The sequence below is a fragment of the Syzygium oleosum genome, unplaced genomic scaffold (assembly GCF_021117445.2).
Source record: "Syzygium oleosum isolate NSW1041296 unplaced genomic scaffold, Sole_v2.1 Sole_v2.15, whole genome shotgun sequence".
Classification (NCBI taxonomy): Eukaryota; Viridiplantae; Streptophyta; class Magnoliopsida; order Myrtales; family Myrtaceae; genus Syzygium; species Syzygium oleosum.
In genome coordinates, this window is record NW_026607499.1 from 1743518 (window position 1) to 1811942 (window position 68425).

Genomic DNA, 68425 nt, shown 5'->3' on the forward strand with positions numbered 1-68425 from the left:
ATGTTGTCCTTGAACTTGAATTATTGGAAAGATAATATTGGATATTTTCACATAGTTTAAGGACTAGATTGAACATCTACCAAAAGTTCAAAAACCACATTGAAAGAATTAAAAGTTCACGGATGACATTGCATATTGTGCTAAAGTTTATGTATTGCATTGAAAGAATTAGAAGTTTATGGATGACATTGCACATTGGGCTAAAGTTCATGGACTATTTGTGTAATTATCCCTTTTATCTTCTCTCAAATATTTTCACCTTGAAATATATTTCTTGCATCATGCAACGCGTATGCACATTTACTAGTGTTAATGGAAAGAAAGAAAAAGGTTTTCCTTAGTTATGGTATTAACCAAATTAAAACTTTTTTCAAAAGATTTGTGAGTTCATCATCCAAAAATACATTATCCAAGGACCAGATTCATCTCTGCTTTTGAAGGTTTAGTTTCCATTACGAAGTATATGTATACAGATCAAGTGCTCTCGGCTTGGATAGGTTCATGTTCGATCTCGATGTCCTCGCTCCAAGATTTTAGTTTGGTTTTGCCAGATACCTCTTTATCTTAATGAAAAAGAGTTTTTGTCGGGTCAGGTCCCCACCCGAACCGTCCATACCGATCCTCCGAATTCGGCTCTTCCATAAAGAGCAGTATAGACAGAATATGTAATGGTTTGCCAGGTGCGAAGAATAACTAAGCGGCCGGATAAACCTTGATGATAATACTAACCCGCTTCCTTTATCTTCACCTTCCGTGAAGATTGGATCAAGATGCAATCAAGAGTAGTACCCAGTAAACTATATTATCCCTTAATGCCAAGTTGATAATTATAATAGCAATAGACCAACGTGAGACATAAGAAATTTTCGTTTGATATCCTTACCTTTCTATGTCATATTCATTTATCTCTTTCAGGCTGTTGTACAAATGCTTTATTTGCAGGGATTATTATCCTTGTCTTTTCTAATATGGTCAACCCTAAAAGCTCTACACATCTCCTTAATTGGATGAATATCCCAAATACATTAGGCTATGTCCATACATAAATTGGAAGGTCCACATATAAGAAAATCGAAAAAGGTGGGACACTACACCATTTAATGATGGTCCCTTTGAATGAAACTCATTTGTTGAGCCATTTATGTTATTGAGGACTAGGAGCATGAGCTATGTCTACTCATTCCATTATGTATAAAAATCAACCATAGTACATAACCTGCTATGGAGTTTGGTGTTTATGCAGTCAATCAGGAAATGAAGCTCATCTCCTCTATTTTCAAAAACTGTCTCAATTGTCCTATATGTGGATGTTTATACACCACCTTCTATATTGATGAGGCACAAAGACCTTTCAAAAGAGTTTTCCTTTGATAGTACATCAGATATTTTATCCAGAAGTTAACCCTCTAGAATTGGTGTAGTTTTGACGCAACGTCGGAGGGTTATCAACTCAAGAGCTAAAAATCTCGAATCCCACAAATTTGTGAGTGCAAATGGCTCTAGGTCAATGCCGCCTGCAGACCTGGCATTTGGTTCGTGGGGCTTGCAGATTATTTCATGGGCCTTCAATTAGCCGAGTCTCCACATCCACACCCCTGAATTACAAAACGATAACAAGAAACGCGTTTTAAATGAAATATGTTTAATTGTTGTTATATTCACCATATTGGAAACTTAGAGATCATAGTTGAAAGGGACAATTACACAAATGGTCCCTGCACTTTGGTCCACTGTCCAGTATCGTCCTTAAACTTTTAATTCGTTCAACACAGTCCCTGAACGTTAGTCCAATGTGCAACGTCGTTTTTGAACTTTTAATTTGTTTAACGTGATCTCTAAATGTTTAATATTGCAGATAAGCAAACATGATAAAGACTTTGCATGAACTTCTCTGGCATTCATGTGGTCCATGTAGACCACCACTTCAACATGGTCCTTTAAATTCAATATGGAAATCTCCATGTTCTAAGTGTGAGTCGAGTATGCAGTGCAATCGATTGCCCTTCGGATTTGTGGAGGGCCTCTCATCATCATCTTCACCATCTAACTACTGCCATCCTGACACTTTACATGTACAATAATGGCACATGAGAAATTATATACAATATGGTGCAATTTCGAATGCGACGGGTTGATGAAAGAGGCCAAACCCTAGAACTCCTTTTTTACTTTAATTACGCTCAGGAGATTATTTTTTGGAAAACCATAATCGAGGTATTAGAGGAGATGAAGGAACAAACCCTATTTTCAGCAAGAGCAGGTGAGTGGGGATCCACAATTTTTCTTGTTTTAATTGATACTAAGCCAGTTTAATAATATTAGTAATAATAATAATAATTTCTGATGCCTTATCTTACTATCTATGTACATTAATCAGATGGTAAAAACATGGATGGTGACGGCCCAGATGGCGTAATTAATGCAAAATGAAGGTGCGGTTCATGAGGGGTCACTGCCAATTTATTTACGAGTTTAAGACCTTAAAAAAAGGCGCGATTTAGTAGTTTGATTACCTTTAATATTGTTCATGTCGTGTATATCGAGATCAATGATTAAAATAAATTAGGTCCAAGAATAAAGTGTGAAAACTGATTAATAAAAGAGGTCTCATAGCGCAATGTTGATAGTTCCCTAAAGTACAATTCTTCTTAATAATTTATATTTTATAATAAGTTGACAGCGATCTAGCCATATCTATAATACTGGCACGGAAGTCATGCAGCATTCCCGTGGCAAAATGTGACGATGTTTCATAAAAGAAAATTTTTTTTGGGTCAAACTCATAAAGGAATTTGAGAAGTGTAAGCAACGGCAACATGCAAGAATGCACATACATGGGAAAGATGGGCTAGTGGGAATTGCATATGAAGATAAGGCTTGTGGACAAAAGCACGGGTCAAAAAGCATTAACTCCATCCGAGTAGAGTCGGTACGAATTGATTAAACTTCGCCCAATTCAAATCGAGTCGACTCAATCCATCCTATTGCCACGTCGATATGGAATACTTATATAAATTGTGAGCAAGAGGATTCAAGTTGCGTTTAGTTCAATTTTGGGCATGTAAAAACATTTCTCCAAGGATCTTTCAGTCAAAGTGTATTTACTCAAAGCAAATATGGTTTGGTTAAGATGTATTTTTGTGGGATATGTACATTAAAAGTCCTAAAACTTATCATAAAAGTGCAATTTAGTCCTAAAACTTAATGGAGTCCTAAAACTTGTCAAATTAATTCAATTGAATCCTAAAGTTAACACCGTTTAGTTTACTAACAGAAAATGCTGACATGGTACCGACGTGTCTCATTTTATTACTTTTCATGAGACACGTCAGAAAAAGTTAATAAAATATAAATTAAATTAGAAAAAGCTGAAAGTTAAAAAATAAAATATAAAAGGATAAAAAGTCCCACAACTATCGGCTATGGCGGTGGCCAAGCCCTTGCCAATGGCCGCTAGGAAGGGCCGGTGAGGGTCACCGGGCTTCGAAGGGCAAGCAACCTCCGCCGGCCTCGAGCGAGGCCCCAGCAAGGGTTTACAACCCTCGATCCGAGGGAGGCATTTTTTTTCCTTTTATTTTTTTCTTTTTAAGTTTTAGCTTTTTTTAATTTAATTTATAATTTTTTTAACTTTTTCTGACGTAGCGCTTATTGGACGCCACGTGTCTCGAGAAAATTAATAAAATAAGACACGTCAGCACCACGTCAACATTTTCCGTTAGTAAATTAGACTGTGTTAACTTTAGGACTCGATTGAATCAATTTGACAAGTTTTATGACTTGATTGTACTTTTTGCAAGTTTTAGGACTCAATTGCACTTTTGTGACAAGATTTAAGATTTCTAATGTACATATCCATATTTTTGTAAAGTAGCTTTGAAATTGAAAAAAAAAAAACAGATATTTTCTCTCTTTGTATCGACCATCTCTTCAACTACGTTGTCTCCGTGATAGATTCATCGTCTCCATTGTCTCCCTGGTCAATTGGGGAAAGCTGTGAGCCTAGGTTGGGGATCTGTGTCTCCATCGTCTTCTCCGTTCTTCATCTCCATCTTTTCTACATGGAAGGCCCTTTATTTACCGCGAGCCTAGGTGAGGTGTTCAAGGTTACGCGACCTCAGGCAGCCCAAGCAACTCTAGCAATCCCGGCGAGGACAGCCCCGCTGCCCTCCATCCGCCAAGCACACTGACACCCGCTCTCCCTTTAGCTCTACATCTCGAGATCTTTCTATCTCGAACTCAGGGTTGTGTAAGACCTAGACTGGCGTTGCCCGACCCTCAGCCAGCATCGTCGACCCTCGACCGGCGTCGTCTAACCCTTGGCTGGCATCCCTGACCTCCTCCACAAATTCCTAGCAAACGAATTCAAAGTTTTCTCATATCTGGTCATTCGAGGTCTCGGCTAGCGTTGCTCGACCCTCAGCTAGCTTCTTAGACCTCCTTCTTGGCCGGCGGCTTTGTCCTTATGTCTGGCCTTCAAGGGTAAAAATGTAATATGAGAAAAGTAATGAGGGCAAGATGGGAAGAAAAAAATTCATCAAGCCCTATAACTTACCTTCCAAAAATGCTAAAGCTAAGCTAATTTTCGTTTGCGAAAATATTTTCGGTTTCGTATTCGGGAAACGCGTGGGAAAATGCTTCTTCAAAAGTGAAATTTTATCTTCTTCTTCTTCACTAAGGTCGCCGCGCCGCGTGCCGCGCGCGTGCCCCGCCGCCCGCGGCGCGCGGCGCGCGCCGCGGCCCGGCTTGGCGTGTCGCGCCGCCGCGCGCGCGCCGAAAAATATTTTCCGAAAAATTGGAAAAATATTTTCAAAAAAAATTACGACGGCTGGTTTCAAAAATTCACCAAACACCTCAATTTTTTCTCAAAACCTAAATCCCCATGGGAAAGCTAAACTAAATACAACCTCAATATCTCTGAGTCCACCATATTTCCTTTAGTCATATCTTCTCAACATTAGAATTAAATTATTCATTTTTACATTATGGACACCTATCAATGTCTAAAAATATATGAGTGATTCTAGAGGCACTAGTAAGTGTTCAAGTACATGTTACTATGATAGTAAGCTCTGCTTCATGCAAAATTCTACATGAAGCTAAAAGCGGGCTGGCCCATGTAACTTGTTTTTTTGGGCCTGGCTTACACGTTGACTTCACCTCTTTTTAATTGTCTCTTCTCTCTTTTATTTTCTTTTTTTGGGTGTTCTTTAGAAGAAAGTATTTTATGGAAAGTTGCATTTATTGGGTTTTCATCTCCATACCGTTGCCTAGATGCTTTCAAAACCTGGTTGTTTACTTCAAAGTCATTCAATAACTTACTTGTCAATATCTCTTTCTAGAACGATTAGGACGGTAGGCCTTAACTAAATCGTTATACCAACTATTTTCAATCAAAATCGGTAAATCATTAAAAGGGTTTATGATTAAAGTGACAAATCATCAAAATGTTTAAAACTAAATTGGTATGATAATTGGCAGTACAGTTGGTTCTGCCCTCCCACTCGCAAAAAAAATTTATCTAATGAAAAGGATTATGATTAAATAGGCATAATTGAAAGATTTAAGATTAAATTAATCGTTGTACAATAAGTTATGACTTCTTAGATAATTTTTCCTAAAAATGATTATAGCATCTGTAAATTCGTTACTAGATTGAATGTATGGGAACGTTGTATGTATGTATTCTAGTTCATGCAAGAAATATCCTTAGTGCATGAGTAATTTTTTCCACGTCCACTTTATTTTCCATAACCTAATGGCACAAATAGGGGGACTCCGCTATCTCAAGCATGGTAGAACATCTCACAAGCCCTATGAACAAATTAAGTCCGGCCTCTGATTTTTGTAAGTTTCTCTGACTCAAAACAGTTTGCACACTTGGTGAGATTTGAATAAGTGATCTTTAATGATAGACAGATCTTGTTCCAAGTGGACTCTTAATAATCCCATGCACCAAGGACCATGATCTTGAACCACCAATATCCTTCATAAGCAACTCGAAAGGAGATGGAGCACCTGCTTTTTGTTGTGCGAGCCTTCTTCTTAATGCCATGAGTGCTATTTCCATTCCGCAGCTTAGCATCTTCCACAAGCTGCATTTTCATCAATAAAAGCGCATAATATCCCATCCGTAGCTTTGACAATTGGACATGATAATAAACACTAAAATGATACTGTTTTTCTTTCTTTCTTTTGCATTTTAGGATAAGCTACAGATGTAGAATGATACAAGCTGGTCCAATTTTATTGCCACATCCTTATGTTTTTGGGAACATGGACAAAGCAATAATAGTAAAATTTCACAACAACCTCAAAACATCAAGGAGCTAATTAGTTTAACAACCTGATTTCGAGCTAAAAGCAGTCTCTCTGCTTCAGTTTCAAGCTCAACTAGATTTTGCTGGAATTGTTTCGTCGCTTCGTCCATATCTCAATCCTTTTCAGCGATATACATATGAAATAGTCAAAGTCCAGCAGGTCAAACATCGCATGAAACTTAGAAAAGTATAATAAGAAGAAGATGCAGACCAGTAGCGAAAAGATTGTTACCGTATTAGCAAATTCAAAATATTGATAAATATAGCAAGAATAGCCTGATATCAAGACTCAAGGACAACTTAACAGGAATAGAACAGATATATTCTGCAATTACTTTTAAGTAGAGGTGTTAAGCTAGTTGTTCGAGTTGAGTTTGGGTGGTTGAATATGGGTTTGGATGAAATTAACCCATTTTTTCATGATACAATTTTAACAACCTATACCTAATCCATATGCACGTGAACTAGAGGGACAAACCCAGAGAGTTGCCCCGCGGAATTGTGACTCCAGAGAGCGAGGTGAGTTGTTTCCTCACTATTAACTTGCCCGACGAACGCCACCGAGACAACGAACAAGGAAATACGACATACAAAGCAATGACGGCAGTGAAAATCCACAAAACCATGCCTGAAGACCAACAAATCAATCAATGAAATGCAAGCACGTTTGGGCGTCCTCGGATTGGACAGAACATGCGCTATTTTCACGGGTTCGCCTTATGGTCATTTCATCAAACACACGGTGAGCATCACTTGAGGGGAGGATGTTAACTCATTCAAGACTCGAACTCACATCCGAATCCAAAAAAGAATCAGCAAGCAGCACTCAAAGTCGGGAAAAGCTCGTTCAAACCCGGAATATATATATGTGAACTGGGATTAGCCGGTAAAAGTGCCAAAAAAGTCCTAAATTTTTTGCATTGATGCCAATTTAGTCATAAACATTTTTTTTTGTGCCAATTTAGTTCTAAACTTTTTGTATTGGTGTCAATTTAATCTTAAACCTTTTTTTGGTGTCAATTCAGTCCTAATCCTTTTGGATTGGTGCCAATTCAGTCCTAAACCTTTTGCATTGGTGCCAATTCAGTCCTAAACCTTTTGTCTTTGTGCCAATTCAGTTCAGCCAATTTTGGCTGAATTTTGCTGATGTGGACGCCGGATGGCCGGTCACTGGCGCTGATGTTGACAACTTTAATAATATTTTAATATTTTTTTGAATTTTTATCATTTTTTTTCCCCTCCTCTCCCTCCGTCCTCCAGCCGGTTGCCGGCCACTAGCGAGGTCGAGCCTCATCGACGGTTGGGCGAGGCTCGCCCTCGCCAGCGACGGCGAAGGCGAGCCTCGCCATGACTGGACGAGCCCGACCTCATTAGATCCAACGAGGTCGTGCCAGCCGCCGGCGAGGCTCAATCTCGCCAGATCCGGTAAGGTCGGGCCTCGCCCAGCCATGGCGAGGTCGCCATCGCTGGCGAGGGCGAGCCTCGCCGGCGGCTGGGCGAGGCACGACCTCGCCTAGTGCGAGGCCGCCCTTGCCAGTGGCCGACAACATTTTTCCCGGATTAGTTTATTACACTAAAGCTGCGTTTGATAGTTGAGATATAATTTAGGATAGGATAAATTTATCCTATCCCGTGTTCGTCTTTACTCAAGATAGGATAAAGTCGGATATAGGAAGGATATAGGGATAAAATTATCCCATGGAGGAGGTGAGATAAGTGGATAGGATTTAATATCCATAATATAAAATTTATTTTTCTTAAATAACAAACTTATTAAATTAATAAAATTAAAATAATATTTGAATATTAATATAAAAAAATTCAAAATAACAAAAAAAACAATAAAATCGTTTTTATTTATTCTTAGTTTTATTTATATATTCAAATTTCTTTCTATCTTATGATATAAATTTCATATATATATACACATTTAGTATTTATATTTATTACATATTTTAGGCATATTTGTATAGTTTACTATTTAATAAAATTTTATTAGAGAATGATGGAAGGGGAAGAAATAAAAAAGAAAATAATTAAAAAGAGAGGGAAAAATAATATAAATAAATAAATAAAAAATAAAATAGGTAAGAGTGTCGTGAGAAATTTTTATCATCTCCCGTTGTGCAATTTTTATGTTCATTTACACTGATATAACGTTCATAGCGAATAATGGATATGGTAATAAGTGAAAATATCCGGCTTTATTACCGCGATTCACCAAACAGTAGATAGGATATAGCAAATCCCCTGGATTTCATGTCCTATCCTATACAATCCTATCCTGATTAAAAATCCGAACGACCAAACGCAGCCTAACGGATTAGCTCATTACATTAAGCTACGTGTTATCGTCACAAGAAATACTTCCACCTTAACTAGAAACTTTAACAGGCCAGAAGAGCACCTCAGGCAATAGTTCTATTCCATAGCTCCTGGTGTAAAGATATCCACACTAATAGAATTTGAAATTTTCTAAAATACTCTAATGATTCATACGAGTCTCACGTGATTGCTAGGATATCCTTACAGATTTCAGAATTTATCAAACGGTCGTGCTATGGGTAATGAAATTGAATGTGGACTTTTAAATCCAGGGGGTTCCATGTGAGACCTACATGGGACCCACCAAGTTCAATGATCTCGATTTAGTTTACTACAAGTAGCATACTCATTAAATACTTGCTCGAAATATATCTCCAGCGCTAGTCATTTAGGCTCAACGTGCAGTAAAGTTCAATTCATAATGCACTATGGCTACCTTTAGTCGTCTAAATTTCTAGTCAAGACAAGACTGAATAAGATATGATATGAAATTTATGAATTTTGCTATATCTTATCCATTGTTAGGTGTTTTGCAATAATAAAGCTAATATTTTCATATCCAATCATATTTAGTGTTCGGTATGAACGGTATATAAATGTAAATAAATCTGAAAATGCACCAACAAATTTAAAAACATATTATGATTTATTACTAAAGAAACTATATATGCACAAACAGATATAACCTCCATCAATAAATCCATAATTATTATACGGTCTCAATCTTAAACATCAAAATGAGTTCACTGTAGCATTTCAAAGCCACGTGTTCGACTCTGGCAAAAAATGTAAATGAGCTACAGCAACATCGACTAGATAGATCGGTCGGCAAATGCTGAATCTCGTAAGAGAAATAAAATATGATCATTCACCTTCACGATTTCGAAAAGTATAGTGCTTCGACTCTCCCCTACTTCATTTTTATTATTTTCCCTCTCTCTTTTTCTATTTCTTGTTTATTCCCTTCCATCATTTCTTAATAAATTTTATTTAAAAAAACCTAAAATATCCTAAAATATATAATAAATATAAATTCTATATATATTAAAATAAAAAGAAATTCGCATATATAAATAAAAATAGGAATAAATAGAAAAAATTGTTGTTATTTTGAGTTTTATTTTTTATATTAGAATTCAAATATTATTTATATTTAATTATTATTTTAATCTTATAAAAAAGTTTATTATTCGAGAAAAATAGTTGTTATACCGTATATATAAGAAATCCTATTCATCGCACTTCTCCCATGTGATATTTTTATCCAAGTTATATCCTTTTTATATCCGACTTTATCATGTCTCGGACATGAATCAATCATAAGATATGCTATATTTTATCCTGACTACCAAACATAACATATATCTACTTCATTGGGTACCCATGAACAAAATTTATTGATTGACCAAGTTGAGTCAAGCTCGAGCTTATTGAAAACTTAATCGAAGTCAAGCTTGAGCGAAGTGAATTTCTTGAATATTTAAGTCGCGTCGAGCTTGATCGAGTAACGAGCCATGTCAACTCGATTATACTCCTAGCCGATATAAATTTCGGGTATTTTGAGTCGAGGCTGCTCTATTTGCCAATTTAATATTAGGTCAGTCGTACCAAATCCTTCCCGCCACCGTCCTCAAGCTATTCTTAGCACGAAGGAATAGCTATTTCCGCGAGGGCAAAAGGGATTAGCTATCTAGTTCCTAATGTGGGGGGAGAAATAATTGTTTTTCCGAACTTGTAAATTCCAGACAAGCGTTGTCCCTTTTCTTCTGGTACGAAGCCGACGGACATTGTAACGAACCAGATCGATCGCCACCTCGACGCTGTCTCAATTTGCATCCTCCACATTATCCTCCTCCTCCTCCGCCTCGGCCTCCTCGTCTCTCTCTCTTTCGACGAGTCGCGCGAATTGAAGAGGGAACGCTGACCATGTATTGAACCCAGGATTCATACGAATCCACGCGCGTCCTCTCTGCCCCGGTCGCGACCGTCCTCTAATGCTATAGAGCCTCTCGTATGATCCTGAAACACATCGATTGTCTAGCCAAGAGGATGGAACAGTAAACTACCGTGATGGAGAGCAACAGAGACGGAGACTACGTGAGATTAGAGGACGGGGAGGATGTCGACAGCAGCGCAAGGAGCGTGGCGCTGCCGGAAGTCCCTACAAGCAGCGAAACATGGCGGTGTTGGGGGGTCAAGGAGATTGGGCTGTGCATCTTGGCAGGTGTCGCGGCGGTGATTATCATCAATTGGCTCGGCCCACCATTCATGAACAAGGTAGTCTCGCATTGATCGGATAACAATATTCCACGACCATGAACTGATCTCTCCTCCAGCCGAAAAATGCAGCCGCTAATACCCGGGTCTAAATTTTTCGATTGATGTAAACGCTGAGTATATACAGGCAGGCATGAGCATTTCTGAAACAAGAGCGAAACTATTGAAAGAATCGCGAATCTGTCATGGCGCCAGCACGGCTCTTCTCGAAAATTTTCTTGGAAAAGCATATCATTCATCTTGTCAGCTAAAACATGAGTTGTTTTTACTGGGACAAACGGAGGGTGCGATTCATATTGTCACCACCATGTTAGATATGCAGTCACCAACATGGATTGTTTGTATTTGTTGAATATCTGTGCCCCCTTTTTTTTTTATGGATTGAGGTACTTGGTGAATTCTTTTGGCATTGTTGATAGACCTTGATGCCGAGTCTTGGTCGTAAATTGATCAAATACACGTCGGAGTTGCTCGGTTGATGATGAAACTCGTATTCAGATTTATCGTTCTTGCGCAGATTTCGAAATGAAATAGCCTATGAGACGGAAAAAGACGATACTATTCGGAATATCGAAAATATTAAAAGCATTACGCATCTTGTCCGGTCTGATTGAATGATGGAGAAAGATCACTCGGACATGAACCCTAAGTACTGTCATGATAGTTCTGGGATTTCGATTAATGGTGCATATGATATATCCAGTTTCTGGTGATTTCAATCACTAGTTCTCTCAGCCTTTGTAGTTATAAATCATTCAAAACTCGAGCAAAACACTTGGTTCATTTGATTATCTCGAGTTTTTTCCGGCTTTGATCTGCATGATTTCTCTGATATTCCAGCTATTTTCTAGGTGGTTATCCCAGCTATCGATTGGGTGACACAAACCTTCGACCCTCCGACTCTGGCATTCCTGATTTTCGCCTCGACCGCTCTATTCCCTGCCTTGATGGTGCCGTCTACGCCTTCCATATGGATCGCCGGGATGTCCTTCGGTTACGTGACTGGGTTCGCTCTAGTAATGGCCGGAGTCACAATCGGTGTAACCCTGCCTTATTTCATCGGTTTGCCCTTCCGGCATAAGATTCAGGTACATGTATCATATGAATTCTTCAAATTGGTCTCCGAGAAGATAACCGTTTCTCACGGGTCACCCGTCTTTGCAGAGATGGTTGGGGAGATACCCGAAGCAAGCATCCATGGTAAGACTCGCCGGCGAAGGGAGCTGGTTTCATCAGTTCCAAGCGGTCGTGTTGATCAGAATTTCTCCATTCCCGTATATGCTGTTCAATTACACTATCGTCGCTGCAGATGTTAAATACAGTCCGTATCTGCTGGGCTCGTTGGTCGGAATGGTGCCTGAAGTCCTTCTTACTCTCTACGGGTCAGTGCCCTTCTCCATTTTTTATTCTCAGACATTCTCATCATTCTCGTTGGCTCCCTGTAAAACTCCATGTAGGGCAATGCCTGCTGCTGCATATACTGACACGTGAACGTGCTTAAATTGGCACCCCAGAAAGTTTTATGATTCCCTAATATAACTTTTTATCTCCATGTCGTCTGTTTGATCGGGATTGAAACTCGTGTTGTTCAGTGGGAAGTTGATTCGCCAATTGGCAGATGCGGCGGATCATCACAAGGGCCTTTCGAAGCCGCATATAGCTCTTAATCTGGTCGGGTTCGGCGTGGGCGTGATCGCAACCGTGACGAGCGGCATATATGCCAAATGGCGGCTCGAGGAGCGGCGGAGGAAAGAGGAGCGGACGCTGGGTTGACTCGGGAAATGCGTGAACGGACATGGACATGGGGCGCTCCTCCGAAGAGTTTCGGCTCGGAATTTCGAAAGGAAGTAAAAGATGCAGATTTCGAAAGAAAGAACACTGAACTTGCGCCTCACTGTTTGTACCACTAATGGTTTCTGTCATTAGGCTGTGAAATCGTCGAAGTTCTCTAATCTAAGCATTTCGATTCATTAGTTTTCAGCTACCTTTCCGAGCTAATAGATTTCGAAAAGAGTTCGTAAGTAAGGAAAGGTACCGGTCATCTGATTTCGCGGTAATTTGTTGTTAAGTTACCAATACTTTTATAAAATTACTTACTTCTTTTGGAAGTTTACAAATTAATTTTAATTTATCTTTCTAACTATACCTTAAGTAGACCATCTCTTAGATAAAATTGTCAATCTCTATTTAAGTGACTTATATATCTAAATTTTTCGCGATTAATTTACCAACTAATCTTGGATTAGCAACTCTCGGCCGAGTGACTTACCAACGTTTATTTGATTTTTTGAAATTAATCACCTTTAACATTTACCGACATTAATTTATCACTCATATAAATGCCTTCAATTGTATATCATGAATTGATCAATCAGCCTTTCTCACATTAAGTTACCGACTAGTCACGTATGAGTTGCTTAACTTTACAAACTTAATTATTGAGTTACCAGCTTATTAAATTTGCCAACTCTTTTTTAAAAATTACCAACCTTAATTAGAGCGAAGACCAACTTTTATCTAATTAAGTTACCAACAAATTATGCATTGCCAACTCTAACTGAGTTAGTTATCGGCATTTATTTTGTTTCTCAAAATTACCTCATTTACAAACTTTTATTTAGGTTTCTTACTAATACCTTAAATTTGTTGATTATTATATGAAATTACAACCTTCATACGAGTGACTTATCACTTTATCTTCAATAAAGTTACCAACTATTTGACTTACCAAATCCCATTTGTTTTTCTTATTACCAATCTTCAATTTTTTCTTAATTGACCAACTTTTCTAAGTTACAACATTTTTTTTGGCCTTTCTCGTCAACTTTTTTAATTTACCAACACGTTGCGGAAACCACCAACTTCAATGAGAGTTGCATTACCAACTCCTATTTGAGTTAGTTACGAATGTTTATTCGATTATTTCTTTAAAAATACCAAATTCTCTTATACCTGATAAAATAACAGCCTCTCTCATAGTTTAGCAACTGTTTTATGATAATCAAACAGGGGAAGCTTAGAAAACGTTTTGGCTCAAAGGAAAGAAGGCAAGAGTCATAGAAAGGAAAGACCAAAGAAATAACAAGCAACAATCTCAACAAAGACCTGAAATTTCTGCATAGGACTAACAGGAGGCTTGCGCTCAGACAAGAATTTTAGTAATACGAAAGAACTTGGAGAAATGCTCCTTCTCATATGCAGCTTTTGGAGGTATATCTTATCGTTCATCAATATGGAGTTAAGGTTATCGATGATGAGACTGATAGATTATGCTAGTTGATGTAATCACAAGATCCTGAGAGGGCAAATCCAAGAAATCAAGGGTGATTGATTGAATATGGAATGAATTCAGCAGATAGAATGGGCATCCTAGAGACAAGGATGGAAGTAGATCTACGGGAAGTTGAAATCAGGAACATACAGTGAAAGTGATGGATAACAAACGTAAACATCACTGAATGTGTTTCAATTGTTATACCAGTGATACAATAGAAAATGGAGGAAAACTTTATATATAATTTAAGGTAGCATTTATCCATCCTCGAGAATTTCTCTATGCAGATGCATACATGTAGTGCTGCAGTATTTGTAATTATACCTATGAAATGGTATTTTACCATCCAATGAGACATAACAACAGGAGCAGTTAGTATCTTCACTTAGCGCGCTTTTTGGCTGTGAAGTGCTTGGCGCCGAGTTTCCACTATTGCCTTGAGCACTAAGGGCTGCAGCTGCGGCCATCCTTCTCTCGGCAGCGGCTGCTCTCTTTTCCCTCTCAGCAGCCTGTGCTGCCATCAATTGCTCCTGAGTAGAGATTGAGAGGAAAAGAACACATCGCTACATCAGTACCAATTTCACAAACGATCTCAGTGGATGATTTTCTGGATGAGATCAGTGAACCAAACTTTGCATGAATGGACAGCGTTAGAAGCAGCAGAAGAAGGGCAGAAAGGATAGATCAATCGCAACTCCTACAAACAAACAAAAATAGAACTTAGTGAAGGCATGGCTCCTTGAGACTGTTTTCTTACCTCTTTGGATATTTGAGATATTCCACTAGGTTGAGACAGTCCTTTCCTAGCAGATGTATCTCCAGAAGCTTTCACTTCATTTTGAGAGGCTGCAGCCTGAACCTGGATTCACCCGTTTGGGAAAAGGATGAAATAAGAAAGTGAGATGATAGCATGCGGCATACCAAATGTCAGTTGCTAATACTAAATAATACTGGCCTAGGGCCCAGGCTTACATCAGAAGCACGGCTAATTCTTGGCCGGCAAGGCAGAACACCACTAGTTTCTAATAAATGAGATAAGTAAATCAATCCATAAATGACATGGGAAAACCACAAAATTCATCCCTCGTAACCAAGCTCTTAAGTAGGAACCTAGACGAAATCGAACGAGCTCAATTTTCCCTTCACTGTTATATAAAAAGGAAACCAACCATCATTCTCTCGCAAAAAGGCCAAACAAACATGCGCGAGCGAACAATCACCAAAAGTGCTAATGATCTTTCAGAAGATATCGTCATTCAGTCCAAAAGCCTCTATAATCGCATATAATCTGCATCTAGGGGAAATGTGTAGAAGAAAACTACAACTTAGGGAAAAGATAAACAATTTTAAGAAATTACTGTAAGTTTCAGAAAACAACTATATACGCACCTGAGCTTTCTTTTCTTTGGCCTTACGTAGTTTCTTTAACTCTTTTGCTCTGGCTTTCTTCTTGGCATCTTTCTCTGCCTGAAAACCTCCAGCAACGTTAGTAATAAGCTTGACTGTGTAAAAGAATGACTTGACTGCTATAACAAAGGTTGACAGAATGACGAACTAACACAGACCAATAGAAGGTATCACTTACCGAGAATAGGACTGACACTAAAAGACATAAAACAAATGCTCACATAGAAGACTCATACCAAATGTAGCAATCATAGATTTTTAAAGTTTAAAGTACATCTGATGTGACCATTGCTACTAATGCCTTCATTGCACCAAAGAAAAATATCCATGTTTAAGCAAAATTGTAGAATGAATGAATTGATTCTCTTATCATACAAGACAACATGATGTATCGAACCAGAACCAACTATACAAAGTTTGACAAGATAGTCAGCCAGACAGACATTAAATCCTAAGGTATGAATGCTTCAAATATAAAACTCTTGTAGAACTTAACCCAAATCAATTGCTGATAGGAAAAGAGAAGAATTGATGACCACTAGGAGCACAAACACTTAGTAATTAGCATGGAGCATGAAATCTACCTGCTTAGCAGCTTGAGATTCCTCCATTTCTCTAGTTAATGCACTGGGTACTTTAGCAGCATGCCAGTCCCACTTATCAAGGTTTGAGGCCATAAAACGTCTGTAAACATTTCTCACTTCCTTTTCACTTGCCAACATATATGGTGTCCGTCCCCTTTGATCTTTTGCGCAAGGGTCCATCCCCTCTTCCAGGAGTTCCAGAACCTTCTGAACATTTCCCAGTTTCGTCGCTTCATGCAATGGTGTCAATCTACCAATCACTTCATTATGGTCACTGTCACTTGATATTAATGTATCAGGCTTTATGGGACCTGAACAAGTTTCAATCATCTCCATATGTGCCAATTTTTGACCCAATTCATCCTTGATAGCAACCAGTTCATCATGGACCACAGCAATGTTGCTTGAAGATGACTTATCTCCTTCCATCAATGTTATTTCTTTCTCACCATTTTCATACGCAACTTGGGTCAATTGATTGTATATACGTTTGGCTTCTTTCAAAGTAGGTCTCCGAACATTAAAGGAAATGTTACGTACAACAGATTGAGAATGGCCAAAATATGGCTTCTCTCCACTGAAAAGAAGCTGGCGGTTATTTGAAGGTGCATAAATGAAAACACTGGTACAAGCATCAAAATAAGGCTTCCAAGAAAGAAGTAACTCCTGAATATCCTGGAACACAGAAATATTCAATCTGTTAAGGATACAGACATGGCTATGTTAAATACGTTACCAGATCTTCTACTTGATAATCATGCATAGAAAGGGAAAAGATAGTCATTCAGACACTTTACTCTTATAAGCTCAGGAAACATCTATGAAGAAATAAGTAAAAAAGACTTGATCACCCAAGAATGACTAAGATTTATGGAATAGTATGAATCTATGAAACAATAGCAGTCAAACTGGAAAAGACGAGTACAGCAAAACTCCTTGAGGAAATACAATCAATTTGTTCCCCATGTTTATTTACTTTTTTTTTTTTTTTGCTTAAATGGGCTTTTACTTCCCCATCAGCAAATAGTTTCTTGTAGAAGCATGATAATGCAATTAAAGGAAATTGATAAGTACTTTATCAAAGAGTCTGACAAGATACCTTTTTTAAGGCGAGTTCATTATACCGCCGAAGTGAGGCTCCAGCAGAATGTGCAGCTCTGCCACTTGCATCCTTAAGCGACTGTTTCTTGCCTGCCTTAGCCCTCACGACATATCTATATGCAAAGAAAATGAATTCAGAGAACATTTCTTCCACAAGTATATTGTTAGAAGGAGGGATAATAACATTGTTATTCAGTGTACAGATCATTAATTAGTACAAGTGAAAATGAAAGTCAACTGAATGATCCGAAACTTTGAATGTTCACAGTGAAATCCGATTCAGTTTATTTTCTGATTATTAAAACTTTCAGACAGTAGAGACCCGACCTGTGGAATGTCTTGTGAGCCACAACACCATTACCATCAAAAACACATCCAGCAAAGTGCCCCCCACTGGCAAGCAAGACAATCCTCAGACGAGTATTATCCCTTGGTTCACGAATCAGATCGTTAAGCTTCTGAATGATTACATTCGCATTTAATGTGGTTAAGGAACCGCTGTCATAAACGGCGACTGCTTTACCATTATCAAAGAGTATAACTTCAGACTCACTCTGAAGTAAGGACTTCCAGATGGAAACTATTTCGCCAGTCTGAAGCTGAACAAATATCTTCTGCTTAGTAATTTCATCCGATCCCTTATGAAATTCACTGTGGAGCCTGGGTCCCTGGTCAAGTTCATCTTCTGAACCTGATATGCTTGATATCTCATAGTCTATAAAAGAATCAGATGTCAGCTTATCAAAATCCTCCTCCTCCATGATATCTTTCCCAGCAACGCTCAGCTTTACCTACATACATTGTACACGCTAATTTGTCACAGTTTATCAATGAAATCTTCAAGTTCAAGCAAATATTCACGACAACTCGAAGAAAGGGAAAAATGGGTCCTTTCGCACGACCCAGCATCCTGGATAGTGGTTATACCCATATTGCATGTTCGGACATACTTCACATAATTCTCACAATTACCAACAGACTGAGAGAATCTAAGACACCCTTTGCTAACAAATAGGAGTTCTTTCGATGGCTTCCATATCAAATCAGATTACTTTTTACCCCGGGGAAGAGCCTCGTCTAAGCTCACTACGCCTAAGAACAGCCAGCCAAATTCATCGGTCATCATCATCAAAACATCCGAATAAACACTTTCGTCATTCGAAGTCACCGACCAAACACAGCCGCATCTACCTAATCCTCGGAGAATCGACAATAACGAGAGGACAGGGAGACTGCAAAAGGGTCAAAGGAGCTCACATTGAGGCGATGGAAATCGGACTTGAAGTGCGAGCGCTGGTCGAGGAGCGACTCGAACTCGGCCTTGCAAGTGTTGCAGGTCCATCTGGCCAGGGCGACGCCGTCCGCGCAGCCCTTGCCGCCTTCGCGGCTATCCTCTGGGGTTTTGAGGTCGGGGGCGAGGGAGGCCTCGGTCTCGGAAGGCAGAACGACTGCTGCGGCTGCGGCGGCGGCGGTCGTCGATGAGGAGGAGGAGTTTGGGGATTGGAGGAGGACGCAGGAGTCGAAGAAGTCGGGCGGCAATTCGAAGACGGACCGGTGGCGCCTTTCCGCCGACGGCGCGGCGCTTGCGGCGGCGGCGGCGGCGGTGCCGTGGGTATACTCCTCCATTGGCGTTTATTTGGGAGGTTAATAGGGAATGGCTTTTGACTCAGAGTTATCGTTGTGCGATGTATATGCGTGGCATAATATACGCGTCATTAATTTTTTTTTTTTAAAAAAGTCATAAAAGATTCATTTTATGTTTGTCAAATCTTAGAACTTTATAGTAATTTTCTTTAAATTTTTCGACAATCTTGTTCTTATGCATCACCCGACTCGATAAGCATTATATACTCAGTTCGAAGATATTATGTTCGAAAAGTATAATGACTAGACTGCGGCATTACTTTAATAAATTAAGGTTGAGATTTCATGTCAGAACTCATTCAACGAGATAAAAATCTCAATGGACACTAAATGTTTAAATATACATGTTGGACAAATATACATGTTTATAGCATGATCCAAGATTTATACTCAAATACACATGTTGGACAAAACAAAATGTTTAAATCTTTGAACACTCAAAAGAATATCTAACTATCATATCTTTTCCTTTCTTCAATGTTTACAGCAGTATCTGACTATGGAGACCAACAAATCAATCAGAATATTTTGGGACCATTTGGTTTGAGGAAATTTCTCAAATTTTCATCAGTTGTGCAGTACTTACAGAAAGTGAAACTCGAATTTGATACCCCCAATGCCTTGACCAATAAGGCCGCATACCTCCAATTTTCCTTGTCATTTGCAAGATTTTCACGGAAATTTCGTCTGGTGAGAAAAATGGAGGGTTTCCAAAATTTGTTTTCAGCGAAAACACAGGAGAATAGTTTTCTCATTTTTGCTGGCTGTTGGATATATGACTTGGAGATGTTGCCTCTGTTTTCAGTCCGATTGAAAACAGGGGATATGCTCATATGAGCAAAATCAATCCATGGTACTTTGTCAACACCGCTCTCTCTTGGTCTTCCATCTCCGCTTTCTCTCTCTAGCTTCGACAGCTTTTTTTCGTGGCTAACGGTTGGACACGACAATTCGCCGGTCAGCGCGAGTTGTAAGGCCCAAATGTCGACAGTGCTAGTAGTGCCCAATTGAAGTCGAGGGCCATGTCGACAATGGTTTTCTTTGCCAATCGCAACACAAGAATTTCCTCTTGAAGTCACCTTTCCGCAACAGCAAGCACGTCGATGCACCCTCAACAACTTTGCATCTGAGAATGCATCATCTCGGTTCGGAGGAAATCGATGGCCTGGATATCGAAGCCGTTGTAAGCAGAAAAAGGACATCGGCAAATGCTTCATCCTCCCGATGAAAGAACATTAATTTACAACATTCACAGAGGGTTAAATTCCTATTTTGGCATCCAATGATCCATCCAAAACCTCCGCAGCCAAAGCAAACCTATGCTAATTGCAAATACCCTCAGGATTTGCATTCTTGGTGATCCAAGGGTGCTCCACGATCTTCTGAAGAGAGAGCCTCTTTGAAGAGTCCTTAACCAGGAGCTGCAAAAGAAAGGGAAAACAATTCAGTAAGCTCTTGACTATCCCCGCTACCACCACTCCTGGCAATGTATCAAGAGAAAACCGAACGCTGATATGCTTATTACCTGGCAAATAAGATTCTTAGCCTCTGAAGATACATGAGGAACGGGAGGGAAATTCAAATCCACCTCCATTATCCTGCATTCAAGCACGAGTTACGTGTTTTCGGTTCTCGTTAATGCTGGGGTCGGGGAGCAAATTAAAAGCAATCGTCATATTTCTACCTTTTGAATGTGTCCCTTTGGCTCTCAGCCTCAAATGGAGGGACGCCATAGAGGAACTCGTAACAAAGTATGCCCAGAGTCCAGTTATCTACAGCATGATCATGAGCTTTATTTTCTACCATTTCTGGTGCCAAATAATCTAAAGTTCCACACATGGTGTGTCTCTTGCCCTTCGACTGTACAGACCATCCAAAGTCTGCAATTTTCAGCCTACCCTGCACAAATAACTTGTGTTACCGTACAGCCATGAAATACTTTTCCCAGTCTTCGTCTTTACCAATGAGTTAGAAGATTTATCCCAGCTGACCTATAATGAATTTGATCTAACCAATCATAAAATGGCTATAAATACACAAGTCCACTTTTATTGAAGCTCAATATCGACAGATTCTAAGAGATAAACGAAAATTCCAAGCTCCTGTTACTGTGAGCTACAACATGAGAGGGTAAATTCCTAAATGCTTGTTCAAGCAGAAACACCTCTAAATGACTTGGGTTATGTTTAAATATCTCATAACTGGATAAATGGCTTTACGTATAGAAATCATACATAGGGATAGAGCAGGACAACAACATAAGGAAGATATGAGAATCAAGAACCATCACCCAGTTCCAAAGATCTTGTAGCACAAACTGAACACCAAATCAGGTTCAGCTTTCTCCAAGAAGCAAGAATTCAACAGAATTAATCGTCCAATCATAGTCTCAGCCACATCCTTCAATGTGTGATTCTTTGAAGAAAATTGTTCCACAAGCAGATTCAAAGAAACCCAAACAAAACTTTTTCATAACGAATCATGTTAAGACATTAAACCTTTCCCCTACCCCTCCATACTAACATGAAGTTTGCATATTTTAATTTCAAGAAAACGAACCAACTAAAGCACATAAATAGAATCGGGCGAGTACCTCGTGATCAAGCAACAAATTTTCCGGCTTGATATCCCTGTGAATCACATGGTTCTCGTGGCAGTAGGCCAATGCTTGTGCGAGGCTGGCGATGTACTGAAGTTCAGCAGCAGAGGCAATTTCAAATGATGAGGCCATCGCCATAACCCAACTCCGAAACAGCAATGAACAATAAAGAAAACTGCCAAAAAGTAAGAAGGCGTCGTCACCGTGGCGGCGTGCTTCTCGTTGAGATGCCCGTGCTTCCTCAGCACGTTGTACAGCTCGCCCCCGTAAGCATACTCGAGTATCAGGAAGATGCGCTCGCTGTCGTGAAACCAGCCGAAGAGGCGCAGTATGTTCGCGTGCCGGAGGCTAGTCTGGATCTCCATCTCCCTCCTCAGCTGGTGGTGGATCCGGTACTTCTCGATCTGCTCCTTGAATATCACCTTCAGCGCCACTATGTATTGGCTCTAAAAAAGCCGAAACAGATCAAAAAGGAAAAAGAAAAAAAAAATCAGTTCGAAACTGCAGACAGTCCCTAAAATCCAAGTCCCTTCGCTTCAGTAGCTAGACAAAATCAGGCGAAAAAACGTGCGGAGGAGAGGACCGAGCGTGCGATTCGACCGAATCGAGCGGAATTCCCGAATGTCCGGGAGAGCGAGAACATCGATCGGACCGCGACAGGGGTCGCGCGCCGACGAAGCGATGCGAACGAACTAGGATTTCAAACGCGCCGAATTCGAAACCATCATCGTCATCTTCCGCGAATCCAGCTGCGAATCGGAACGACGAGGAGAAAAAGAGAAGCGAATCTTTGCTGCGACGGGGGAGGTTTACCTTGACCTCGCGGGCGAGATAGACGCGGCCGAACTTGCCTTTGCCGAGGGGCTTGCCGATCTCGAAGTCACGCAGCGACCATCCCTTCCTCGAGCTTCCCTCCGCCTTCATCTCCCCGCCTTGGATCCGCGCTGCTGCGAGCTGCTCGGCGGTGGTCTTCTTCAATGGGGGAGAGAGAGAGAGAGAGACGAGAGAGAGAGCGAAGCGAGAAGAGGGAAAGAGCTTGGAATTTGAAATCGCTGGACGTTCGCCACCCAAACGACGCCGTAGGAAAAATTACTTCATTTGACAGTTACATTTATTATTAGTTTTTTTTTATTGCACATTTACTATATATTTTCGGTGTTCCATTTTTATTATTTGCGCGCGCTCATGCATGGTCGCATAAATTCACATGCCTAGAAATGAAATTAAAAAAATGATAACGCATAAAAAATATTTTTCTCAGGCGTCAATTAAATAGCAAACATGACCAAATCCCCAGACCTGATTTTCCACTCTTTGCGCAAATCTTAACCGTCCTCCAAATGTTTGTCGCGACTCCTCAATCACATTGTAAAACATAATCAACAACCGATCGGGTCACCAAGGTTGCGATCGATCCTCGATCGAATGTGCAAATTGCTAACCCATTCGACGCGAAATGAATCCTAAATTTGGATCGTGCCCGGCGTATGGCGCGCTTTGCAGATGCCACGAATGAACCGTCATTCTTCCCCAACAAAATTAGAAGCCCACATCAAAAACTACAGAAGAAAAACCAGAACAATCAAGTGGTTCGGTTAATAGTGTGTGCATCGAGCATCACATCCATGTTTCGATACGAAAGAATCGGAATAATATACACAATGCGACATGGCTCGAACGAAGAGCATGATACAATGATGAGTTCACGGTGTGAACTGTGATTTATATACAACTTAATCTATTGATATACAGTGTACTCATCTCTGCGTACAGTTCAGTCGAGCTCTGCATCTGCATTTGCTTCTGAACAAGCCTCGGCGGGCATTCGTCGAGGAGCTAAGACAAACCGTCTAACTAGAGCCGAACTCCTTGTTCCACTGCTCAAGCTCCTCCCACTTGCTTCTATGTAAGCTCGGTCTAATCACGGTCATCGCCTTCTGAAAATCTTCGTATCTAAGAGGCCTTACCTGGTGAAAACAGAATACCAATCATGTGAAACAAGATTTTCCAAAGGTTACCATGACGATGAGAGATTTTCATGGAGTTGCAGGTGAACTCTGAAACACCAAATTCAATGCTAATTTCGAACTATATCCATAGAAGCCCTTGTGGGTAATGGAGCAGTAAATGGAAAAGCTCCAAAAACCGACCTAAAATTCACAATGTACCATGAACACCAATATTTCCAGGGTTTCGTGTGCCAAGAAAAAGGTGAAAACTAGAATATGAATCAGCGCCCCTTACGAAATATAACCGGTACTATGCTGCATTTTGCTGGAAAATTAATGCTGCAGATTTCTCCTCATTGAAGTCTAAAACCAGACTTCCACAACAAACGATATTAAGAGATGTCATGTGGCTAAGGTGGGTACAAGGATGACAGGATAGAAACAATAGTCGATAACGCTCCTACTATTAGGCAACTCAGCCGATAGTCAGGCAAGGTCTCCTATAATCAGGCAACTGATTTGCCCGAAAGTTAGATGATAAAGATGCAGTCACCTCAGAACACGCATAACTTTGCTGTGTGACCTCCAATTTGCGCAATTCTCACATGTTGGAAAGCTCGTAATCTTTAGTTTTTAAGATCACTTACCAGCTAATTCTTTATGGATCCCGAGTTCCAAGCCCAAATTTGTATAAGGGAGGGCAGTTCACTTTGAGAATGTTTAGTGTGTGATTGGGGGGAGTTTTTGCCCCCATCTTATGGCATTTGGCATAAAAACTAGGAGCTAGAAGGAAGAAGCTAGGTGTCAGCTTCTACCTTATGTCTTTCAAAGGGATGAGCATAGTTTAGTTTGGTTTGTTTTAGAATCCACACTAAAACAAACAAATCAATTGAATTCAAGAAAACCTAAAATAAACTCCAACCAGATAAGGATTTGGAAACGAACCGAACCGAACCTAACCAATAGAACTCTCGGTAACTAATTAGCTATGTCATCTTTGCCTAAGGTAGAATGTCTAATTAATTAATGATTACTTATAAAATGATAAAACCAATCTGAAAAATTACAAAAACAATTCAGTTTAATTTACAGTTTTGAAAAGAGCCCTCATATCCAATCTGAACCAAACAATTTCAGTTCACTTTTGTCCATTTTAACTGTTGAAAACCGTTCTTTGCTCATCCATTCATTTTGTAAACAAAATACTAACTTTAATAATTAAAAAATATTTAAATGACTGAGTGTAGATTTTCGTCTTTTAGAAGATTTGAGGTGTTACAGATTGACATCATACACAAAAAGTCTAATTCAATCATTAAATAGAAGACAAATTACTATTGCAAGTTTCTGCAGCTGAAGTAAAAAAAGATACAGAGACGGTAAAAACCCAGTTAGCCATAGATAAGCTAATTTCTAAGCTCCCAAATATTGAATACAGTCCAGAGATCTTCTTCTGGCAAGAAAAAATTCACTAGGTTTGTTTCCAAAGTAGATCGAACCACGGGACTATTATTTCAAACTGTTATCTTTTCATTAGTAATTATTTTTTCTTCACCCTCACAGAACCAAAATTCACAACCTAACAACTCAGACACGGCCAAAATAATGTTGCATTTAAGCCAAATTTTGTACCAAATCCCATTTCTTTGTTCTTTGTTCCCACAAAAATGGAATAAGTGTAGAAAGTAGCTCGATTATACTACCTGATTTGCCTTGACTTTGAGAATATTTGTCCCAAGCTCCCTTATTGGCATCATAGCAGCTTCTTCACATAGGGCTTGCAGATCACTTCCAGAATACCCTACATTGGTAGTTAACATTAATTTTATGGGGATACAGTAATGAGAATCGCACCAAAGTTTACACCGCGTAGCATCAAGGACTAGCATGAGCAAAGAGCTAGCTTACCTTCCGTATCTCTTGCAAGTCTTTCTAAATCTCCACCTGTGATGGGATATGAAGATAAATCTTTATTCAGCAAAGAAATTAAAGCAGTACATCAACTAGAAAATGCTCTAATGACATAACATACATCATTGAATGCAGAAACCAAAATACTTCTTTTGCGACAGATACAGAGAGAATACATGTAAGTATAAGTGGATGAGCAGGAATATTTTTCTCCCAAAAGGCCCGAAGAGATTTGAAAGCTCAAAAAAAAATTTCCAAAAATATCATTCAAAAAGAATTTCTTCTAAATGTGAATAACCTTGGAAGAGCGGGAGATAGCCAGGAGCTTAAAATAGAAAGAGACAGAGAAGTTTGAAACAAGCAAGTTGAAAAGTCAGGCACTAATTATGGCTCCGTACCATCATAGAAATCAGGTGACCTTGTTCACATTTTTTAGCTTTTCTGACCTAATTGTAACTAATTGGTACAGAAATCGAGTATTACTGAGCCAAGGTAAATCCTTTTTTCTTCTGAGTGTCCTACCTATTCTTTACAGTTCCACCATTCGCCAGAATAAGCAAGAGCCCCTCCTTCCTTTTTATATCTCCCAATTTTTAAGGCAAGTCCGACTAAATTTCCATCACCCAGATAAAACCAATAAAAAATATTCATGCACAACAGCTCAAGCCAAGTAATTAGAGAATCGCACCATCAAGAGCCTCCTCCCAACAGTCACACTGGCCACAGTATAGAACCTCTCACCCAAAGCTATTTGTGCCATTGAGAAATGGACTACTCCTCTGAATCTATTAGCTATTTGGTTTCTGTCTATCAGTTGACCTCCTGTACTTTGGGTAGAATGTAAGATCATCCCCTGTATCTATCAGCTATTTGGTTTCTGTCTATCAGTTGACCTCCTGTACTATGAAGAGGATTCTTTTACCCCAAGTAAATCACTAGGTCAAATTACAAATGACTCAAAGTGCATAAGGTGTCTAGACACTTTCCCCAACAAATTAACAAACACAAATAGTGTAGTTATTTAAAATGGGCTTGCAAAGATCGGAGTAAGACACATTCTTACTAGGTAATGAGAATGATCGGCCCTTGAGTTTGTTTCTTAGAAGAAGTCTCCTGACATTTTCATCTGGTAGTGGTATGTAGATTCTCTTCACCTGTTTATTTTCAAATTTCAGAGTAAAATCAGTCCAGTAACTCAACCAAGAGCAGTAAAAGTTGATTATCATGTCAAGATTCTTCCTATTTCATATCCCAAAAGCATAGAATAACAATTAAAATTGCACTCCACTATGCATTCGCTATGACAATGAATCACCAAAACTGAGTATTAGGACAACAAGATACCTAGCAAGATATTAAAAATAAGAAATGAGCACTAGAAAAAAATAAGGCTGTTCCTCAACTATAATCAGTGCATTAACCAAAAAGACAAAAATGCCGCTTAATAAAGAAGCACAGATGCAGACTTCCATGTCAATAATGACTACAACAAACGAAGACGACTGTGCAACCAGTCATATCACATCCAAACACTGGAGTGTGTGTGTATATACACATACACATCATTGAAACAATAATGTGAGAGGTCTACTAGGTCAATTGCGTAACGAGTCGGAAAGTAAGCAATTACCCTCAGAAGCACAAAATACTATTAGTAATCAACATAAGAGTCATCGCAGACTAGAGTCAATTTTGCCACTATTTCCTGCTCTTGCGAGTTAAAATTACTCACCAGTCTCCTCAGAACAGCATCATCCAATTCTTGTGGCTTATTTGTAGCACCTGCGATTGACACAAGTCGTGCTAGTAAAGTGAAAAGAACCGAGCCACAAGATCCAATCATAAATCTTAAATGCAGCAGTTCAGTTGCCATCAACTTTAAGGAGTCAGTTAAGGACCCAGATATCAGACAGCAAATTCCAAATGTACATAATAATGTCCTCTCAAATTGGTGCATCACATATTTATAAAATCTAAAGGCAATATAGATTTCTGCACATGGAAGCTCTTAAGCTTATTCAAATATCAACATACAAGCGGGAACCATGTCCTCAATTGATCCAAGAGATGAAGAAGCCTTTAGCTCGGAAATTTTCTGGAACCAATCATAGCATTTCGATAGGTAAAGTCCAACCCATTTTGAGATTCCAACAATTGTTGGATTATTTACAAAATGTTCATGAATCAGTTGACAAATTTAAGGAGGTACACATCTGCTGGACTACATCAATGAGGATCAGCAACAGGAAATAATTGCATTTCAGCTTGTGGTTTAGCCCAAAAAAAAAAAAAGAAACTGATGTAATAGCAGAAGACATTAGATTTGCCCAAAACTGGAAGGAGAAAAAATAATTCAACTAAGACTCAGAGCTCACCAATGACAATCACTAAGTCGTTAGGATTAGAGGTAACCCCATCAAACTGTATTAGGAACTCTGATTTCAATCGCCGGCTAGCATCATTTTCACTTGCCAATCTTGTAGACATTATGCTGTCAATCTGTTGAGAATTGAGAAATATCAATTCCTCAGTCAACTTGAATTCAATAATGTCACCATGCAAATATAGAATATGTCCTACAAACCAGACAACATAAGCCAGGTCCATTGAACAAGTTCTCCTGAATAAATCAGATCCAAGATTTCAAACCAAAGGCATCACCACACAAATAGACCAAAAAAAAACCCACATTATAGCCACAAATAATTGCAATGTTGATGCTAAATACTGCCAATGGTGCCAAATGTCTGATGACCCATAAAGAGATTATAAATTGACAAATGAGGCAGTGCATAAGATAAGTAGCCTTGGGAAAACGATAACCACTCCACGCGTCTTCCCCCCCCCCCCCAAAAGAAAAAAAAGGAACAAAGAAAAAGAACACCCGCAAAAAGGAGAAAAGCCATAATAGAGGCTGTACCCATGAACACATTCAGAATTTGAAAGACTGAGCAAAGCAACATTATTCACTTTATGATATTTGGCCTTAAAAGAAAAGTCCGAAATATCATGCAGCTTTTTTCCTTCAATTAGTAGTAATCTTCATTTTGATTTGCTATTGTCCAAATTAAAATGTCTGAACAGTAAGAACAAGCAGAAACAGACAAGGCAGATTATTTAGTTTTGAAGGCTGTAGAGTCTTTAACATACTTCGTCCATAAATATAACTGATGGCTGTCTGGAGATAGCAACCATAAAGAGAGTCCGCACAAGCTTTTCACCCTCACCCACCTAGTACATCAATCACAAATAAATAGTCAAATATTTATTAAAATTAGTGGTATACAAAGAGAATCCAGGTAAAAAGCTAACCCATTTTGATGTTAAGGAAGAAGCAGAAACGTTAAAAAATGTGGCCTCTGACTCTGAAGCAACTGCTTTGGCAAGCATGGTCTTTCCATTACCAGGTGGACCAAATAAGAGCAGACCTGTAGAACAAAGTCCACAGTATTCACCCATTAGACAAATTCTGGGAGGTCACAAGTTGATTACATAAAGAGCATCAACATATATCAGATGAAATATTACCTCTGGCTGGCCTTCTCAGACCCGTGAATAAATCTCTTCTCTTTGTTGGCAAAATAACCATTTCCATCAAAGCCTGCTTAGCCTTGTCCAGACCAGCTGAAACAAACTTCAATTGGTACATCACTCAAGATAGTAAAACCCGACCAGCAATGTTCAAAGATAGAGGAATTAAATCATAAGTTCTTACCAACATCTTCCCATTTGACCGATGGACTTCTATCCACTATTGCAGTATTTATCATTTCAACCAATTTTGCTTCATAACCATTACCAGATTCCTGCGCCGGTCTTGCACTAGCAACTTTCTCCGTCTGACTCCTCACTAGTCTATTGTTTCTACCAGGAGGAGAATTTTGAATTGCGTATCTAAGACCATTCGATGCCGTTGACGAAACTGGAGCAGCATGTGCATTAGTTAAGGTGCTCTGCATACAAGTTAGAAAAAAAAAATTGAACTAAAAGTATCCATTATCTAGCTCAATCGCCTGAGGATGATAACATACTTTTGGATGAATGATGCACAATACTTATTGAAGTTAAAATAACGACAGGGAGCAAAAGTCTTTTAATTTTCAAATGGAAGACAAAAACATTGCAGAGAAAATGATCGAGAGGAAGTTGCCAGAAAAAGACAAGCACGCAGAGTTATTAAGCAATTATTCAATTTAACCTATATGTATCATGTTATGACACTTGACCTATGTCTGTCATGTAACGAAATGTCATTTTCAGGTATTTGAGTGGAAACTTATAACTCAATTCACGTGTTTTGTAATTCTTTGAAGTAATGATTCCATTCATAATTGATATCTTCACTTGGTGCAATACCAATTGAGTTTTCTTGGAGAAGAAATCTAGAAGAACTATATATGCAACAGCAGACACACCTTGCTTGTCGATGCAACACCTGTTTGAGAAAGACAAAGAACGAGTAAGAGATGAAAGAGAAAAAGAAACGACAGACGAACGGCAGCAGTTCTCCTCATAAAAAGTACTCAACATACCAGCTCTCCGACTCAAAGCTTGCAATCTATCCAAGACTTGATCCTGCCATTTTGATATCTTCTGTCGGTAGGATTTTACCTTTTCTTGCTCCCTACAGAATAAACATCAACCTGGTAATTAGAAAAATGCATGAGCACCACCAATATCCTTGACAGAAGGACAAAAGAAACAAAAATATTAAGGAAACCAAATGGAGAAATTACTTCCCCAATTTTGTTCACAAACTTATAGACATGCTGTGCCTCTTTTGTATATGAATTAGTATTATTCCACTTTCTCAGTGAGATTCAGTTCTGTTGCGTTATAAAACTATATCTTTTTTATCTAATTAGTTTCACTTATTTCACATGCAAAAGCGACAACAATTTTATCTCCATTCAAGAAGACTTTTTTCATGAGCTTCTTGTGGATTATGTAAACTACAAGAACTCTACTGCACTTATTGCAGTAAGGAACACTTTCCAACTAGCACTAATCTACTACTCTGCAGACATCATGTTGGTTGCCCATTTAAGGCTAAACAATGCATAATTGCAAATGTAGCACATCATCGAAAATGTATACTTTTCCTAATATTACTTGCCGATTCGATATAGATATGATCTGATCGCCACACTCGGAGCACATACAACAACTTTAGGGGGAAGCGCGAATGCACGGGCGCGTACTCCAGTCATCACTTAAACAAGATAATTCTAGTAGCTAAAGCTAGCTAAATTCTCCAACAAGATAGTTCCAGGAGCTAAAATTAGCTAAATTATCTAGAGCAAAATGGAGCCAATCAATCCAAGAGGCCAACCATGCTACATCCCCACGCAAACAGCAACTCCTATTACAAGAGAACAGCAAGAAACCGCGCTTAAACTCAAGCAATTGGTTTACCGGGAGCTGATATACGAAGGCATCGGGGTGGAGCTGCCTTCGAGCAGTATGCGCTGCGCGTTCCGGTAATGGACGATCGCGTCGTCGACCAGCCCCCACTCCTCGGCCCGAACCGCCCTGGCGATCTCCTCCTTGGCCAAATCGAAGTACCCCTTGAGCTTGTAGGCCGTCCGCTCGTTCGAGACCGAGGCCGCCGCGCCGCCGCCGCCGCCGCCGTACATGGGCGGAGAATCGGGGAAGGCGGAGCAGGGGGGCCGCCGGTGGGGCCCGTGCGCGGGGTCGTCGCCGCCGGCGTCGGCGAAGATGGAGCCCAGGGAGTCGATGATCCCCCGGAGGAAGCTCATCGCTGCGAGAAGCGGATCGAACCGGGTCGAATCGAAGAGTCCATGACGAAAGTGCGCTTTTGATTCGACGGACGGATGGTGTCTGTTTGAAGAAAACGAGCAAATTCAATTCAACCACCTTCTGGAAAAACAATTATCTCCTTAATATTTCTTTCGGGTTAATTCCCAAAAAAGTGCAAATTTTAGGTCGAGAGATAATTTTGGTCCGAACTTTTTTGTTTCATAAAAAAAAATCAACTTTAGGTCGAGGACAATTCGATCTGAACTTTTTTGTCCATAAAAAGCACTAACTTTAGGTCGAGGGACAATTTTGGCCGAACTTTTTTTTTGTCTCGTAAAAAAGCACTAACTTTCATTTAAATCCCAAATTTGGCCCCCATTGATTTTCTGTCTGAAGTTACCCTTGTTTGAGAAAAAAAAATTATGATGGTGAGCTTGGCGAATCTCTTTCATGGCGTCTGTCGACGGGGCGTGGTCTACAGTCTTGTTACGACAAACGACGAAGTTTGGCCGGAAAGATTCAATCTAGAGATATTTTTGACTTGCTAGGTGAAGCGAAGGAGACGAACAGGTTTCACCGTTATTCTTCAAGCTGTGATTTAGAGAATAAGATAATGAATAATGCTTTAAATCCAAATCAAGTCACGTGGATTTATTACTAAGGTGGAATAGTCAAGTTGGAAAATCAATGGTTTTAAGTCAATAAGGGCCGATTTGGGATTTAAGTGAAAGTTGATGCTTTTTTACGAGACAAAAAAGTTCGGCGAATTATCCCCGACCTAAAGTTAGTACTTTTTTACGGGACAAAAAGTTCGGGCCATAATTATCCCTCGACCTAAAGTTGATGCTTTTTATGGAACAAAAAAGTTCGGTCGAATGTCCTCGACCTAAAGTTGGTGCTTTTTTTGGAATTAACCCTCTTTCTTTCTTCTTTCTCTTTTTTTTTTAAGTCGCGAGGCTAGGGTTGTGTAAAGGAATCGGGAACCGCCCAAATCACTCGGAACCGGACCAAACCGGCCCGAAACCAGCGGTTCCCGTAAGGACCGATCCGATTCCCGGTGAGTACCGGTCCGATTCCCGATTCTAGACGTGGAACTGCTCACCCGCTCACCCGGACTGGACCGGTAACATATATATACATATATAATTTTAAAAAAAAAATTCAACCCAAACAAAAATATTTTTAGAAAAATGAAAACCATAAAATCCTTAATCTAAAGCTCAACTCTCAACTCCCTTCAACTAACGGCCGCGCCTTTAGCCGTTCATCGCCTCCCTCTCTCGCTCTTGGTCACTTCCATTTATGTGAAACTTGGTGGGATCGGTTTCCGGATGGATCCATGGAACCAGCGATCGGTTTTTGATTTCAATTTCTTGGAATCGATCCTTAGTGGGCGGTTCCCGATTTCATGTCGAGAATTGTCTACCCAGATCATGCTCACCCCTAGGAGAGGCTGGTTAGATCGCCATTTCGACGCACAAGTCGGATGGATGCGAATTTATGGAGAGAAACGCAAAATCCAACGGCTTGATTGAAAACCGATACGACTTGACATGTCTTTACCAAATTTTTATTGCAAAATACGCAGTGTAAGATAAAGTTTTGAGAATGACACAAATTTACCGGTCGGCCGATAAAGAATAAAATAGCCGGCCTACAATTTCTTCGTCTTTCATTTGCTCAAAATGTAAGTCCTTTTTTTTTTATTGGTAAAGTGGATGGGAATATGGGTGATCATTGATGCGGGGGCATCGGATTGGATGGAGTAATTCATCAAGCCCAACTCCGAATTCATCGATTGGTCTGCTCAATCGTTGCTCGTGCAAGCAAAAATAATTTCCGATCACAGCGTGATTCAATGGGTCCAAGTTTGAAGACGTCCATTCTACGTGCTAGCTGTCGACTCACAAGACTAGTTGCCGATTTCATGATTTTTACAAATTTGTTATCAATTTCGAGACTACTAATCAACTACCTAGCAGCTTGAGGCTCTTCTAGTCGACTTTCATTGTTGTTTGTTGATCTTTTAAGGTGACTATTCGATTACCCAAATCGGTGGACTAATTTGGAGGGTCTAATATTAGTTACTATGCATTTGGTTTTAGTTAAATGCATTTAGTCATAGTTATTAAGTGTCTTAATTGTATTGTCGATCTCTTCAAGCCCAACTCCGAATTCATCGATTGGTCTACTCAATCATTACTCGTGCAAGCAAAAATAAATTCCAGTCACAGCATGATTCAATGGGTCCAAGTTTGAAGACGTCCATTTTATGTGCTAGCTGTCGACTCACAAGACTAGTTGTCGATTTCATGATTTTTACAAGTTTGTTGCCAATTTCGAGACTACTAATCAACTACCTAGCAACCGGAGGCTCTTCTAGTCGACTTTCATTGTTGTTTGTTGATCTTTTAAGGTGACTATTCGATTACCCAAATTGATGGACTAATTTGGAGGGTCTAATATTAGTTACTTTGCATTTGGTTTTAGTTAAATGCATTTAGTCATAGTTATTAAGCGTCTTAATTGTATTGTCGATCTCAAGTCCTAGTTTTATGAATCTTAACAATGATGTCGATTATGAGTCATAGTTTTTATGAGTCTTTATTTTTATGCTAGTTTCAAGAGTCTTGATTAGGTGAATATTCCAAGAGTTATTCCAAGGTTGTACGCAAGCCAGGAAAAAATAATTGGCGTGATTTAACGGATTGAGTACCAAACAAGCCTTACGCTTCAAGAAGATGATCTCGAATCAGTCTTTTCTCCTTTGAAGATAAACTCCAAAAACAATCCGTGCTATCCAGCCCTTACCTGATACCAGCAACAATGATTGGCCTGGTATCATCACCCCTATTATCCAAACTCTTGATGGGTGCGTTTGGTTCCGTATTTGGAATGGGCTTTGAAGCTCTAAAATCCCCCTGGTCAAATGCAAACGGTGTTTGGCCACTTTTTTTTTTGTTAACTCACTTTGGGAAGCATCTCCAAGGCTCTCCAAAAGGCTTTAGCATGAATGCATGGTTGGAGGTGCCCTCATAAGCCCTACCAAGTACCAAGTATGATAGAGCATCTATACATCTCCCCATGTTCCAATCTATATCTTCCCCACCACGTATGATAAGCCCATCCCCTTGGTGGCATTCAGGGATACTGGAGCATCAGCAACTATTGTGAATTCTTCCTGAAAAATTGTGGAAACCCATGCGCAGTATTTCGAGTCAGCTGGGGGAAAAGCTTTTGCTACTCAATTGAGGAGCAAACCCTTTAAAATACAATTCGTCATTAGTTGGGTTCTCCTGACCAGATTGCCCAAAGTAAGACTTTTGCCTCAAGAAATTCGATCGAAAAGCCAATTCCAACCTCTTGTTGACATTCACAGGTTTTTACCTAGCCTAATCCCGTCTCAACTAGAACCAGGTATTCAAACTAATGATATCCTGTGCAGATTCACACAAATGTCCTAATCCATTATGGAAGAATCCAGAGTTCTTCATTCGTCTTCCTTTGAAAAAAAATGAAGACATTAATCCCACCAAGGCCAATCATTCGGGGGATGAATCTAGAACATGCAAAGCTAGCCCAACAAGAGTGCGTTGAATTACTTCTGCAGAATTTGATGAGAACTTCCCAATGGGTTTGTGAAGCATTCTTTGTATTGAGGGCGTTTGGTTGGACTTTTAGGAAAGCCTTTGGGAAAATATAAAGAACTTCTCCGTTCGTTTCACGGAAAATAACTTCTGGATTTTCCGATATTCGTTTCATGGAAAATAACTTCCCACGGAAAACATTTTCCCCCCCATGGGCAAAACACCTTCGCTTTTGAGGAAAATGACTTCCTCTTTTTTAGAAGAGGAAAACATTTTTCCCCCCTCCTTCTTTCACCATTCATTTTTTTTCTTTTTCGTTTTTTTTTCCTTATTTTTCTTCTTCCTCAACCGGTCGCCGACCACGGCGGCGGTCGGCGACCGGCCAAGTCAAGCCTCACCACAGGCCGGCGAGGCTCGATCTGTTGAGATCGAGCCTCGCCGGCCTATGGCAAGGCTCCGACTCGCTTGATCTGGCGCGGCCGAGCTCACCCAAGGCCGGTAGGGCAAGTGTGGGCCTCGCTAGATCCGGCGCGGCCAAGCTTGCCCAAGGCCAATCGGGCCAGCTCGAACCTCGCCAGATTCGGTGAGTTGGGCGGGAGATAGGCGGCGGGAGGGGAGGCGGCGGCGGGAGGAGGGCAGACAGTGGCATCGAATGGTGGGCGGCAAACGGTGGAGGGAGGCGGTGGCGGACGGCAACGCGGCCAGTGCGGAGGACGGCGGCTAGCGTTAAGCAACGGCGGGAGGCAGGTGACGGCTGGCAGCGGGAGACGGTGGCCGGAGGGCGGCAGGCGGCGGCGGGAGACAGTGGCCGGAGGGCGGCAGGCGGCGGCGAGAGACGGCGAACGGCGAGAAGCGGTAGTCGGCGAGAGGCGGCGATGGGTGATGGGCGGGCGGGCGGGCGACCGGCAAGTAGCGAGGGCGAACAATGAGAAGAATTTTTATTTCTCATTTTTGTTCCAGAAATAGAAAAGTATAAAATTTTTACTTCTCATTTCTATTCCAAATCTATTTTTGAAATCAAAATTTGTTCCAGAAATTGAAAAATGAAATTGCATTACCAAACGGATTTCTGTTCTAAAACTGTTTCAGGAACAGAAAAATAAAACAGAACGGTTATCATTAGCCTTAGTATTAAATTTGAATGTGATAAACCTGGGCATGTGTTTGACATTTAGGAGATTACTTATTCCTTGTTTTTGTGGTTCATCTACAACTAAATCCTAGATAGTGCTTGCTACGTGCAATGCCATCTGTCCTATAGCTCCATTCATCGTTAGTTTTGAATCTTAAGAATAAAATAAGTTAAACCCTCTCAGGATCCTTTCTTACATCTCAAACAAGAGCTTTGTAAAGACAAGATTGCACAAAGCGCGTCCATGGTTTGACTCTGTATCGGTTGATGCACGATCTGGTCTTGAGAAATTCTTCAAAGCCCTTACCTTGATGGACATACCACGGCGAATACAAATGGGGGCATCCGCATTTCTCAATCGGGTTGGCCCTTTGATGCTTAAGTTTGTACGTGACGGAAAATAAGTGTGTGAAGCTTTCGAGAGGAAGAGGAGAAAACCACAACCTGTTTATGATTTTAGAGACAATTATACTACGTAATTCTATTCTTGCACGAAGGGTGATTGTCGATAGGTAGGGGCCTAGTTGCGACAATTGGCGATACGTCGCAACTAGCGTAACATGTTTAAATTCGTAGCGATCAAGCCATCCTTAATGGCCACCGGGCATTCAACCTTTAGATATTGGTAACATCGTTGCCTCTTTTAATAGGATGAGATTTAAGTGTAGGCTGAACTCATCATTTGAGGTTCATTCATCCTAAGCTATACCCGTGGGGAAGAGTCACTCATCTCGTCTTGCATAACGAGGACACACTCTGTTGCCTAGTGGCTAGCCAAGTCCATCTTTATCAATACCTAATCAATCGCATGTGTGCACTCCTAAATCAAATCCCACAAAAAAATCATGAGTTCTAGGACCATTTCTATACATGTCATTGATGGAACGAATCTACACAATATTTTATAGTTTGTATAAAAAAAAAGGCGAGAAGAAGCGACCGACATAATTAGACGTTTCGTTATCAAACGCGCTATGGAATGTTCATAACAACGTGGTACTACCCGTGACTTAGAGGTTCAAGGCTAGAGAATCCATAGTCATAGTTGTGTCAAGGTGCTAGATATCCAAAATCAATCCGCACAAAATCACATTAGCATAGCGCTCCTGCAAACGGTTTTGAACACATGACCACATCTCCCCATGTTCCAATCTGTATTTTCCCTTCCAGGTATGATAACCTGTCTCCTTGGTGGCATTCAGGGATATTAGAGCAGCAGCAACTAGTGTCAATTCTTCCTGAAAATATTTGGGAAACCTGTGCCCAGTATTTCTAGTCAGCTAGGGGAAAAAGCTTTTGCTAGTCAATTGAGGAGCAAGCCCTTTAACATACAATTCTTCCTGCATTGCCACATCATAATTGACTTTTGCCTCAAGGAATTCGATTGAAAAGCCAATTCCAACCTTTTGTTGACATCCACAGGTTTTTACCTAGCCCAACCCTCTCAACTAGAACCAATCATTCATAACATAATGACAGCCTGCGCAGATTCACACAAATGCCCTAATCCCATTATGGAAGAATCCATTGTTCTTCCTTCGTCTTTCTTTCAAGAAAAATGAAGACATTGATCCCACCAAGGCCAGTCATTCTGAGGATGAATATAGAACATGCAAAGCTAGCCCAACAAGAATGCGTTGAATTACTTCTGCAAAATTTGATGAGAACCATCAAATTCCCTGATAAAATATTTTAATATTAAGTAATGTCTTCATTTAACAGCTTAAATTTTTAAAACAGTTGACAGTAGTCCCGTCATCGCCTATCCCACCGAATCTCACATTCGCAGTGGGTTTGTAAAGCATTCTTCGTATTGAACAAGGAGAGATGAGACTTGTTATCAATTATCAGGCGCTCAACCATTTCATGTCGGAGGATAAGTTTCCCCTTCCAAACAATAACACCCTGTTCTCAAGTCTCTCATAAACCAAAATAGTTTCTAGATTCGATATCAAAGCAAGATTTTGGCAATTGGGCATTCACCTAGAAGAAAGGTCCAAAATAGGATTTTGTATTCCGAACCAACATTTTCCATGGATGGTGATGTTATTTGGACTTAAAAAGAGCACATTCAACTTCATTGTTTTCAAAACCTTCACTCTTTCGAGAAGGCCATGCGCAAGATTTTTCAGCCCATTTTCAACGTGCTGTCATCTACATAGATGATATTCTTGGGCATGCATCTCAAAGACGGCAAGTTTAAGCCACGAAAACACATTGCATAGGAACTTTTGAAATTTCCTAATCAATATCTTTCTCAAAAGCAACTCCAACAATTCCTTGGCATTGTCAATTATCTTAGAGATTTTGTTCCCGACGTATCTAGATATGTTAATCCTTTGCAGAAGCTGCTCAAAAGGAATCTTGCCGCCGTGGATACAGACTCATACCAAAGTCATCCAGGCTTCGAAAGAAAAGCTGCAGCACCTTCCGCCTCTACAAATCCCTTCTCATGGGAAGAGGATTCTCCAAAACAGTTGCACAGCAGCACTGCAAAAATTGAACTGGGGTCAACATATACAGCAAACTAGTGGGGTCAAAAGGCAAATAGCAAAAGTTATTAAAAATTAATTAAACTAAGCAATATTTTATTACCACATTTATATCGGAAATGGTGATAATTATGAGTTACAATTAATTGGAAAATCTTGTCGTCGTGAGCGTTCAATCTGATAATGTTAAACTTATGCTATTTAAATTAAACTGTGGAATGACTTAACATTTTCAATTTCAATTTAAATAATGATAACCAAAATAAAAATAATAGTAATATTAACAATAATAATTGCAAAGACGTAATATATGTATATGTACAGTGAAAAGCCGAAGCTATTATTTTGGTTAAGTGTGGACGGATGACTCCTTTAGATTTGGATAAAACTGCAATTTCATTAGAAAGATAAATTGAAAATAGAGTAGTTATTCCTTTTAAAGAAACGCATTCGATGAGAAAAATATTGGCTAGATTCGTTTTGTAAATGATACGATGGATCCAATCAATTACATTTATGGTAACGTGTAATTTTTTCGTGGGATCCACTGAAAATCCTATTTCGCAAATCTCGATATGTGTATTAATACAATCTAATAATGTTCTCGTAATAATCAACCAGGGTTCTTAGACGATGTTCGATTAGCTTTCCACGCCTCAACATAACTTTGAAATTAGCATTTAGCTTTGAGATATCGTGACTTTAAAATATCCGTTACAAAAGGGCGCCTTACGAGCGCACGCCAAACAGCGAACGTGGGTGATTTTATGGTATTTAAGACATCATTTCGTACCTTTATGATCTTTCGCTTTCGGACATATCTTGATCTTCCAACAGATTTCAGTCCGAACGAGTACGAGTATCTCTCTTCTCTGCATTAGCAGCTCACCCGCCAAAGAGATAACCAAATCGGGCAACAGCTTCTTCGTGCGGAAAAGCCAGCGGGGGCCACTCGCACGCGTGGAGCCACGCGTCACTTCCTGATTGGTCCGGGACCACGCTGACGTGGAGGTCTGGGGCCACCTAATATTTTCTCGAAGGAGAAGGGGACGAAAGAGTGGGAGGTTAGGTGGAGCGAGGAACTACTTTTTCGCGCGGTTTTGATGACTTGAAGTCGATTTTCTCTTTTTCTTCTTTCCTTTTTTCCGTGGATATGGAGATCGGAAAAAGAGACGAATTTTCTTGGACTGAATAAATCGAATTAATTTTGAAGATATATGGGGCTATGCTATTCCCAATGGCCATTAGGGTAACTCGTAGTATAATTTGTACGTGACCCGGTAATAATGACGTCATTAATCATGAGTTATGTATGAAATGGAAAAGTCGACATTTTTTGGAAAAGAAGATCTGTGGAAATCCAGCAAGAGGGGCCCCCCTCATATGTATTGCTCACAACTTCAATCAGGGGCTCCGCGTTGCATGTCATGTGGAAGAGCCGAGGCGAACGGTGGCCACCGAATGTTGTCTCGTGACGTATGACTTCTCATCTCAGCACAGTGCTTCTCGTACTGCTCCTCCCTCGTCCAACTCGTGCACAAACGAACAAAAACAAGAACCAGCCTTATAGAAAAAGCACGAATACCATTGAGTCATTGACCCCTATCGCTACCTCCTCCGCTGCTTTGCCCGCTCCAAACATGGCCCAAGATTTCATCTCCAACCCAATCTTCTTCACGGCTTCAGCTCTGGTCTTGGCTCTGGCTTTCGCCCATCTCTTCGCCAAAGCATTGGAGCATCACCGGAGCAAGACGGCGGCGGCGGCGGCGGCGGCGGCAGCCAAGAAGTACCACCCTGTGGCTGGGACGGTTTTGAACCAGCTCCTGAACTTCTCCCGCTTGCACCACCACATGACCGATCTCGCGGGCAAGCACAGGACGTACAGGCTGCTCAGCCCTCTCAGGAGCGAGGTTTACACCTCTGAACCGGCCAACGTGGAGTACATGCTCAAGACCAACTTTGAGAATTATGGCAAGGTATGCTGGGGGGTTCGGGGTTGATGATGGATTTTAGAAAGTCACCCGTGAATTGTTTGTGTTTGCGGCTCTCTTTTCTTGGGGGAAGAAAGTTCACTCAGTCGAGATTTGGTGTTCTGCATCCAAACAACTAGGTGACTATAGTCAGAGTGCCCGCGTCAATGAACATGTATGCCTTGGATTGTAGGGAAAAAGATGGAAGAAATTTTCACGGTCTCATACCCCTTCGGAGTTTCGATTTGTCTTGATATATATATCTGCTAGGTGGCTGCGCTGAACTACATCTACTGATTTTGAGTTGTTGATTAGTAATTAATTTCCTGCAAGTGGGACTTTGGTTGCATCTTTTCGATAATGCAGAGGGGCATGCGTTTCGAATATTTGATAATGTCTCGAACATGTTTACCATACTAAAAAAGACATCAAATTCATCAATTCACGCCATTCGGCGTTGATGGGCCAGCGACAGGTTATGCATTTGCAATGCTGGTGGTGCTTGGGTTCCTATATTTTGCATGTCAGCGTGGATGGTTTAGTTCTTTTAATGGGGTGGGTGGGCAGGTTCCCTTTAGAGCTGGTGGCCATGGTGAAATGTCATTGGTGCCCAGCCGAAGTTTGTGGCATGCCGGGCAGCTAGCTAGTCGTGGTTGCTGTTTGTTAGCTCATAGCAGTGACGATAGCCAAGCAGGAGCCAGACAGTCAATTAGTGTCAAATTTACCAGATTAACAGAATATGAGATCGCACTGGTTAAGGGGGTTCTGAAATTTTGTGGATTTCATTCGCCCAAGAAATCTACGTAAATAGTTATGCTTTAAAACAGGAATTGTCATAACGAGTTGAAGTATTCCTGGATATCGTTTCTGGATATTAAATGAGCTGTGAGAAAGTCGGATGATAAAAACCAGGTTATTCATAGAGATTTTAGTGCAGATGCCCAAGTCTGAGGATTGCATGATATGACTCAAAAAGTTAAAACCATGTGCAGGGATGCTACAACTACAGCCTGCTAAAGGATCTATTAGGGGACGGAATTTTCACAGTCGATGGTGATAAGTGGCGCCAACAGAGGAAAGTGTCAAGCTATGAGTTCTCCACAAAAGTGTTGAGAGATTTCAGCAGTGTAGTCTTCCGAAGAAATGCTGCTAAATTAGCAAATATTTTGTCTGAAGCAGCGAGTACTAACCAAATTATAGATATACAGGTAAATTTTGCATAACCAAATATGACTTAGCTAATCTTGCTGTAGTTTCTTCATCATATAATCCCATGTTTTATTCAGGGTTTGTTTATGAAGTCAACTCTGGATTCCATATTTAAAGTTGCATTTGGAGTTGAACTGGATAGCATGTGTGGAACAAGTGAAGAGGGCGCTGAATTCAGTAGTGCTTTTGATGATGCAAGTGCAATGACCCTGTGGCGATATGTTGATGTCTTCTGGAAGATTAAAAAATTTCTGAATATTGGATCAGAAGCAGCGCTGAAGAAAAACATCAGAATTATTGACAATTTTGTGTATAAGCTCATCAGGAGGAAGATTAAGCAAATGCACAATCCGACAGACGATCCTTCTGTAAGTTAACAATCCTCTGGCTCCATCTTTTAATGGAAATATTATGACGGAATGTTTCATGGATCTTGCAGATGAAGAAAGAAGACATATTGTCTAGGTTTCTCCAAGTGACAGATACTGACCTAACATACTTGCGGGATATAATACTCAACTTCATTATTGCTGGCAAAGACACAACTGCAGCCACGCTTTCTTGGTTCATTTACATGCTCTGCAAATATCCAATGATACAAGAGAAGGTTGCACAAGAAGTAAAACAAATGAGCAATGTCAAAGAGATTTCAGATTTTGCCAGTTTTGCTGCGAGTATGGGTGAAGAGGCTCTAGAAAAGATGCACTACCTCCATGCAACAATAACAGAAACTGTCCGGCTCTATCCTGCTGTTCCAGTGGTGAGGAATATCTCGATTTTTTCTTTCTCCACAGTCCATGGAAAGCTTGTGATCCTAAATTTGTTCGTAAAAGATATGTTAGTTTGCATTATTGAGTTATTTGATTCTCAGTGGTTAGTCACATTAGCTTTGAACTTTTAAGGGTTGGCCCACTAGGTAAAGGCCATTTTTCTTCAGGAAGTTGACCCACGCTCAAGCCTCAACGCTTCCCCCATCTTAGGTAGCACAAAATGCATTCAAACCCCTTCTTTGTTCACATAGAAAATGATAAGAAATATGATCAGTTAAAATTATTTTCTTAAGCTCTTGTGATCTTATTCTTTAATTTTGTTACGGTTGCTATCAATTAGCTTTTCAATTTAGACCTATCTGTTGGCTATTCTGATAAATTTTGAAATTATTGTTCCCTCAGGACTCGAAAATCTGCTTTTCTGATGATGTTTTCCCAGATGGGTTCAGTGTAAGGAAAGGAGATATGGTAGCCTTTCAGCCGTATGCAATGGGCAGGATGAAATTCATATGGGGCGATGATGCAGAAGATTTTCGTCCAGAGAGATGGCTAGACTCAAATGGAGTGTTCCGGCCCGAAAGCCCTTTCAAGTTTACAGCCTTTCAGGTCAGAAAAAAATGCACTTAAGTTCATTGGCATTGACCTGGGCCAGACCTTCATTCTTGCATGCACCTTCATTTTCACCTTTATATTGGTGTACTGCCAGAATTAAGTAATCTGGAAAGGACAAAATTACGTGTGTCATCTCGTTCATTTCTTCTCCATATACGGTCTTCATCTCAATAAGAACATCTACATTCAAGTTCTCTCGGATCAAGGAAACAGACTATTCGAATATCATCGACCTATAGCAAGTAGCAACCCAGTTCTTTTTTTTCCTTAAATTTTGTTTATCTTAGCATCTATTGTTGCTTAGCAGGCTGGACCACGGATTTGTCTCGGTAAGGAATTCGCTTACAGGCAGATGAAGATATTCTCCGCTGTGTTGCTGAGCTGCTTTACGTTCAAATTGGCTGATGAAAAGAAACCTGTCAACTACAGAACGATGATCAATCTTCACATCGATGGAGGTCTCCATGTTTTGGTCAACCACAGATATGAGAGTTAAGTTCTCCAATCTGTGAACTGTGTATTTGTTAAAAAGTAGTAGAAGAACCCAAAAAATAATACTATCATCGAAGAACGCTGGCCTTTTGCACCACTACAGCTCTGCAGTCTTCTTTCTCTGTGACAATGCTTGTCTGTAGAAGCAATCTAACCGAGAGGCAAAATGTTCTCCATACTGATCATCTGATTCGAGTATATGCGAAAATGTTTTGGACCTTCCATTTAGTGCTCTAAATTTCTTCCAGTTAAGTTTAAAGAATTCCGAGGATTCTTATTGATATGTGCTTGCTTGAAGATGGCAGAGCATGATGATTAATTTTCCCGGAGTAGATTAGAAGTCCTAAATTTGGTGGCTTTAAGAAGTTTTAATGAATTTACATTTGCTTGTGACCAATTCAGCTTGAGCTGTATAGACGTAGAATGATCAATTGTGTTAAACTATGTCCATTTTCTGGGTCTTCCATATCATTAGTGCCTCATCATCACAAGTAAATACAGACTTTGAAGTTCAAAGGGAAGGCGCAAGCTCTTCACAGAAGAATTTATTGGTATATTCGTTGATAACTCGTCGGCAAATGCTGTGCTTCAGATGGTGTTTCACAATGGATAACTTCCCTGATTTTTCAGGTGAAACACATGACTTTCCTTGGCAAGTTGAGCTGCCAATACAAACAAGAATAGGGAATGGCCAAGACAGCAAATAATGCAGAGAAACTACAATTGTTTAAAAGGGAGATGCTCGGCGTCTAAACCAAATGAAAAACATGCGTGGAACGGTTCATTTAGCTCCTTTTGAGTGGATCAATGGAACACTAGCCTCACTAATCCAAATGTCAAACATGCCTGAAAAGTGCAAATAACTCCAACCGAATGGTTTGGTAAAAGTGTACTTTTGTCCCCTAACCTCCAAGTTTCGACTGAGTGATCAAGTGCTTGAACCAAGTGCTGACGGATCTTTGTGATGAAGCCTTGGCGTCTTAGACCTGGGTAACCCTCGAGGCCGCGCCCTCCATCTGTATGTGCGGCGAGGCGGTTTGCGTGTATACGAAGGAAAGTCAAGCTGAAGATTCCGAAACTCCATATTATCTGGTTAAAAGTGATACTTGTCCCCTGGGCCAAATGGCAAACATGCCCGAAAAGGGCAATAATTTCAGCCTTCTGTGCCTTCACCGAATTTCCTCTGCATTGGATAGAACTGAAGAACGCATGTCTTGTGGGCCAAATGCCAAACATGCCTGAAACGAGCAAGAAACTCCAATCTTAACAGAGTTTTGAACTACAAATGTCAAACGTTTCGATGTATGTCCTTTTACATGCTGTGCTAGTAAAGAATCCCAAGTCCTTTTGGTTAAAGCGAATTTGTACATATGAAGAGAGCAGGTTGTGAGGATGAATTGCCTCAGAAAGATCTTTTTGCTTATTGTTTTGTTGGGATGCATCCTCTTCAACCGCATGAAGCCATTTATCTTCAAGAGTAAGAATCCTCATCGCCTCCCTCCCAATCCCCGTCCTCTTCCGGTCATCGGAAAATGTTTTCGAGCTCGGGTAAAATCTCCATAATGCCGTCGCCGAACTCTCCAAAACATGTGGGATCCGTAATGAACCTTAAGCTAGGGAGCATCACGACCATGGTCATTTCATCCCCTGAACCGGCCAAGCAAGTGTTAAGCAACCAGGTCCTGAATAGCTGGCTGGTGCCGGACGCCATCCGATTCCTAGATCACCACGAGTACTCGGTTTTGTCCATTCCCATTTCCGACTACCGGCATAAAATAAGAAGGATATGCTATTTCGAGATGGCCTCTCCTGGAAGCTTGACTCGGATTAGGACCTCCTCGAGAAAAACATGGCACATTTTCTTCCCCACGAGTCCTAAACCTATTGTACGGCGGCCAATTCAGTTATAAACTTTTCAATTTAGTCAATTTAGTCATAAACCTTTTAACGATTTATCAATATAATCCTTTCAGCAAATTTTTGCTGGAAATCACTAACGTGGACGCCGACCGTCCTACTATGTGGCGCGACTGGTGATGATGTGGACAATTTTCATAATTTTTAAAATTTTCTGATTTTTTTTAAAATTTTGTTCATTTTCTTTATGTTCTTTCTTTTCATTTTTTGTTCACTATGGGCCGGCAACCCTCGCATTCTCTGCAATCAAGCTGTTACTCTAACATTTCATTTACATTCAAGTGATCAGACTTTTAGTTTTAAATTTGAATGTGATAAAACTAGGCAAGTGTTTGGCATTAGGGAGATTACTTATTCGTTGGTTTTGCGGTTCATCTACAACTATCAATCCTAGATAGTGCTTGCTACGTGCAAATCCCATCTGTCCTATAGCTCCATTCATCGTTGGTTTTGGATCTTAAGAATAAAATAAGTTAAACCCTCTCAGGATCCTTTCTTACGTCTCAAACAAGAGCTTTGCAAAGACAAGATTGCACAAAGCGCGTCCATCGTTTGACTACATCGGTCGGATTGCTCGATCGGATTGGCACTTTGATGCTTAAGTCTGTCCGTGACGGGGGATAAGTGTGTGAAGCTTTCGAGAGGAACAGGAGAAAACGAGAACCTGTTTTTGATCTTAGAGACAATTATACTGCGTACTTTGCATGCACGAAGGTTGATTGTCGTTAGGTGGAGGCCCAATTATGACAAGTGGCAATATGTCGCAACTAGTGTAACATGTTTTAAACAGTGGCCATCAAACCGTCCTTAAGGGCCAATGGGTTCTCAGCCTTTAGATAGTAGTAACATTTTTGCCTCCTCCGATAGGATGAGATTTAAGCGTGGGCTCAACTCATCATTCGAGGTTCATTCATCCTTAACAATGCCCCGTGGGGGGCAGAGTCACTCATCTCGTCACGCATAACGAGGACACGTGATGTTGCCTAGTGGCTAGCCAAGTCCATCATTATCAATACCTGGTCAATTGCATGTGCGCACCCCAAAATCGAATCCCATAATATAAAAAAAAAACCATAAGTTCTAGGACCATCACCATACATCGTTGATGGAACGAGTCTGTTAAGATATATGCGTGAGTTGTGTTAAAAAAATCCAACATCGAAAAACTGACGCGGTGAAAAGCAAGTAATATATCAAACTTGGTCCATAACTCTTTGGCTTAAGCTTTTGAGTCAATGTGGATTCAACTGGAGATGTTGACGGGCTCGGACTTGACCTCTCTCCTGGCGATCTCTACATCAACAAAGTCCTACACATTCTTTACGGTTTTTAAGTAATTAGACTTTACGTTGTCACCATAAAAGTATCAACCATAGCCACGAGTCCTATCAGGGTTCTGGATATTCAAAATCGATCCCGCACAAAACCGCATTCAGGTCTAGTAGTTCGAGTTCATCAAAATCCACGTATCGTGTCAAATCGATGCGGGCCGTACGTGGGATTCGCAAAGTAGGCAATGACAACCGACCCGACCTACTAGACAAAAGTGCCTATTAAGTATCAACCATAGCCACAAGTCCTATCGGGGTGCTGGATATTCAAGATCGATCGGCACAAAGCCGGCATTCACCTACTAGACAGAAGTGCCTATTTCTTTATCCGAAGTGCCGTTAAGGATTCCCACATCCAAGGGTGTGCCCTGTAAGAACCGCCGAGGGAAAGTGTAAACACGCGATTAGCACGCCAGTCAACAGCTGCTGCTCCTCCCCCCAGCTCCGCCCTTAAAAAGTCAACTCGAATCCCCCGATCAATCAATACATACCTCCGAGGAGATCATCAGAGAGAGACCCACCAAGACGACCTGCCCCCAAAAAGGTCGCCAGATCAGACGCCTCGCAATGGCCCCGGCCGCGACCAATCCGACGGCCATCGCGCTCTTCTGCCTCCTCCTCATCGCCGCCGCCTCCTCCTCCGCCGCCGCCGCCGCCGCCGCGTACACCAACTACACCGTCGGCGGCAACTCCGGCTGGTTCTTCGACGAGGCCACCAACGCCACCTCCGCCAACTACTCCGCCTGGGCCGCTTCCCAGACCTTCAACCTCGGCGACTACCTCCGTAAGCACATTCCCTCGTTTCTCAGCATTTTCGCACGAGCTCAGCTGATTGTGGCGGTGATGGGTTAGGGCAGAGCTCGCGTTCGATTGTTGCTAATTTCGACGCTCCGATTCGTCGCGAATCGCTCGATTGATGGGTTTTTTTTTCCGAATCTGATTTTACTTCTCCTGATTTGGGTGATCTGCGCGCAGTGTTCAACACGAACACGAACCAGACCGTGATCCAGACCTACAACCTCACCACCTACCAGGCCTGCAGCACCGACGACGCCTCCGACGACGACACCTTCCAGTACGGCGGGGGCAGCGAGCAGTTCGGGGAGGCGTTGTCCGTCGCGGTCCCGCTGACCCTCGAGGGCCCGAACTACTTCTTCTCCGACGCCGACGACGGCGCCCAGTGCCAGGACGGGATGAGGTTCGAGATCGACGTCAAGCACGGCGCCGGCCTGCCCCCGAGCCTCAGCCAGCCGCCGCCGCCGCCCCCGTACGCCGAGCCTCCCGGCCCGGACGCGGCGAACCCGCTGCCCGTCGCGGTGGTGGACACGCCGGGGAACGGCGGCTCCGGCGGGGGCGCGGGCGGGCGCGGGCCAGCGTGGGGCGTCTCTCTGCTGTTGGCGACGCCTCTATTGTTTTTCTGAATCTTTTCTTTCTCGCGACTTTGCAAGAGGGCGGGGTAACATTTGGTAATTTTCGCTGTTGTCGGAGGGCTTATGTGGAAATTCGAACAGGCACATGTTGGGTCGATCGGGGGGGGCCCTGTCCTTTTCAGTTATCGTTGAATTCGTCAAATGTTTCGATTAAATTACAGAGACAGCTCTAAGACAACGTGATTTTTTTTCCCTTTTTTTTCTCTTTCTTTTTTATTTTCTTTTTGGCGGTGTCGGTAGAATTTCCGAATTCGTTCTGTTCTTCATTTGGTGTCGGCATTAGTATTATATTTGTGATTGCTGTTGTTGGAATAATTGTATCGAAAATGACATATGAAGGTTATAGGAATATGACACTTTGGATTATAAACGAAAAGATGTAGCATAGATCGCCGCCTACGACAGCTTCGTTTTCTGTACCTAGCAATGCTAAGGATTTGCAAACCCCATTCACACCAAAGAGAAGTCTTAAAAAGGGTGAAACATTGCACAAAACCGTCGTTCCAAGCACTTCGTCGAGTAACTCACTTCGATGTGTGGGGTGATGTGGTAGAGCCTTGTTGTTATTTGGCGTAGGATATGATGTAGTGAATGAATATTCGTTTGTTAATTGAGGTGAAAAGATAGAGAAGGAAGTAAGGACGATGCATGCAAAAAAACAAAGGGAGAAAGGCATCGGAAGTGCCTGAACTTTTTTGAATGAGAGTTAATATCACGAAAAACTTCAAATTGGCATATATGTGATAAATTTACCTCAAACTAATTTTTTTAGCACGAAAAACCCTAAACTGGTACATCTGTGATAAATTTACCCAAAACTAATTTTTTGACCAGCAAAAACCCTCCAAAACGGTACACATGTGACAAATTTACCCTCAGTTAATTTTCATTAAATTTTATTGTTAAATTTGTTGACCCGCATGACATATGATGACGTGATATGAGAACATGAACATAGGGTAAATATTACGAAAAACCTCAAATTTGTACACCTGTGACAAATTTGGGATTTTCGTGGTATTAACCTTGTGGATTTCCAAGTGGACTTGCCACATCACTATGCCAAATCAACATGTGTCATCAATGTCAGCAAATTTAACGGTAAAATTTGACGGAAATTAACTAAATGTAAATTTGTTACAGATATATCAGTTTAGGGTTTTTTATGGTCACAAAATTAATTTTGGGTAAATTTGTTACAGGTGTACCAATTTGGGATTTTTTGAGATGAAAAATTAGTTTTGGATAAATTAGTCACATGTGTACTAGTTTGGGTTTTTTCGTGATATTAACCCTTTTAAGGTATATATTTCTTTTTAATTCGAATTTATTTTTTTGTCAAAACTATGAAAGGAAATGCTAACATGGCTTTTTATATAGTATTTTTAAAATCAAGAAATACTTAGAAATAGTGAATATTAAAAAATAAATATTAAAATATAGAAAAAAAAAAGAAACTTGAAAGAAAAAAGATCAGACTCGAGTCGGGCGATCAATGTGGGGTGATCTCCAATTACGCCTGGCATGGTCACGGTCACACGACCCTAGCCCAAATCTAGCCCAGTTAACACGACCTAGCCCAAATCTGGCCCTCGCTAGGGTCACATGGCCTTGGCCAAGCGTCCCCTATGGTCCCTAACCCTGAAGACAGCCAACAAGGCTTGTCGGTCCTCGCCTATGCTTGGGCACCGCCGGCGCCACCTCCCTTGTCTTCTCTCTTTCTGTCTCTTTTGGGGTTTGTTTTTTTTTTTAAAATTCAAATATTTTATATAGTTAATACCTAAAAACAATTTATCCAGTTAGCATTGACGCGATAGTTACGAGTCAGTCCACCTCGCATTTCCATTTTTTTGTTTAACTGAAAGACCAATTAAAAAAAAATGTATGCTTTAAGAAGCCAATAGAACAAAAACAAAAATAAGTTCAAAAAACTATGTTTGAAGTCATCTCTATAGCTAATTTTCTAAATTTGAGCTTTTGTGATTCTCTTTAGTATATTTTCTTAGATTATTATCAAAGAAAAACTCATAAATATTTGCTATTTTGGTTTTGCTTAAAGTCAAACAAAAAAAATTCCCATAAAAAGAATATTTAAATGTTGAAATATTGTAAATAAACTAAACTGACTTTAGATGCTGACATTTATATATCTTTACAAATTTTTAGTGTTTAATGCATAGATGAAAATTTACTGCTATGCATGTTAATCCGCACTTAGCAAGTTAATGTCGAATATAATTAGAACTCAATTGATGAAAGAAGTATGGTATCAAAAGGGCATTGGGGGTCACTAATGGTTGCTTTTATTTCGGTTTAGGTGGTTAAATAAACTTTCTATCGATACCTAAGATTAGGTTTTCAAATGACTTAGGATAAAATAGATTAGTTTGCAACTTATCATCTAATAGATTACCTAAACCCGGATTAAGAAATCCTTTCGGGAACATGAGATCCTACAAAAATTGGTGAATTTATGTTTTTAGATTTTAGGTTTCTACCATATACTTTGAGTTTCAATCGTTCTGTTCCATGCACTAAATCTAAATTTATGTAGAAATCATTAATATGTGGATTTTGTTTTTCATTTGAAAAATAAAGATGAAATCTTATTTTTTAAATCATTTTACAACTTTTTACTTTGTGGCAAATTACATAAATCAAAGTATACGAGGTTGCAAATGGAAAATTGATGTCGACCTCGCTAATAATACCGGAAGCTCATGCTTTGTCTACCAACGAAATAATGACACGTGGAAGTAAATAACGATGCCTTGTTTTGCTATTGTTTCGCTAAGGTAGAGAAAGTGACTCTGGAGAAAATTCAGATAGACGGGACCGACAGGATCCTTGATTTATGGAATTTATTAAGAAGGTCGATACACGAGAGTGGACTATTAAATTAAGAAGGGAAAATGACCTATATAGTCCAAAACTTTGGGAAAATGTGCAATGTAATTCATAGACTTTTAATTTGCTCAATTTAGCTCCTGAATTATAGCAAAATGTGTAATGTGATCTATGAACTTTCAATTTGTTCGATATAGTCCCTGAAATTTTGGTACTTGTTCAATTTAATCTCCGAACTATACGAAAATGTTCAATGTCGTCCCTGAATTTAAATTAATAGAAAGATAACAATAAATAATTTAATATAGTTCAGGAATTCAGTTGAATAAATACCAAAATTTCATGGATCATATTGAGTAAATTAAAAATTTAGGGACCACATTGCTTATTGAGTTAAAGTTCATAGAGCACATTGAACAAATTAAAAGTTAAGAGACCCCATTACACATTGAGCCAAAATTCATGGGCTAATTATGCCGATTAAGAACCTTTAAAAGTCAATACCGTAGCTACATCGAATTGTAGCGTTACTTTTGGGAAAATTACTCAATCAATCCTAAACTTATTAAAGAGATGCCAATTTAGTCCCGAACTTTTCAATTTTGCGAATTCAATTCTAAACTTTTGCACAAAATTCTAACGTGGTCATTTCAATCGATTTTTACCGAAAATTGCAAATGTGGCAGAGTGCCACGTAAAATGGCCGGCAATAACTGGATCGCCCCATCGGCGATTTCCGATGGAAATTGACCGGAAGGACTATATTGAAATTTCACGCGAAGACTTAGGACTATATCGATAAAATTGAAAATTTTATATTTAAATTATCACGAAAAAAAAAGAGTAGAGTAAAGTTGGAGCTTGTTTGGAAAGCACGTAGCTAGGGAGAAGCTAGTCCTAACTTAAAGCACTGGCGCGGGGGGGTTTACGCAAAAGGAGGCGTGGAAATTGCGGTGAGATTGGCATATACTCGCCGGACGAGAAATCATTGCATAGGCGTATCATCACGTTCGCACCGACTAGGAATTAATCCGGATCAACATGATCACATCCGCGTCCTATATCACGCGGACTCCATGTGGGTCTCGTCAAATTGGACGATTCTAGTTCAATTTAGGATATGTTTGTTTGAGTGAAACTATTGTTCGGGAATAAATTTTTTGGGCTTTCACATGTTTGATTCGCTGAAAAATTATCAGTATGAGGAAAGCCAATTACCGTCGGAGAAAATATAAATGTTTAAAGTTAGGAAAATAATTTTTCATTCATCATGAAGGTTTTTCAACACAGCCCGTCGCGGTGGTGAACACGCCGGGGAACAGCGGCTCCGGCGGGGCGTGGGCAGGCGGGGGGGCGGCGCGGGGCGTCTCCTTGCTGCTGGCGACTCTGTTGTTTTTCTGATTTTTTTCTTTTTCGCGACTTTTCAGGAGGGCGGGGTACATTTGGTAATTTTCAGTGTTGTCGGAGGGCTTATGTGGGAATTCGCACACGCATATGTTGGGTCGATCGGGGGTGCCCAGTCCTTTTCAGTTAAAGTTGAATTCGTCAAATGTTTCGATTAAATTACAGAGACAGCTCTAAGACAACGTGATTTTTTTTCCTTTTTTTCTCTTTCTTTTTTTTTTTTTATGGCGGTGTCGGTAGAATTTTCGAATTCGTTCTGTTCTTCATTTGGTGTCGGCATTAGTATTATATTTGCGATTGCTGTTGTTGGAATAATTGTATCGAAAATGACATATGAAGGTTCTAGGAATATGACACTTTGGATTAAAAACAAGAAGATGTAGCATAAATCGCCGCCTATGATAGCTTCGTTTCTGTACCTAACAATGCTAAGGATTTGCAAACCCCATTCACACCAAAGAGAAGTCTTAAAAAGGGTGTGAACCATCGCGCATAACCGTCATCCCGAGCACTTCATCTAGTAACTCACTTCGATGTGTGGGGTGATGTGGTAGAGCCTTGTTGTTATTTGGCGTAGGATATGATGTATTGAATGAATATTCGTTTATTAATTTAGGTGAAAAGATAGAGAAGGAAGTAAGGATGATGCATGCAAAAAAAAAAACAAAGGGAGAAAGGCATCGAAAGTGCCTGAACTTTTTCGAATAAGGGTTAATATCACGAAAAACTCCAAACTGATATATATGTGACAAATTTACTTCAAACTAATATTTTGAACACGAAATACCCCAAACTAGTACACATATGGCAAATTTACTCCAAACTAATTTTTTGACCAGCAAAAACCCACAAAAGTACACTTGTGACAAATTTATTCTTGATTAACTTTCACCAAATTTTATCATTAAATTTGCTGACCTGGATGACATATGGTGACGTGGTATGGGGACATGACAAGTCCATGTGGAACATAGGGTAAATATCACAAAAAACTTCAAATTGATTCACCTGTGACAAATTGACTGAATCGGTTTGGGGTTTTTCGTGGTATTAATCCTGTGGATTTCCACGTGGACTTGCCACATCACCATGTGTCATCCATGTCAGCAAATTTAACGGTAAAATTTAACGGAAGTTAACGAAATGTAAATTTGTCACAAGTGTACCGGTTTGAGGTTTTTTATGGTCAAAAAATTAATTTGGGGTAAATTTATCATAAATGTACCAGTTTGAGGTTTTTCATGGTAAAAAAATTAGTTTTTGGTAAACTTGTCATGGATATACCAGTTTAGGGTTTTTGGTGGTATTAACCCTTCGAATAATAGGTTGCTTAACTCTTTTTTTTCCTATGTAATGGGATCTGTAAGCTATATGTTTCTTTTTAATTCAAATTTATCTTTTTGTCAAAATTATGAAAGGAAATGCTAACGTGGCTTTTTACGTAGTATTTTTAAAAACAAGGAATACTTAGAAATAATGAATATATAAAAAATACATATTAAAATATAGAAAAAAAGAAACTTGAAAGAAAAAACGATCAGACCTGAGTCGGGCGATCTCCAACCACACCTGGCGTGGTCACACGATGCTAGCCTAAATCTAGCCCAATTAACGAGACCTAAGTTAAATCTGGCCCTCATTGGGGTCACACGACCTTGGCCATGCATCCACTATGATATCCAACCCCAAAGATAGCCAACAAGGCTCGCCGGTCCTCGCCTATGCATGGGCGTCGACGCCGCTACCTCCCTTGTCTTCTCTCTTTACATCTCTCTTGGGGTTTTTTTAAAAAAAAAAAATTCAAATATTTTATATAGTTAATACCTAAAAACAAATTATCCGGTTAGCATTGACGCGATAATTATGAGTCAATCGACCTCGCGTTTCCATTTTTTTGTTTAACTGAAAGACCAATTAAAAAAAACGTACGCTTTAGGAAGCCAATTGAACAAAAAATAAATAAATAAGTTCAGTGTTTGAAGTCATCTTTATAGCTAATTTTTTTAATTTGAGCTTTTATGATTCTCTTTAGTATGATTTCTTAGATTATTATCAACTCATAAAGATTTCCCCTTTTGGTTTTGCTTAAAGTCAAACCAAAAAAAAATGTCCCATAAAAAGAATATTTAAAAGTTGAAATATTGTAAATAAACTAAACTGACTATGTCTGTTGACGTTTATATATCTTTACAAATTTTTAGTGTTTAATGCATAGATGAAAATTTACTGCTATGCATGTTAATCTGCACTTAGCAAGTTAATGTCGAATATATTTAGAACTCAATTGACGAAAGAACTATGGTATCAAAAGAGCATTGGGGGGTCACTAATGGTTGCTTTTATTTCGGTTTAGGTGGTTAAATAAACTTTCTATCGATACCTAAGATTAGGTTTTCAAATGACTTAGGATAAGATAGATTAGTTTGCAACTTATCATCTAATAGATTACCTAAACCCGGATTAAGAAATCCTTTCGGGAACATGAGATCCTTCAAAAATTGGCGAATTTATGTTTTTAGATTTTAGGTTTCTACCATATACTTTAAGTTTCAATCGTTTCATTCCATGCGCTAAATCTAAATTTTATGTTGAAATCATTAATATGTGGATTTTGTTTTTCATTTGAAAAATAAAGACGAAATCTTTCTTGCCTCCGTCGATCAACGAGACGATGGCGATGGCGGGCAGAAGATGATCGCCAAGGAGGGCGAGGGCTCACCGGCCATTGCCCACGTCTGGCCAGCCAAGGGAGGAAGAGAGGAAAATAAGGAAAACAATAAAAAGAAAAAAAAAGGAAAGAGTTAATACCACAAAAAACCCTAAACTGGTACGCATGTGACAATTTTACCCCGAACTTTTTTTTTTACCACCAAAAACCCCAAACCGGTATACCTGTAATAATTTTACCCTAAACTTTTTTTTTACCATCAAAAACCCTAAACTGGTACACCTGTGACAATTTTATCCCAAATTTACGACAAAAAACCCCAAACTGGTAAATCTGTGACAAATTTACGCCGAACTATTTTTTTTTACCACCAAAAATCCCAAACTGGTACACCTGTGACAATTTTACCCCGAACTAATAATTTTTTAATATTATCTTTTGATTTTATTTATTCTTTTTTTTTCTTCATCTTCAACCTCTGGCCGGTCGCCGGACCGGCGATCGGCTAGAGGTCAAAGCCAGCGAGGGCCACCCTCGCTCGCCCAGGCAAGGGCGACCCTCGCTTGAGTCGGGCAAGGACGGCGCGAGGCGAGGGTCACCCTCGCCCGATGTCCATGCGAGGGCGGCCCTTGCCCGACTCAAAGCGAGGGCCACCCTCGCCGGATCCGGGCGAGGGCCGCCCTCGCCCGCCTGGCGCGAGGGCGACCCTCACCGGGTGTCGGGGGCGAGGGCGCCCTCGCCCACCTGTCGGGCGAGGGCTGCCCTCGCCCACCCAGGCGAGGGTCGCCCTCGCTAGATCGGGCGAGGGTCGCCCTCGCTAGATCGGGCGAGGGACGCCCTTCTGGACCGGCAACCGGCCAGAGGATAAAGATGAGGAAAAGAAAAGAAAAAATAAAAAAAATCGAAAAATTAAAAATAATATTAAAAAATTAGTCCAGGGTAAAATTGTCACATGTGTACCAGTTTGAGGTTTTTGGTGGTCAAAAAAATAGTGAGGGGTAAATTTGTCACAGGTGTACCAGTTTGGGGTTTTTTGTGACATAGTCGGGGTAAAATTGTCATAGGTATATCAGTTTGAGATTTTTTGTGGTATGGTCAGTGTAAAATTGTCACAGGTGTACCAGTTTGGGGTTTTCTGTGGTAAAAAAAAAGTTCGGGATAAAATTGTCACACGCGTACCAGTTTGGAGTTTTTGGTGGTATTAACCCAAAAAGAAAAGAAGACGATTTGTCTACTTAAGTGATTTTGGCCGAAAGAATTAGATTGAAAAATCGTTAAAAAAAAAGTGTTAAATTAGCCAAATTAAAGAATATAGGTGATTGCACCGGCAGTCGCACGGGACTTTTTTGTGGGATAACTCTTTCAATGATCTCTGCCGACTTATGCCGCGATAAGTCGAGGCAGTGCACGCCTCGTATCCAATCACGTCTTGTCTCGTTGCTTTGTGCATGGGGTTCGCATCTTCTCACGCGGGTTCCACGCGGGTCAACAACACACCCGAGAATTTTGAATAAGATGGCTTGCGTTCTCACTGTCCATCCGTAGCAATGTATTGTCCTTTTGCCCATTCGAAGTCACCCAAAGTGATTGACCTAGCCCTTTTATTTTGGTTATTAATAATTTGGTCATATATTTATTGAAAAAAGTGAATTTCCACTCTCGCAAAACTTTCCTTTTTCCTTTTTTTTATTATTAATTTTCACATATTAATACCGCGATTCATAGATCCATGTAATAACTTTACCCCGTCTCGAGTGATAAGTTGGTAACCGGGGAGTTATCTTATAATTTTCGAAAATCCCAATTTAATTAAAAATTAACCCTACATATATATATCTACGGTTCATACAATTATTTATTGTTTTTTTATATGTATTGCACTGTCTTAGTAATTATGCAAATATTGACTTTCCTAGACGGGCGATTCTTTTGGCGACGGTTGCATGTTACCTCTCGCTGTCGGGACACGATTCCTTATCCACAACCACGGAAAAAGAAGAAGAAAAAGGTGTGGGGGAATAAACAAAAGAAAAACGCATTGAGACAAAAGAGGATTCGGGACCCCTTCATCATCAGTGAAGGGGACGCGACAAAAAGAGGTGAAATAGTATTAAATTAAAATTTAAAAAAGGAATATCAATATCGGCGAAGAGTTAAATCCGAGGGGGGGGGGAAGAAGTACAAAAACGCCCCTCCCCGTTTGCAAGAAATATCATCCCCGTGCGCATCGGGAAAGCGCGAGATATGATTCGGTGAGATCGCGATTTGATTAGGTAAAAGAAAGGGAAAATGACACAAAACAGTTAATGACTTTTGATCGATATTGATTTGATCGCGAACTTTTAATTTGTTGATGTAGTCCCGAACTTTTTCATATGCGATTTGGTCCGAACTTTTAATTTGTTGATGTTGTCCGAATTTTTAATATGTGTTGATTTAGTCGCGACTATATAAAAATATTCAATATAGTCCTCCATTAATTAATGGAAGACTATATTGAACGTTTTCAAATAGTTCGGGGACTAAATTGAACACATATTAAAAGTTCGGGACAACATCAACAAATTAAAAGTTCAGGGATCAAATTGAACATTAGGTTAAAGTTCAGGGACTACATTGAACAAATTAAAAGTTCAGGGACCAAATTGCACATTGAGTCAAATTTCAGGGGCTGTTTGTGTCATTATCCCTTAAAGAAACGAAGCGATCGTAAGAACATAATTTACGATCGATTGGCTTCATCGTATAGAGATACACAACTTTTACCCCCCGATATACGCGCAAGCGGCGCAGTTCATGTGCACCGGCGAGAGAGCCGGTCGGGCCGAAAAGGTTCGAAGGAGGCCCCGTGAATTTCACCCAATTTTCGGACCGTTCCTGATTGGCAATTAATTAACGTCCGATATCGAGAAAAAACAAAAAAGGGAGGCAGAAGAAAGAGCAGACCCAAGACAAAAAACGTGGGAGCTTTTTGATAATTTTAATCCATAGACGGAGGAGGACAGAATTGCCCAAAGAATGAGGAAAGAATAAGAATTTTTTTTTTGGGAAAAAAGTCAAAAAAGAGCGAAGCAAAGAGAGGAAAGAAATCCGAAAAAGAATGGAAAATTAAAGTGGGGGGCGGAGGAGTGGGAGAGAAATCAAAGAGAGCCACACTCTTCCCTGTCCCTCCCCCTGGCCTGTGGCCGACGTCTTTAACTTTTTACTTCTTCTTCTCCTTCTTCCGTGGAGAGTAATGTCATGAGGGGGGACGCCATTAATAATATCTTCGCCAGCTTCCGCATCGCACGCTGTGAAACCGACGCCTCCTGCATCTCCTCCTCCTCCTCCTTCATCCTCTCCTTCATCTTCCTCCTTCCTCCACTGCCTCCTTTCTAGAGAGTAGAGAGAGTAGAGAGAGAGGAGAGAGAGAGTTAATGGTGGTGATGAGTTTCCGTTAGCGTCCGATCGCTTCCGTTTCCTCTTCCTCCGCCCGCCGGATCTCTCAATTCCACCTCCCCCACCCCCACCCCCACCCCCCTGCGTTCCTCTCTCTCGCCAGTGAGTCCATCTCTCTGCCTTCTCTCTCTTCCTTCTCTCTCTTCTTTCTCTCTCCAGAGCCGGTTTGTGCGCTTGCTGTTGCTGCGGCGGCGGCGGCGGCGGCGGCGGGGGGGGGGGGGGATTCCTGCGTTTCTGGTTCCTCGGGCTTCCGTCGGAGCGGGGAATTCTCCCCCGCGGCGGTTTGGTTTTTTGGTAATTCGGGGGTGGTTTTTTTTTTTTTTGGCAGGAGGTCGGGAGGAGAATGGGGCTGATTTCGGGGATTCTCATGGGGGCCATCTTCGGCGTCGCGATCATGGCGGGGTGGCGCCACATGATGAGGTATCGCGGCTCCAAGCGCACGGCCAAGGTGAGTCGGGTTTTTCCCTTGACTTGACGCGGCGTCGTTCGTTTCGCTCGTCATTTTTGGATGATGATGATGATGATGATGAAACACTCCGTAGAAGTGGAGCGGTTCTGTTGGCTTTTCCGGTTTCGTTTCCCGGGTGGGAACAAGTTCGGGTGGGCTGTTTTGGAATTGCGGCGTCTTTTCCGAGATGTGGTTTTCTCAGTGTCTTCAGTGCTAGGAGAGTTATGAGGACTGAATTATCATCTGGCTCTGAGAAGTTGTATGGGTCATCGATGTTTTCTTTTGATTCCCAGCAATCTCAGGGCACCGAAATTCGGACTTGTTTGTTGGGAAAGCCATCCCTTCCCCCATCTTCTTTATACAAAAAGTAGAGCCTTTGGCCTATCTTTGTCTCAATAAAACCGCATTCCTTACGAATTTCTCGACAGGCGAAATGGGTTTACAGCGACGGAACGAACAAGATATTCCAGGGTCGACGTGATGGTCGAATACCCTGGATTATGCGTGCGTACCATAGGAGGGGAGTCTAGAAATTTTGGTCAAAATAGCTCTTCCGACATCTGTTAAGCTTTAAGACTCGATTTGGTGGCTTAGGAATTCGAATGTTTCTGCTAGAAATTCTGTCTTACAGAAGTCAGACAATACGTATTTTTACCAATGTGTAAAGTACAGGTACTCACTGTGTTGATGAGATGCACAGGGTTACTTTGAAAGTTACCTGAAATACAGAAGTTATGTGAAATATAGTTCAATATATTGATTAGTTTCTAGAGAAATCACATAAGCTATTCTTTAGTTCGAGCTGAAGTTGAGAACTATCTTCTTCTGGTAATTCCAAAGTCTTCTGTTTGAAATGATATGTAAAATTGATAGATGGCATGGCAAGTTCTTTTTGATGCCCTAATGAATGGGATAAATTTTCAACGATAAAGATACACCAACTTCACTTAATAAATGAAGACACCAGCTTTTAGATTTCGGATCATATGTGGCTTAGAAAAGGAAGGTTAGAAAGCTTATGCAGCTTTCTCGAGGCTCTTTACTCATTTTCATCCCGTCTCAATGATTTTTGTTCTATATTTAACTACCCTTTCATAGCTGGTGTCTCCTCTCTATGGTGCATTTATATTTTACAGTGTGGATCTTGCCCTGGAAGATGTTTGTGGAAGATTTTCAGTTAGTACATGAACATTTTGCGCAGCTCAATTTCTTGAATGTGCGGTTCTTTCCAACACTATATCAACGTTTCCAGGAAAGTGTAGCAATTTTTTATATGTCTTGTAGGCTGTCGACATCAAATTACTGGGGTCCCTCAATAGAGATGATTTGAAGAAGATTTGTGGTGATAACTTTCCAGAATGGATATCTTTTCCAGTTTTTGAGCAGGTTGGCTTCTTTTTCCGGGAGTTTTCTCTTTAAATATTGAAGATTGGATATAATCTTGAATGTGTATTCCATGGCCTATTCTGCCTGTTTTTTTCAGCAGTAGAGATATAATTCTTTTCTTTGCATATTACTTGTGAATCAGTCGGCATGATGAATTCGAGATGGTGTTTTCCTTAGCGATAGTTATAATCCTTGGATATCCTTATGTGGAGCTCTAGAACAACTCTGTGACTTGTGATTAGAAAGGCTTCTCCTGTGATTTTAAATTTCCTCTCGATGTGGTTTGTAATGCTATTACTCTGCTGCGACATTGTTCCATGTGCCTATTGTCTCACAGGTGAAATGGCTGAACAAGCAACTGAGCAAATTGTGGCCCTTCGTTGCTGAGGTAATATACTTTATCTGTGTTTTTATATGCACATATGGGTTATTGCATAGTAAGCTGCATCTTGTACTTGTGCATTTTGATGAAGCACCTTTTCTGGCAATAGAACGCACTGACAGGCACCAAGTTCTGAAGCTTGCGTGTGCACACAATGACTTTAAAAATAGTATCAATGGCAGACATGGTGTGGAAATTTGCAGTTGGATTTGATACCCCCAAAGTGTATTGGATTTGGATTTCTTTGATCTTTGTTACATTGACTCTCACTTGAAAGTTTTGCTTTACATATGATAGTTTGTATCTTTGACTGATTGAGATGAGCCAAGAGAGGAATGGTTTGTCAAAAGATGAAACGTACTATCAGTCTTCATACTGCTAGTTTACTTTATCTCAGCTCAAGTAAAACGTTTGCTTTCTCTTCCTCAGGCGGCTACGTTGGTGATTAAGGAGTCTGTGGAGCCATTGTTGGAAGATTACAGACCTCCGGGAATTACTTCATTAAAATTCAGCAAGCTTTCCCTAGGAACTGTGGCACCGAAAATTGAAGGTACTGAGTAAATGTGCCATCTTTGCTGCATCTCTGTCTTCTTGAACTCATATGTCTCCCTTGCTTACTTGTAGTTAGCTTTAGTGTCGATCATTAAGCTGAATCCAAGATTAGCTTTTGAGCTTTACTGGATTGTATTTTCTTTTTTTCTGACTTTGACAAGAGTCGGACTATAGTTCCTGAAAGATACTCCGTTTAAACCTCAAATTTGTTTTATTTTGTGCAACAAGGTCTTAAAATAATTATAACTTGCCTCTATCATACTTTTCTTCATCGCTGTTGTAATTGTCTCCTCTGATTTCCTTCTTATGGTTTTGCGCCATTTGGTTGCCTGAATGTTTCAAAACATCAATTTGTTTCACTTCAGTATTCTTTTGGTCTGAGACTGAGGCTAATTTCGATGTTTATTGCTCATTTTGCTGGTGTGAAGTCGTTCTATAGTCGGTCTCTTTTATTAAGCCGTTTTAAATAATGGTCTATTCTCCTTTGACTTGTTATTCCTTTATACGATTATATTTTAAGCTTTGTTTATCACCAGTAATGTTTGCCCACTATCCTCGTTGATTTGTATTTTGAAGATCCTATTTTTAAAGTATATCTGCTGTGTAATTACTTAGGTATTCGTGTTCAGAGTCTTAAGAAAGGTCAGATCATAATGGACATTGATTTCCGATGGGGAGGTGATCCAAGCATCATTCTAGGAGTTGAAGCTGCAGTTGTTGCTTCGATACCCATTCAGGTTGGTGTGGTGTATTAGCCTGAGCATTTTTTTATCGTACCTTTAGTTCAAGACTCGTGTGTATTCAAGCTGATTTATAGATCTGAGACATGCAATTTTGATAATGCTTTCTCACCATTTCTGCTTTTTGACAGTTGAAAGATCTTCAAGTTTTTACTGTAGTTCGTGTCATCTTCCAACTTGCTGAAGAGATACCTTGCATTTCAGCGGTTGTTGTGGCATTGCTTTCTGAGGTTAGTATAGGATTACTGTTGGTATTTGAGAATGCACCTTTTGTGCATGATTGTAGGATTTTATTTTTTTTTATTTGAAGGACCCTTGACTTAGTACCGGCTGAACTTTGTATTTGTGACAGTTAAGTTTGAGAAGGAAACTGACTGTATTTTTCAGTTTCACGATAATGAAAATGAAAACAGTTTTCAATTTTAATTTTTGTGTTTTCTTGAAAAGGCATTTGGTGAATGAATATGAGGATACTCCATAGAAAAGAAAATTGGAAAACATGTTTGGCTATGTCTTTACATTTTTATCTTTTTAGTGCTGACGTTATAAAGTCAGATTTAATAATGTTAATTGTCGTATAAACGTAGAAAAAATACAATTGAATTACTGACATCTTTTGCTCCTTTCTCTCTCTTTTTTCAAATGAAATTTCAAGGAAGTTTCATGAACCCTTATAGAAGCTTAAAACAAAAAACTCCTCCAGTTTCACAACACAGAGAAGAATATGTTTTGCTGAAACATGTTTGAGAATTCTCTGAAATCAAAGTGGGCCTAAACTTTCCCCTTTTTCTAGCATATTAATTTTCTGAAGTAAAAAGTATTGTTTGCTTGTTTTTGTCCCATTTATGATATTGCCCATAATGTGTTTGTATTGGAGCCTCCTATAGCTGACTGGAGGTTGCCTATTTCTGCAGCAATTATTGTTTCCTATAGTTGTTCTGGGAATGACTAATTTTTCTAACTAATTAAGCGAATCCCTTCATTATGAATTCATATGTTTGATATGTTCCCTGGAAAGATAAGATCTCATTTAGCTATATATATTTAGTTGGACTTACAAAGGTAGTTTCCCTGACATCACTGATACTTTTGTGCCAATAGCCCAAGCCTAGGATTGATTACACTCTTAAAGCAGTTGGTGGAAGCTTAACAGCCATTCCAGGACTTTCCGACATGATTGATGTAAGTTTTACCAAACTCATCGCCCAAACTTGTCTTTCTTCTCGCTGATTCTTTTATTAAGAGCGATTAGTATGATTCATTCATTTGTTTACCTCTAAATTTGGCAGGATACTGTAAATTCGATTGTCACAGATATGCTTCAATGGCCTCACAGAATTGTTGTTCCAATTGGGGGTATTCCGGTAGACACGAGGTAAGGAGACAATTCTTGGTCTTTTCTCACTCCGAGTTTTCCATAATGTCAATCTTCATCAGAAGTAATGTTTTTACCATGTACTCGGGAGAAAACTAATTCTCAGCAGTGTGCAGAACTTCAAGTATTTGGACTTATGCGTTTGACTGGAAATTTGAATTATGTGTGCAAGGAAAAGTTTCAATTTCATTAAAGCAAGAATATCCTAGCTTGGTTTTTCTGGTGTTTATTCCACGTGTTAGCATTAACTAATATTCCTCATTGGTGAAGGAGGGTATTTCTCTTTTCTTATGATAATGTATTGTTTCTTTGTACCAGTGTACTCATCAGTAAGCTCAAGTTTGTAAATTGGTTGATAGCAAGTTTTACCTATACTTTTGTGGCCTCATGCCGATGGTGGTATATAAATGGTGGTAGTTACCAGTAGTGGTGAATGTTCTTTTCATAATCCGTTATGTTTGCATTGCATCTTCAAGTTGTATGTCATGCCGGTGGTTCCCTTTATTACTTCTTAGTATATATCTCATAAAAGCTCTAATTCTCTCTTGTTGGGTTCTTTCTTGGTTCTAGGTCTTGGCTTGTATATGACACTCTTTCTGTTTATGCAGTGAATTAGAACTTAAACCGCAAGGGAAGATTAATGTTACGGTGGTTAAAGCAAATGATCTGAAGAACATGGAAATGATTGGAAAGTCAGATCCATACGTTGTTGTGTATATACGACCTTTGTTTAAAGTTAAAACAAAGGTTGTAGATAACAACCTTAATCCTGTTTGGAACCAAACGTTTGAGCTTATTGTAGAAGACAAGGAGACTCAGTTTCTTACTGTTGAGGTTCTGCATCAAATCCTCTTCTTAACCTCTTTTTTTTTCTCACTATATGCATCATTGTCTTTCTCACTTCGGTGCATGCTGTGTCTTCCAGAGTAGGAGCACTGCCTTATTGTGATTTCTGCTTAAATTCTATCTTCATGGTTGTCCTTAATCTCTTTGTTTGCCTCTGTGCAAGTGCATGTGCTGTAAAGTTTCCTTATTTTTGGAATTTTGTGTGGTTTCATTTGCTGTCGAAGATGCCGGTGTTTGAATACTAGTTAATATTAACTAATGAGAAGCTCGCAATGGGTTCTTTGTTTTGTCAGCACAATTTCTTCCTTTCTGTGGCTATCTGTACAACGCCATTGTTTGTTTCTAGATGGAAAGAATATCAATGAGATCAAGTTTTTAGCTAAAGTAGAGTTTTGGCCAAGAATTTGGGGAACCTCGTGAGCTAGATCTGTCCCCAGTTCCATGAAATGCTAAGCTTCAATAGGCGTTTAGAGTATTTTATGGAATTTCCGGATTGTCCATAACTCTTAAAATCAAGTTGAAGTTTTACTTTTTGGAAGGTTTAGCTGCATAGCTGGCAGAGTCTAATACATCACATTTCCAAATGGTAAAAGTTTCACTAGGTTGATGCGAACCAATTAGAATTTCTTTTTTTCCCAGATCCAAGAACCTGTACATCTCTTGTGCTGACTTTTATTATGATTTGTTCGAGATTAAACTTTTAGGATGTAAGAAAGAGGAGGGGGGGGGGGGGGGGGGGGTGGTCGGAGGGTTGGGGTGTTTCAATTCTAAGATTTAGAGTTGTGTTGCTGCCGAGCAATGAATCTCAGTACATAATATGATACTTTTTTCTGAAAGTAAATCCATCTTTTGCATGATTTTGATGGTCTTGATGTTTGACGAGATCGTTGGTTTCTGTATTGATCCCTTAAAAATTTATTTTCGCCTGTTGTTTCATTTTACTTGAAGGATTCAATATTTGTGTAAAGCTTAGTATTATTGGGCGAATTTCCTTTCCAAAATTTATTGTTAGTCGTCAGGAAATGGGTCCCGGGGACGTAATCACATCAAATGGAATATAGAAGGCAGGAACAGACATTAAAACATGGAATAACATAGGAAAGAGGCGGGCAACAACAAAAGAGATTGTCTAGATGAGAATTATTGCCTTGAGGTTTGGTGTGACTGTCCTGGATGTATTAGCTTTTATCTACTACGAGTTCATTATAGTCTGCTTGTGGCAATCTTGATCATGTTGAGTTGTGTTTAGGTTCTGCCATTTGTCCTCCCCCCAGCCTCCTCCCTTCTCTGTGTGTGGGCATACTCCCTTTTACATCCACACGTTTCTACTCTTATGCACGAATTATTGGTTTATCACTATGCTGTTTGCTTAGAGGGCTTCTTGGACAGGTTTCTGATAAAGACATCGGTCAAGACAAGCGGTTGGGAATTGCCAAATTACCTATGATCGATCTGGAACCTGATGTGGTGAAAGAAGTTGAGCTGAGGTTGCTTCCATCGCTTGATATGCTGAAGATAAAGGACAAGAAGGACAGAGGGACAGTAACTGTCAAGGTAGACTGATTTGCCTTGGTCATTTGGAATGCAAGTTACTTTAACTCATGGACCCTGATTTTTAGTGCACTCTCTTGATAGCCTCAAATCAAAGTGATTCTCCCCATTATGCTAGAACCTACCTTGTTGCTGTTCTTGTTTTTTTTCACTTCCATGGAGGCTCATTTATATTGTTCTTGTCACGCTTCATCTTTCAGGTTTTATACCACCAGTTTAATAAGGAGGAGCAGCAAGCTGCTCTAGAAGAAGAGAAGAGGATCTTGGAGGAGAGAAAGAAACTGAAAGCAGCAGGAGTAATAGGAAGTACCATGGACGCACTTGATGGAGCCGTCGGATTGGTGGGTTCTGGCGTCGGGTTGGTGGGTACGGGTATAGGTGCTGGGGTTGGGCTCGTAGGGACCGGCATTGGTGCCGGGGTTGGGGTCGTCGGAAGTGGGCTCGGTGCTGGAGCTGGGATGGTTGGGAGCGGCCTCGGAGCTGTGGGAAGTGGCTTGAGTAAAGCTGGGAAGTTCATGGGACGGACCATCACGGGACAATCTGGCAACTCCAAGAGGAGTGGCACCTCTACCCCAGCTAACAGCTCCCAAGAAAATGGCGGTGCAAAGCCACGGTAGTGTCTATATACACGCTGCCTTTGTGAATTATCAGCATCTGTTTTCTCTTCCGTTGATTAGGATCATTCTCCTTCTCTTTTCTGCTGTTCCATCTGCTCCTTTTGGAATTTGGTTGCAAAGTAATCGCTGTTGCTTATTCTAGTTAAGCTGTATCATCCTGCGTCTTGTAGCTTCTGTCGTAAGTAACTTCAAGTTCAAGAAAAGCACGTGCTAGATTTATTATCCATTGAATGTGGTTTGTTCCGCACGTTCTGCATCGGTCACACTTGATAATTCAAGATAAGGCAGTTTCTTGATAAAGAACAACAAAAAATGAAACCTGAATTTTCCGGGATCACGAAGAAAGGTTTTCTCTGTTGCATCTCGCTGTCCTTCATTTTTGGTTTTTATTTCTCATCCCAAAACCTAGAATTTTGGAGTTGGCTGACTTTTAAGAATTCATCTGCATACAAAATATGCTTTGATGACTAGTAGAGGAAAACATTCTTCTCACCTTAGGTCCATGAAACTAGCTAGTCGCATTGCTCGTGTGACATGAATTCCGGCTGACTCGATGCTTGAAATTTAGGACTCTTTGCATATCATTGCGCGCTCCAATCCATAAATTGCTCTAATTTGTACTTTAGCGCGCTTTTCGATGACCACGCCGGGCTTTACACTGAGCATATGGATTATGGACGAGCAAGCTTTGATTTGTTTTCCTTCTCCTTGCGCATTGGCTATTGCCTATTGGTGTCACCCGTGGAGTTCAATCACAAAGTGAATTGTTATTCCACAAATCTCACTTGAGACAGGAGCAGTGTACTTAGAGAAGTGCACTTAGAGAAACACCAAGCGAACGCCCATCCCCAAGCGAATCACGTTACCATAAAACGATCCCGAATCTCATGAAAGAAAAGTATTTGTAGCACAAGGAATCGTCGCTTGGGCAGTCGCGTTATGCATTCCGTGCATAAGTTTATTCGAGATCATCGGACCTTTCGACTTTTCGTGTCCCATCGAGTCGCACCATCGAATCCATTGTCGCGCTTGTCCCTTATTTGGGTAGCTCTCACTTGCGTGAAAAACATTCGGTTCTTCTTGACATCGCTTAATATATAGTTCTTCAATAGCCATAACCCTAATTCTTCATTTCCGAGTCCGAGCTGCTGCTACTTCATCATCTTCTTCTTCTTCTTCTTCCTCCTTTTATTTTCTCTTTTTCTGCCAATAATTTTCGCCAACCATATAATTAATGGCGGTTGGTGAGACATCAGCATCATCATCACCTCCCCCCACCTCTCCAACGAGACCGAACCAACTGTCTTGTTAGATGCCACTGTTCCACATAACATGCAACGCCCGTGATTGAAGTTATGAGCAATAAATAACAAAGGGGTCCGGTCCTTCTGCTGGATCTCAACAAATTCTCTTTTCCAAATTTGTCGACCTTTTCAATTTCACATATAACCCGCGATTAATGACGTCATTATCACTCGGCCACCCACAATAGTATATTACGAGTTACCCTAATGGCATATGGCCCCCATATCTTCCAAAATTAAAATTTTGTAACTTATTCGGCCCTAAAAAATCCGTGTCTCTTTCCAATCTCCATAACCACAAAAAAAAGGAAAAAGAAAAAAGAAGAAAAAGAAAATCGACTTCAAGTCATTAAAAACCGCGCGAAAAAGTCGTTCCTCGCTCCACCTAACCTCCCCACACTTCTTCATCTTCTTCTTCTTCTTCTTCTTCATCTTCTTCTTCGTCATCTTCGTCCACGCAGTCTTCGGTCTTACGTTCCCATCGCACGTTCTCCTCGCCCGGCCACCACCGACATGGACCCTTACGAGTTCCTGAAGCTCTCCCCCAACCCCGACGGCTCCGTCACCCGCCTCTCCTCCCCGCCGTCCGCCCCCGCCACCTCCGCCCCCGACTCCCCCGACCCCGCCCTCTCCAAGGACGTCCCCCTCCTCCTCCCCCACCACCCCGCCCACTCCACCTTCGTCCGCCTCTTCCTCCCCCGCTCCGCCGCCTCCGCCGCCCCCGCCGCCGCGGCCCGGCTCCCCGTCGTCCTCTACTTCCACGGCGGCGGGTTCGTC

At 40.4% G+C, this 68425-nt stretch overlaps 8 protein-coding genes across 11 annotated transcripts in view; 5 read left to right on the top strand and 3 right to left on the bottom strand.

The window, feature by feature from the left end:
- The first annotated feature begins 10431 nt into the window (after positions 1–10431).
- Positions 10432–12903, top strand: LOC115678211 (uncharacterized). Of its 2 annotated transcripts, XM_056318518.1 has the most exons (5): positions 10432–10919; positions 11771–12007; positions 12084–12119; positions 12229–12301; positions 12512–12573. In XM_056318518.1, the coding sequence occupies exons 1-5, from the start codon at positions 10713–10715 to the stop codon at positions 12520–12522; spliced, it is 564 nt and encodes a 187-aa protein (XP_056174493.1). In that variant the 5' UTR covers positions 10432–10712; the 3' UTR covers positions 12523–12573. The 2 variants fall into 2 exon arrangements, with proteins under 2 accessions (XP_056174493.1, XP_030457414.2); XM_030601554.2 differs by having other exon boundaries at positions 12084–12301; positions 12512–12903.
- Positions 12904–14355: 1452 nt separating this feature from the next.
- LOC115678166 (uncharacterized) lies at positions 14356–18946 on the bottom strand. 2 transcript variants are annotated; one of them, XM_030601495.2, is made up of 7 exons: positions 18543–18946; positions 17613–18076; positions 17284–17398; positions 16185–16859; positions 15583–15660; positions 14951–15052; positions 14356–14723 (listed from the first exon to the last, which is right to left on the bottom strand). In XM_030601495.2, exons 1-7 carry the CDS (start codon positions 18909–18911, stop codon positions 14451–14453), a joined length of 2076 nt encoding a protein of 691 aa, XP_030457355.2. In that variant the 5' UTR covers positions 18912–18946; the 3' UTR covers positions 14356–14450. The 2 variants fall into 2 exon arrangements, with proteins under 2 accessions (XP_030457355.2, XP_056174469.1); XM_056318494.1 differs by lacking the exon at positions 18543–18946 and adding an exon at positions 18213–18533.
- Positions 18947–20110: 1164 nt separating this feature from the next.
- LOC115678022 (serine/threonine-protein kinase Aurora-3) lies at positions 20111–22523 on the bottom strand. The gene is made up of 6 exons (XM_030601296.2): positions 22342–22523; positions 21732–21974; positions 21523–21618; positions 20614–20828; positions 20455–20527; positions 20111–20350 (listed from the first exon to the last, which is right to left on the bottom strand). The coding sequence occupies exons 1-6, from the start codon at positions 22450–22452 to the stop codon at positions 20252–20254; spliced, it is 837 nt and encodes a 278-aa protein (XP_030457156.1). The 5' UTR covers positions 22453–22523; the 3' UTR covers positions 20111–20251.
- A 576-nt stretch (positions 22524–23099) lies between these two features.
- LOC115678147 (uncharacterized) lies at positions 23100–31279 on the bottom strand. The gene is made up of 13 exons (XM_030601463.2): positions 30804–31279; positions 29921–30012; positions 29804–29823; positions 29104–29341; positions 28917–29012; positions 28701–28816; positions 28539–28619; positions 27764–27887; positions 27121–27170; positions 26452–26542; positions 25386–25421; positions 25181–25278; positions 23100–23495 (listed from the first exon to the last, which is right to left on the bottom strand). The coding sequence occupies exons 1-13, from the start codon at positions 31145–31147 to the stop codon at positions 23379–23381; spliced, it is 1503 nt and encodes a 500-aa protein (XP_030457323.2). The 5' UTR covers positions 31148–31279; the 3' UTR covers positions 23100–23378.
- An 8672-nt stretch (positions 31280–39951) lies between these two features.
- Positions 39952–43636, top strand: LOC115664401 (cytochrome P450 704C1-like). 2 transcript variants are annotated; one of them, XM_030586337.2, is made up of 6 exons: positions 39952–40335; positions 41322–41537; positions 41616–41906; positions 41978–42298; positions 42711–42914; positions 43228–43636. In XM_030586337.2, the coding sequence occupies exons 1-6, from the start codon at positions 40000–40002 to the stop codon at positions 43414–43416; spliced, it is 1557 nt and encodes a 518-aa protein (XP_030442197.2). In that variant the 5' UTR covers positions 39952–39999; the 3' UTR covers positions 43417–43636. The 2 variants fall into 2 exon arrangements, with proteins under 2 accessions (XP_030442197.2, XP_056174559.1); XM_056318584.1 differs by lacking the exon at positions 43228–43636 and having other exon boundaries at positions 41978–42375; positions 42711–42910.
- Positions 43637–46964: 3328 nt separating this feature from the next.
- On the top strand, positions 46965–48268 carry LOC115664400 (cucumber peeling cupredoxin-like). The gene is made up of 2 exons (XM_030586336.2): positions 46965–47444; positions 47636–48268. The coding sequence occupies exons 1-2, from the start codon at positions 47228–47230 to the stop codon at positions 48079–48081; spliced, it is 663 nt and encodes a 220-aa protein (XP_030442196.2). The 5' UTR covers positions 46965–47227; the 3' UTR covers positions 48082–48268.
- Positions 48269–58347: 10079 nt separating this feature from the next.
- On the top strand, positions 58348–66563 carry LOC115665491 (calcium-dependent lipid-binding protein). The gene is made up of 12 exons (XM_056318363.1): positions 58348–58549; positions 58776–58895; positions 60180–60281; positions 60619–60669; positions 61093–61213; positions 61831–61952; positions 62087–62185; positions 63057–63137; positions 63245–63330; positions 63939–64164; positions 65566–65730; positions 65928–66563. The coding sequence occupies exons 2-12, from the start codon at positions 58791–58793 to the stop codon at positions 66342–66344; spliced, it is 1575 nt and encodes a 524-aa protein (XP_056174338.1). The 5' UTR covers positions 58348–58549; positions 58776–58790; the 3' UTR covers positions 66345–66563.
- Positions 66564–68058: 1495 nt separating this feature from the next.
- The window catches only part of LOC115668550 (probable carboxylesterase 8), a 1334-nt gene continuing 967 nt past the window's right edge, over positions 68059–68425 (top strand). The window contains exon 1 of the mRNA XM_056318180.1: positions 68059–68425. This exon is cut by the window's right edge and continues 967 nt beyond it. Coding sequence (XP_056174155.1) covers positions 68162–68425 — 264 coding nt within the window. The 5' untranslated portion in view covers positions 68059–68161.

What these genes read in the sequence shown, in the direction of transcription:
- LOC115678211 (XM_030601554.2), top strand. Translation starts at nt 10,713, where the DNA reads ATGGAGAGCAACAGAGACGGAGACTACGTGAGATTAGAGGACGGGGAG. An exon ending in CCTTCCGGCATAAGATTCAG is followed by an intron (nt 12,008 to 12,083) that starts GTACATGTATCA and finishes CCGTCTTTGCAG; the next exon opens with AGATGGTTGGGGAGATACCC. An exon ending in GTCCTTCTTACTCTCTACGG is followed by an intron (nt 12,302 to 12,511) that starts GTCAGTGCCCTT and finishes CGTGTTGTTCAG; the next exon opens with TGGGAAGTTGATTCGCCAAT.
- LOC115678166 (XM_030601495.2), bottom strand. Translation starts at nt 18,911, where the DNA reads ATGGAGGAGTATACCCACGGCACCGCCGCCGCCGCCGCCGCAAGCGCC. An exon ending in ATGAACTCGCCTTAAAAAAG is followed by an intron (nt 16,860 to 17,283) that starts GTATCTTGTCAG and finishes TCTGTGTTCCAG; the next exon opens with GATATTCAGGAGTTACTTCT. An exon ending in TATCTCAAATATCCAAAGAG is followed by an intron (nt 14,724 to 14,950) that starts GTAAGAAAACAG and finishes ATCTCTACTCAG; the next exon opens with GAGCAATTGATGGCAGCACA.
- LOC115678022 (XM_030601296.2), bottom strand. Translation starts at nt 22,452, where the DNA reads ATGAAGGCGGAGGGAAGCTCGAGGAAGGGATGGTCGCTGCGTGACTTC. An exon ending in ACGAGAAGCACGCCGCCACG is followed by an intron (nt 21,619 to 21,731) that starts GTGACGACGCCT and finishes GCTGAACTTCAG; the next exon opens with TACATCGCCAGCCTCGCACA. An exon ending in CTAAGAATCTTATTTGCCAG is followed by an intron (nt 20,351 to 20,454) that starts GTAATAAGCATA and finishes TTTCTTTTGCAG; the next exon opens with CTCCTGGTTAAGGACTCTTC.
- LOC115678147 (XM_030601463.2), bottom strand. Translation starts at nt 31,147, where the DNA reads ATGAGCTTCCTCCGGGGGATCATCGACTCCCTGGGCTCCATCTTCGCC. An exon ending in GTGTTGCATCGACAAGCAAG is followed by an intron (nt 29,342 to 29,803) that starts GTGTGTCTGCTG and finishes ACTTGTATGCAG; the next exon opens with AGCACCTTAACTAATGCACA. An exon ending in CAGTTATATTTATGGACGAA is followed by an intron (nt 27,888 to 28,538) that starts GTATGTTAAAGA and finishes AATTCTCAACAG; the next exon opens with ATTGACAGCATAATGTCTAC.
- LOC115664401 (XM_030586337.2), top strand. Translation starts at nt 40,000, where the DNA reads ATGGCCCAAGATTTCATCTCCAACCCAATCTTCTTCACGGCTTCAGCT. An exon ending in ACCAAATTATAGATATACAG is followed by an intron (nt 41,538 to 41,615) that starts GTAAATTTTGCA and finishes TGTTTTATTCAG; the next exon opens with GGTTTGTTTATGAAGTCAAC. An exon ending in TCTATCCTGCTGTTCCAGTG is followed by an intron (nt 42,299 to 42,710) that starts GTGAGGAATATC and finishes TTGTTCCCTCAG; the next exon opens with GACTCGAAAATCTGCTTTTC.
- LOC115664400 (XM_030586336.2), top strand. Translation starts at nt 47,228, where the DNA reads ATGGCCCCGGCCGCGACCAATCCGACGGCCATCGCGCTCTTCTGCCTC. An exon ending in CAACCTCGGCGACTACCTCC is followed by an intron (nt 47,445 to 47,635) that starts GTAAGCACATTC and finishes ATCTGCGCGCAG; the next exon opens with TGTTCAACACGAACACGAAC.
- LOC115665491 (XM_056318363.1), top strand. Translation starts at nt 58,791, where the DNA reads ATGGGGCTGATTTCGGGGATTCTCATGGGGGCCATCTTCGGCGTCGCG. An exon ending in TGTGGCCCTTCGTTGCTGAG is followed by an intron (nt 60,670 to 61,092) that starts GTAATATACTTT and finishes TCTCTTCCTCAG; the next exon opens with GCGGCTACGTTGGTGATTAA. An exon ending in CTCAGTTTCTTACTGTTGAG is followed by an intron (nt 64,165 to 65,565) that starts GTTCTGCATCAA and finishes CTTCTTGGACAG; the next exon opens with GTTTCTGATAAAGACATCGG.